We start from the raw sequence: 72089 nt of genomic DNA on the forward strand, positions 1-72089 counted from the left end.
ACAGGGAGGGTGCCACTACCGAGAAGGCCCTCTGCCTGGTTCCCTGTAACTTGGCTTCTCGCAGTGAGGGAACCGCCAGAAGGCCCTCGGTGCTGGACCTCAGTGTCCGGGTAGAACGATGGGGGTGGAGACGCTCCTTCAGGTATACTGGACCGAGGCCGTTTAGGGCTTTAAAGGTCAGCACCAACACTTTGAATTGTGCTCGGAAACGTACTGGGAGCCAATGTAGGTCTTTCAAGACTGGTGTTATATGGTCTCGGCGGCCGCTCCCAGTCACCAGTCTGGCTGCTGCGTTCTGGATTAGTTGTAGTTTCCGGGTCACCTTCAAAGGTAGCCCCACGTAGAGCGCATTGCAGTAGTCCAAGTAAAGTAATTTTTTTAATGAAATGATTTTAGAATGTTGTATTATATTATTGTTGTTAGCTGCCCTTTGGCTGGGGAGGACGGGATATAAATAAATTTATTATTATTATTATTATTATTATTATTATTATTATTATTATTATTAATCATCACATTTAGGAACACTCACAGTTTCCCAGGGGTCCTAAAAACATGCCCAAATGATCATGTGACTCAGCCCTTGTGCTCAAGGGGATGGAAGAAGCAGCCTTCTGCTCCTAGGAGGGATGATTATTCTTGCTTGAAGCAGCTTTCCTGATAACAAAAGGAACTCCCTGTGATAAAGTTTGAGAGCCCCTTTTATAAGGACGCTTGGCCTAATTAAGTCGATAGTGTTTTCAGAGGCATCTCCTCTTTCCATTCAAGAGGCCGAGTTTGATGGAGTATAATGAGTGTTAATCTTGATAGAGCATTGGATTTCTACCAACTTGTACGGTTCGGTGATGCATGAGTGTATCCACTTTGCCAAGACAAAGGAAGAAACTTGCTTCTGGCTTTCACAGAAGCACAAAGGGGGGGGGGGGGACTGTCTTCCAAAATGGCTTAGGGTTACACGAGGATCTCAGTATATGCCAGAGGCATTTGGGGACAAACCTCGTGAGCATCTAAGACCACATCAGATATAAAAGTTTGGGGGGGCACATGTAATTTGTGCAATTTCAGCAAAAGAAGTCATGAAAAATGACTCAACATGTGCTGGGATCCACCTGGAGAAGGTCCAACTGCTTCTCCATCTGGGTGTTCTTTCCAAAGATCCCTCCCTCCCTGGATCTCTCTTAATGCCCTTTAAAATATCAGGAGTTCAAACAGCAGTTTGTCAAATTCTCTTCCACAAATTTGTCTAATTCTCTCTAAAAGCCACCCAAGTCGGTGGCCAACACTCTCCCAAATTGCATAGCTCTGTGAACATGTCCATTCTCTGTCTGCCCTGAATCTTCTGACATTCAGCTTTGATGACATCACGGTGAAAAAGAATTGCCAAAGGGATGTGCATCTAATCTAGTTAATGATCAGGTCTAAAACAAGCAGGAAGATGCTTCTCTCCCCCTTGTAAAAAACAGCAAAACAAAACAAAAAACATATTAATCGCCATTACTGTCCATGTTTTTATTGGCCAGTTGTCAGCAGTTGGGTTACGGAAGTGGTAGTCTTTCTCCATTGATGTGTAATGTGTACAGCAAGACAAGAGGCTTTTAAACTGGTTGAAAAAATTCCTAAAATGTGCTGTGGGAGGGAGGGAGGGACCTCCTAAAAAGCAATGCTACAGCACCTGGCTTCCTTGATGTTCCAAGCAGATTAAGGCTTCGTTTTGCCCTGCCCTGCCCTGCCAGACAATTATTGATATTTGAGGTCTCTGTTTCAGTGAAAGTCATCCTCCTTTGCCTCCCTGGCTTTTCTACGAGGCTGTCAATCTCGGGTCAGGATGAACATGCTAATTGACTGCCTCGTTAATTTATTTATGGCTAATGACAGAAAGAAAAATGTGGGACGCTCATGGTCCAAGGCCTTCAGTGAAGAACTATTCACGTTTTAAAGGAATGTCTTTAACTACCCACCATTACTAATTTAGCTGATCGTCATGCATTATATTTAAAGATCATCAACACCCAGCAAAGTGCTGCCTTATTATGGAAGGAAATGTACTGGGGAGAGGAAAGCATTACATGTTCCACACAACAATTGGAGCTTTCAAGCATATTGTATTACGAGAACAGGGAAACTGTTCTAGCATTTGAAAGTAGGATGCAGAATAATTATATTCAATTAACTAAGGGCTTCTTGGGCAGTTGGCCCAACAACACACTTTATATGCCATGGCCTCAGAAAGGAGAACGAAATCAGTTGGTGGGAATTATTTTCCCGTTGCACCAGGCATCTTGGCTCATGTTAAGCATATTATAAAAGGGCCAGAATTTCTATTAACATTAAAACAATTAGGAGAGCCTTGTGTGGTGCAGTGGTTAGAGTGTTGGACCAGGACCCGGGAGATCAGGGTTCGGTTTTTTTTTTTTAATAATATTTATTCAGGTTTTAAAACATTGCAACGTAAAAAACAGAAAACACAATACAAAAAAGAAAACGAAACATTTCCAAGAAAAAATGCAAAAAATAGAAAAAGAAGAAATGGAAATGGAAGAAATTTAAAGACTATTTAGCTAAATATGCTAAGATAATTTAAATAGAAATACTTGCCAGTACCAGATTGGCCTAGCATTTAAATAAGTGATGTTATAGAATAATATGTTTAAAGTAAAAATGAAAAGAAAGAAAGATGTTAATTGATTAAGTAAATTACACGTGAAAACAGTTTTGGAAAACTGTTACAGTGATATACATTGAAACTCAGTCTGGGGGAGTTGAGGAAGTCACCCAACAATGCAAAGAAAAAGGGAATTATTATACTTAAGATTTATGTTTGTTTGTTTATCTGTTTATTTCTTTATATATATGGAAAATCAATAAAAAAATTGAGAAAAAGAAAAAGAAAATAGCAATCCTGGCTATTCAAACATTAGGTATTCTGTATATATGGTCGTCCTCTTTTTGGCATATATTTTCCCCTAGAAGATTTCTTTTTATATATAAAAAAGTTCAGTTCAGTTGGTGTTGCAGAACTGTTTTATTCCTCCTAAAGTGGATCCTGCAGCCCAGTCATCCATTTCTGAATGGCATAAACTGCCACCTCTCTGCAAAGGATGGATTCTGCATGGGGGGATGCCTCAGCAAAGTTGAGCGAAACCGCAGTAAATGCAGACAAAAATATGGTGGAAATTATTCCTCCAGCTCAATTTGTAGCAGCTTGCTTGCCAAAATCCTTGCAACAAAAATATTGATGTCTGGCGGGTGTTACGGTAAAATCTGGGTGCGGAGTTGCCCTGCCACCCAGCACGTCGGACTAAGTCCGCGGGTCCTAGCGGAAGAAATGAGTTCAGCCAGAGACGGAGCAAAATGCGGAGATCCGAGTTTATTGGCCAACAGGTTCAAGATGAGATTGAACCCCGAGAATGGGGCGACATAGACTTTTAAAAGTTCCCTCCAAGTCCCAGAATACAATGCAGGAAAACGTCATGAATACATCATGGGAAGGTTGGGTTACATGTAAACACGTCATGAATACATTACGGTCAGGTAGGGTTACACTTATTAGCATTTCAGGAAGGGAGGGGGAGATATGCAGAGTGAAGGGATATGCATAGATAACATGGATAAACATTTCCTGAGTACAGGTGGTGGCAAGACAATGGAACAGATATGCATCGTCTGCCACTTGGCATTGCCCGGAGGAAGGGTTTGGCAGAACGATCCGATCGGATTAGGGTCTTCCTGAGTACGTGACCTGTCGCACAGGGGATTATGGCAGTGGGGCAGCAACATGGAGTCCAGAGGGAACAGAGTAGAACGATGTCGGAACGAAGAAAATCGGAGCTTTGGCTGATTTTATATCATTTTCCGAAGCTTTCGGCCGCCTCGCCGGTCAAGTGTATATTGTACATTGGAAACGGAAACAAATGGATACATTGTAACCAGACTTTGACAGTTTTACGAGGTCGCTGGTTTCGGTTCCATTGTTCTCGCAGCGGGGGGCCGTCAGCAACTTGTCAGGAGGTTAAATGAGGCGTGCAAGAGCTTCCGAGCTAGCTCCTGCAGGGGAAGGCACGCTCCTGATTGGCTGAGGCGCGGCCATTATAGTCAATGGAGGGTTTAGTTTGATACGGTCAACTCATGTTGAGAATAGGGCGAAAGGAAGGCATAGAAAAGGCATAGGAAAGAAGGGCTTATTCCGCCCGTATAGAGAGATAAGGAATATTTATAAGGTCAAGGGGTATAGTGTGGTGCTTGTGCAACAGTGTAGGGGTTCAGGGGCTGGGCGTCATCGAGGTCATCGCCTCGGGCCCCCTTTGAGGAGAAGGAGGTGAGGAAAGGTGCCCCCCCCCTCTCCTTCCGTATCAGTCCCCCATTCGGAGATAGATTTGCATCAAAGTTCTGTAAGAACTTGCAAATCCTTTCTCCGCACCCTATACCCCTGTGATTTCGTACTCTCCTTCCCCCAAGTGTCTCATTTGCACGTATTCAGGGAAGATGGGGCCGTTACGGGAGCGGGAATAGGCTCGGAGGGAAAGAGGGGTGGATTGAGTAGGACAGCGGAGAAGAGAGCAGCAAGGGGAGACACAGTGTATGGTACAGCAGAGTACAGAGATGCAAAGGACGACAATAAGGGCAGCAAGCAATATCACCTTAAGTAGCTGTCGGAGCCATCCGAGTTTGGGCAGCCAGTTCCATAAGTCTACATCGGACAGTCCCTCGTGCTGTATTTCGGTCAGCCTTCCTGCCAGCTCATGGATGTTATTCAGATGTCCGGTGATATTTAGGGTCTGGTCAGTTACGTATGTACAGCACTCTGTCCCTATTAACGCACATGTCCCACCTTGGCTGGACAGCAAAAAGTCCGTCGCGATCCTAGTCTGCAAGCCCATCTGGCGCACCTCTGACAGCTCCGACACCAGAGAGTCGGTGATTTGGGTTGTTTCTTGCATAAACTTGAGGAGGATGTCGGTGAGTCGGAGGATGTCGACGTGGTTAGATCCTGCCCCGTAGGCGGGGAAGAGTGCCCGTCCTACGGTCTCCCCGTTTGCAGCGACGTCAGATAGGTCTGATAGTCCCTTCTGGTCCCTTTTATTCCTCTGCCTCCCCGGGGGCAGATGAGGGACTACTCGGATGCCCGGGACGATGTAACCCACGAAGCAGGAGCCCGACATATGTGGACTCACCCAGGTATATGCACGATGGCCACATACCCAAAATAAGCCACTGAGGTAGGATTCCATCCTCCCCGAGGCAAAGGCTTGTAATAACAGAGAGTCGGTATGCTGAGGTTGCCAGGTCGGAGGGTGTCCGATGACGCTGGCCCAAGCGAGAGTGAGATCTTGGAAAGTCCGTGATCCTGTCACATCGGTGACAGTGGCTTGGCCATTTGGTAGGAGTTCTAAGTTGGAGACGCAGGTACTGGACCCAATAAATGTCCCTTCTCCGGTGAAAGTGCGGCAAAGGGGTCCCTTCGTAGGGCCAGTCAGATACAGGTATTGATGCGTTAAGTTCAATGCTGTTAAATTCCAGGAGGCGACATCTCCGGACTGGAACTGTTGTATAGTCACTGGTACCGGAACAAGGGGGAGGCTTTGCTGGAGGTGGCTGGGCGCATGGGCACAGACCCAGCACTCCGGATAGGGCGCCTCTTGGGCCACTCGGCTGAGGAGTCTGATGTAGGAGTTCTGCTCCCAGGAGGAAAGAAGATCCTCTCCCGGGGGCGAGGCGTCGCTGCCAAGTTGTCGGGGTGCCGTGCCGAGAGGATGAAGTGGGTCGGTGGTGTTCAAGAGTCGCCGGTCTCTGGCTATGCCCCCACATCTCAAAGGTCCAGCGACATCCCATGTGGGGGGTCGAGAGGGGTGAGCTGGGTGGTACCAACCTTCTAGGTATTCTGCCCCCTTCCAGTCATGAGTGGCTCCGAGGTTCCAGAGGCAGCAGAACCCCCTTAGGCAAAGTCCTTGAAGCTGGGGTTTTCTGGGTTCCGGGATCATGAGGAGGCATTGGAATCCGAAGATTAGGTTGTCTGAGGGGTCCGTTGTGTCAGTGTACGATGATGTGGCCCCTCCTTTCTCAACTTCGGTCCAATTCGGGTTTCTCAAAAGTTCCCCGCCTCCGTAAAGGAAATGAGTCCCGTTTTTACACTGCAGGCGGTAGTAGGAACGGTCAATGGTGATGGCAGCTGACCCGATTCGGTGTAAATTTTTGTCCCGAATGAAAAGTTCCCAATATTCATTATCAGTTAGTCGGGGTACGAGGGAATGGCGCAACAATGTCCGAGATTCGGGGAGGCAGAAGTCAAAGTCCCCCATTCGGGCAGGATTTGACTTCCCCCCAGTCTCCACTCGGTGATAGTCCAGGAAATGGTAGTCCGTGGGTAGCCCAATACAGTGGTTCGTGGGTGTTGCTGCACATTGGGTCAGGGTTCCGATGAGGAGGAAGATGAAAATGAGGTCCATGATCAAGTGTGTTAGAAGAGCTGTCAAACGAGAGGGCTGTCAAGTGAGCTGTCAGACGGGAGGAGGTGTTGAACGAGGGGTGCTGTCAAACGAGCTGTCCGGGGAGTTGTCAAACGAGCTGTCAGGGGAGCTGTCAAACGAGCTGTCAGGGGAGCTGTCAAACGAGCTGTCAGGCGGAAGGAGCTGTCAAACGCGCTTCAGACGGAGCTTGATAGCGTCGGAATCCGGGATGATTTCGGATGTCCAGTTGGGTGTTGCTGTTTCAGGTCCGGTCTGTTGAGCCCGAACTTGGCTCCGATCTGGTCCGGTCTGTTGGGCCCGATTCTGGCCCCGATCTGGTCCGGTCTGTTGGGCCCGATTCTGGCCCCGATCTGGTCCGGTCTGTTGGGCCCGATTCTGACCCCGATCTGGTCCGGTCTGTTGGTCGTCGTCGTCGTCGATGTATGAAATTGGTGGGTTGGGCGGGGTCGAAAAGGTGAAGTCCTCGCCGAGACTGTCCTCTGGTTCTTGGGGAGGGGGCGATGACTTACACCTAGTGTGGTGTAACCAGGAGTTCTTTTCGCCTACCTTCACGGCTGTTGGTGAAGTCAAGAGGACCTGGTAGGGACCTTCCCACGCTGGTTGGAGCGGTTCCTTTTGATAGACCTTGGTTAGGATCCAATCTCCGGGATGGAAGGAGTGGGCTTGGACGTCGATGGGTAGGTTCTGTCCTTCAATGGCAGCATACTGATGGAGGCGTTGTAGCTGTGTCTGGAGCTGAATAACATAATTAGTAAGTTCTGCTTCTCCCAGATCCAGCTCTGAGAGTGGGAATAGAGTGTTGTAGACTGGTGGGGGTCTCCCAAATAAAAGTTCGAATGGGGAGAGCTTCAAACGTTCAGTTGGGGCACTACGTATATTGTGGAGGACCAGTGGGAGTGCATTGACCCACTTCAAGCCCGTAAGGTTGCAAAGTTTTCCCAACTGTATTTTTATTTCTTGGTTCATTCGTTCTACTTGGCCAGAGGACTGCGGGTGATATGGTGTGTGGAGGTCCCATTTAATTTGGAGGGCTTTGGCCACTAATTGCACTATTTCGGCAGTAAAGTGAGATCCTCTGTCGCTGTCTAGGCGACGAGGTATTCCATATCGGGGAATAATATCTTGTAGGAGAGCCCTAGCAACTACAGATGCGGTAGCTTTCCGGCAAGGGAATCCCTCTACCCATGAAGAAAATTGGTCCACTATGATTAAAGCGTGTTTAAAACCCTGGCATTGGGGCAGATCGATAAAGTCGAGTTGTAAGTTTTCGAAAGGGACAAAGGTCCATGGTCTAGCTCCTGGTGGTTTCTTAGGTTCACGCTTGGGATTGAAGCGATGACAGGTTATGCAATTCTTTGATGCTGCCACAGCGGCGGCAGCTATCCCTGGGGCATACCAAGATCTAATAACATGTTCCATCAACCTCCCCTTTCCCCAGTGTGTCCGTTGGTGAAGAATCCTCACTACTTTTGGAGTCCAGGCCTTTGGAAGGACGGTTCTTCCATCGGGGAGGACCCAGATGCCGTTTTGTTCCGTGGCCCCTATAGATTGCCACATGGCTCTTTCGTCCTCTGGTGCAGATTTATAAATCTCTGTTAAGTCTAGATCTGTGGGTAGTTGTAAGGCTTGGAATTCAGAGTCATTGTTGGGGATACGAAGGGCAGCTATCTGTGCGGCTTTGTCGGCTCGTCTATTTCCTTTGGAGACTAAATCCCTGCCTTTGGTATGGGCTTTACAGTGGACAACGGCGATCGCAGCGGGTAAGTGAATTGCCGTCAGAAGTCGTTCTACAAGAGCGGCATGTGAAATTTGGGATCCGGCGGCGGTCAGGAAACCTCTCTGAAGCCAGATTTGGCCGGTTGTGTGTACTAACCCAAAACAATATTTACTGTCTGTATAAATGGTTATCCTTTTCCCTTCGCCAATCTCGCAGGCGCGTATAAGCGCAATTAACTCGGCAGCTTGGGCGCTGTATTGTGGGTTGATCGGATTTGACTCTAACACCTCGAAGTCCGAGACCACTGCATACCCAGTCTTTCTTATGCCTTCAATGACTTTAGAACTGCCATCAGTATACATTATTAAGTCTGCATTTTCCAGGGGAAGGTGGTCTAAATCTTCTCGGGGTTTTTCTGCTTGTCGGACTATGGTAGCACAGTCATGATGCGGGGTGCCATCGTCGGGAAGGGGTAGCAAGGTGGCGGGATTTAGGGAAGTGACACGCTTGATGGTGACATTTGATGGGGTTAATAGAAGGGCCTCGTACCGGTTGAGGCGGGAATTGGAGAAGTGGTGACATCCCTTCAGTGTTAGGAGTGTTGAGACTGAGTGGGGCACGTGAATTGTGATCTCATGGCCCAGGACTGTTTCTTGAGCTTTCTCCAGGAGGAGCGCAGCAGCAGCGATAGCTCTTAGGCAACTGACTGCCCCCTTTGCCGTGGTGTCGAGTTGTAAACTGTAATAGGCTACTGGCCTTTCCTGGCCTCGAAAGGGTTGGGTTAGGACGCCTGAGGCAACCCCCATTTGTTCATGAATGAACAAGTTAAAGGGGATCCGGTAGTCGGGCAGTCCTAAAGCAGGAGCTGATCTGAGTTCTCGTTTTAAACGTTCAAAGGATTTATAAGCTTCTTCTTCCCAGACCAATGGGTCTGGGTGGTCTTGGCGGGTCATGGCGGTTAGAGGCTTCGTTATTTCTCCGTAGCCAGCAATCCATGCTCTACAAAAGCCGGCCATGCCAAGGAAGCCGCGTAACTGTCGCTTTGTTTTTGGGAGGGGGATCTTGGTGACCATTTCAACTCTGTCAGTGGCGAGGCTTCGGGTACCCACCCCCAAGATGTGCCCGAGGTATTTTACTTCTTGTTTACAGTATTGGAGTTTCTTGGGGGACACTTTGTGCCCCTTCCTCGCTAGTTCAGACAGGAGGTGTTTAGTGTCCATTTTGCATGCCTCTTCGCTAGTAGAGCATAATAAGAGGTCATCTACGTAGAGCAAGAGGGCGGAGCTTGCAGGGAGATGGATGTCTTGTAAATCTTGGTGTAAAATGGCTGAAAATATTGCAGGTGACTCCACATACCCCTGGGGTAGCCTTGTCCAAGTTAACTGACTGGGTCCCCAGGTAAAAGCGAAGAGGAATTGGCTAGCTGGGTCCAAGGGTATGCTGAAGAAGGCGGAGCATAAGTCCGCGGCAGAGTACCAAGTTGTTCCCGCCGGAATTGCGTTCAGGAGGGAGTTTGGGTTGCCCACCACTGGGTGTCGGGGTATTACGAACTGGTTTACTAGTCTCAGGTCCTGGACAAAACGGTATCGGACTGGGGCTCCCTCCTTCGAGGGCTTCTTTACCGGGAGTACGGGAGTATTGCAGGGCGAGGCGCATGGAACTAAGATCCCTTTCTCGAGGAAGTCCTCGATCATGGGTGTTAACCCTTCGATGGCTTCTTTAGGCAAGGGGTATTGTTTGGTGCAAGGGAAGGGTAGGTCGGTTCTGTAGGTGATCTTAACGGGAGTGGCTGATATCAGGAGTCCGACAGAGGTTGATTCAGTGCCCCATAAGGAAGGGGGTAATTCGTTTTCTAACTCTGGAGGGAGTTCGGGAAACTGACGGTCCGATTTCGCTTCTTGTACAATACCCTGGAACGCGGGGATGGATTCCTCGGGCATATATAGGTAGATGCCATCTGAGGAGCACTTTATGGTGGCGTTGAGTTTACATAGGAGATCTCTGCCGAGGAGATTAACAGGACTGCTAGTTAAAAGGAAGGTGTGTTCTGCTAGTAGGGGTCCAAGGGTGACTTTAGCCGGTTGCGAGAGTGGGCAAGTGCGGGGTATCCCGTCTAGTCCCATAACTTTCTTGGTCACCGTCCCTGGTTGTAGATGACTATCGGTTAAGGTGGAATATGTGGCCCCTGTGTCTAGTAGACATTGATAGGGGTGGCCATCAATCTCGATAGTGCAGACAGGATCTTCCGGTGACAACGCTAACACTGGGCAGATGGTTTGGGTTGGACTCAGACTGGGATCCCCTTCTGGTTGTCAATAAGTATCTTGATCCTCAGGTGACGGCTGGTTTGGGGGGTGCAAAGGGGGAGCTGTGGCGTTTGCCCAAGGGTGAGTAGGCGCGTTCAGGGCTGGCATCTGGGTCTTTGGGCCCGGTTGGGGTCGTTGGGTCTTAGGCATTTGGTTCGGAGGCATTTGTGGAATGTAGTCTTCCGGTGGATGATTAATGTGCCCCTGGTTTAGGTTAGATTGCGGGAGGAGGGGGGGCTGGTTTGTTCGGGTAGGGAAGGGCAGGGAGCCCTGTCCTCCGTAGGGTGGTGTGTTAAGGTAAGGGCAGAATCTTTTTATGTGTCCCTCTTCTTGGCAATAGTAGCACCCTCCGGTGCCTGGTCCCCATGATCTATAGGGATTTGGAGGTCCTCCACCCCGGACTCCCCTTCCGCGGCTGAGGCCTCTGCCCCGGTTAAGGCCATAGGTAGTTTCCATGCTCAAAGCCAAGATGTGTTCGGCCTCAGGTTTTGTTTCTTTTTTCTTTCTTTCATCTCTAGAGTTATAGACGGATTTTGCGATGGATAAGATTTCGCTTATACTCTTCCCATCGTATCCAATTTGGAGATTCAGGGCTTTCCTAATGTCTGGGCAGGCCTGATCCTTGAAGAAACCTTTAACAATTACTTCATGTTGTGGATTCTCGGGGTCTATTCCCCCCCACGTTTTGATGGCAGCGACTAATCTGGTATAATAATCAGACGGGTGCTCATTTGGTCCTTGCATTACCGTCTGGACTTTAGTCCAATTTACGGTGCGTTGTCCGGCAGCCTTTACACCATCTAGAATGGCTTTCTTAAATAGTTTCAGGTACCAGATTCCATTGGTGGTGTTATAATCCCATGCAGGCTCGACTCGGAGGCATTGCGCTGTGAGGGCCTGTAACCCTTGGGGTCGTCCCCTCTGATAGTCGGGTGATTCTATGGCTTCCCCCGCTTTCGTTAAAATATCCGCCTTCTCAGCCTCATTGAAGAGGGCGTTCAGGAGGACATGGACATCAGGCCAGGTGGGGTTATGGGTGGAAAAGATGGCGCTGATTTGGCGGTGGCATTTATCGGGGTCGTCCCTCAGGGAGGGCATCTGGTTTGACCAAGTTACGAGGTCCGAGGTATAGAAGGGTTGGTGTGTATAAACCATTCGTGGGGGTCCATCAGGTTGAAGTGGTGGAATCGGCAAAGCCCTTAGGGGCATTTGGACCGCGGTAGAGCTCACGGTAGAGCTCACCTGATCGGAAGTTCCTGGGGTTTCTGCAGTGAGGTCTAGAAGTTCTGCAGTGGGCGCACGAGATTCCAAGGGGGAAAGGCTTTCTCTGGCTTGGACGGGGTTCTCAACTACGTTTTGACGCGTTGAAGGGGGGGTCTTTGTCTTAGCCTGTCCGGGGTCTTTCTGGTCTCTTTTAGCCTGTAGCCTCGTGACTCTTTTATTCTCATTGCTTTGTGTCCCCTCATCCCCCGTTTCTTCATCACTACTAGATGGCGGCGACGGCGATCCTCTATAATAAAAGGGGATCAGGGCCCGTTGTGTGTCATCATCTACGGAGTGCCCTTCGTAAGGGGGGGGCATGGGGTGCCGTCCGGGATTCAATATGGGTAGCTGGTAAGATGTAATTCCTTTTGGGGCTTGCAGGAATCCCTTTACAGCCTCAAAGGTAGCTAGGTATTCCAACTGACGGGGTTTTTCTTCCATCAGGTATCTCTTTAGGTGGTTCATACGTTCTTCATTAAACGAACCTCCCACCGGCCAACGCAATTCGGGCTTGGCGGAGGCGGTGCTGGCGGGCCAGATTTTAGAACAGAGGTCCTCTAATTTTTGCTTTGATAATAATTTGTGGCCTGGAATCGTCTTCCAATAAGTGATGACAAATTGGAGAGGAGAGTCAGGGTCCCTCTGAGACTGAGAAGGCTTTCTAGAAGCCTTCTTCCCAGAGTGAGCCCGCTCACGTTTGGAAGCCTGGGTACCCATTCTATGTTTTTACGCGTGTCTAGACAGAAAGAGGGGAGAGAAAGGGTGGTAAGGATTGGTATATCTAGGAGATTGATATACTTAATACGGGATTTATAGTAAAGAAAGGTTTCTAGTCGCTTGGCAACTTCCTTAGAGGGTTTTTAGAGAGCTCTAGCTATCCGGTATTCCTTCCTATTTCCTTAGTCAATAACCTGGGGTCCTTTTCCACTCTGCCAATCCCGCCCAATTCCTCATGGGCTATCCCTCCTGGCAACCTCCTACCTATCGTCAATCTCAGGAAAAGGGGCCCTACTGAACGCCTGCGCCACGCAGTGCCAGATCAGGTGATCCCTGGATAGAGTCTTGGTTCGAAAATCCCCCTTGCTTTCGGAAGCGGGCTTACGGTACACGTGGTACGTAGCCCGACCGGTGCGGCTGGGATTGGGATAGAAAGCAAGACCACTTCCTGCCCCCTAGAAAGGACGCTCGGGAAGCTCGGAAAAAGAACTCCAACCCCTTGCTTTCAACTGGGATCACCCGTTGCGGAGAGTCGACTATCTTTCAAGTCGGGTCTCTCCGTCTTACTTTCGGGCTCCCAATTGGTGCGGCTGGCTGGAGAAATATAGAGAAAGAGATAGAGCTCAGAACCCCCCTTCGGGTCGAGCAGCAGTCCACGGTCTCTCTTACCAATTGGACCAAGAGACAGGCGAGAAAGAGCGATAGAGAGGAGGGCAGAGATTTCGGTTGCCAGGAGATTTCCACCCCCTTCCCACCAGTGCACTGGATTTTCTCTTCCTATACTCACGAGTCTTCTATGGCGATCCCGGGATCGATGAATAAGCCGGCCGGATTCCCTTTGCTCCCCGGCTGAACCCTAGGGACGTTCGATTACCGCCCGGAAGATGGCCGGAGGTCCAAAGGATCTTCCCAGGCAAAATGGCCCGGAGCCGGCTGAAGATTTCGGGGCCCCCGGTCAGCAACACGGGAGTACCGCCCGCCCCACGTTGGGCGCCAAATGTTACGGTAAAATCTGGGTGCGGAGTTGCCCTGCCACCCAGCACGTCGGACTAAGTCCGCGGGTCCTAGCGGAAGAAATGAGTTCAGCCAGAGACGGAGCAAAATGCGGAGATCCGAGTTTATTGGCCAACAGGTTCAAGATGAGATTGAACCCCGAGAATGGGGCGACATAGACTTTTAAAAGTTCCCTCCAAGTCCCAGAATACAATGCAGGAAAACGTCATGAATACATCATGGGAAGGTTGGGTTACATGTAAACACGTCATGAATACATTACGGTCAGGTAGGGTTACACTTATTAGCATTTCAGGAAGGGAGGGGGAGATATGCAGAGTGAAGGGATATGCATAGATAACATGGATAAACATTTCCTGAGTACAGGTGGTGGCAAGACAATGGAACAGATATGCATCGTCTGCCACTTGGCATTGCCCGGAGGAAGGGTTTGGCAGAACGATCCGATCGGATTAGGGTCTTCCTGAGTACGTGACCTGTCGCACAGGGGATTATGGCAGTGGGGCAGCAACATGGAGTCCAGAGGGAACAGAGTAGAACGATGTCGGAACGAAGAAAATCGGAGCTTTGGCTGATTTTATATCATTTTCCGAAGCTTTCGGCCGCCTCGCCGGTCAAGTGTATATTGTACATTGGAAACGGAAACAAATGGATACATTGTAACCAGACTTTGACAGTTTTACGAGGTCGCTGGTTTCGGTTCCATTGTTCTCGCAGCGGGGGGCCGTCAGCAACTTGTCAGGAGGTTAAATGAGGCGTGCAAGAGCTTCCGAGCTAGCTCCTGCAGGGGAAGGCACGCTCCTGATTGGCTGAGGCGCGGCCATTATAGTCAATGGAGGGTTTAGTTTGATACGGTCAACTCATGTTGAGAATAGGGCGAAAGGAAGGCATAGAAAAGGCATAGGAAAGAAGGGCTTATTCCGCCCGTATAGAGAGATAAGGAATATTTATAAGGTCAAGGGGTATAGTGTGGTGCTTGTGCAACAGTGTAGGGGTTCAGGGGCTGGGCGTCATCGAGGTCATCGCCTCGGGCCCCCTTTGAGGAGAAGGAGGTGAGGAAAGGTGCCCCCCCCCCTCTCCTTCCGTATCAGCGGGTAATCAAACACTGATAGGACAGGCAGATTACCTTCTCAGAAGAAATTCCATCCATCAGCTACGGCAATGAAACTGGGACACTGTAGAGAAGGTTGCTGTACTTTAGCAATAAGGATTAGGGTGGAAGCAAAAGTGTGAAACATGGTAACTGAGAACATTTAGAGTGCCCTATTAGCAGTTCCACAATGTATTTTCTCCCTTCTTCTTTATGTGGGAGAAGCAGGAGGAGATTCGACCTCCTGCCTGCAGGGCTGTTTAGGGACTGGCAAGGCTGGGGCGACACTGCTCACATCACTGGCTCCCTCCATATATAGATATTATTATTTCTTTTTTGTACTTTCTGGCAAAAGTCATCTGCCCCTTTCTGCCACCATGAGCAAATTCTGGATCCAACGAAAAATGTTTTATAGCGTATAAAGAAAAGTGAAATGTGTTTTCTATTTAGGAAATCAGAAAGGGTGAGCATCTACAAGTAACTCAGTGTGTTTGCTGAGGACACTCCATAGAATATGATAAATGACATTTCATCCCAAACTAAATTATATGGGGGAGAAGCCCTTGCAAAAAGAAGTCAAATTATGATACATTCCCCAAACAAAACAGTAGCTTACAGAAATCAATCAGGCTATCACTTATCATCAAGAAGGCCATCAGTTCAACTTGTACTTGGTTTCCATTTGATTACAGTAATCTAGTTTCTGTAGAAAAATGAATGTTTGGACCATAATAAAAGAACTTCCCAAACACCTGTTAAGGACACAAAGGTATGTCATGGAGTTGGCTCCATGGGCTCACCTGATATTGGGAAGCCCACTATCAGTTAAACAGGTCATGGACCAGGCAAATGCTAACCCTCCCCCTAGTCCTCAAATAGAGATTAACAGAGGAATGCCTGCTGTACCTTGACCCTGATATTCCTTGAATAACATGCAGGAGCCTCCTCAATCACTGCTCACCATGAGGATAGGAATTCCTATTTTCAGCTTCCCCAGACATTTTGTACACACTGTTAACGTCTCCCCCAATTCCACATGTTTAGCCCTGACTTCACTGCAAGACTCCATTGCCCTTGGACATGCTGATGACCAAACCATACTTCACGCCAGTTGTAGAGATCCATGGCTGGCATCTAAAGTTTGAGTCACACGTGGTTCAGCTGTGCTTTAGATCAAGGATGGGAGACCTTTGGCCTGCCAAATCTTTCCTGAACCACAGCTTGCTGCATCCCCAAACTTTGCTTGCTTGGGGCTGATTGGCGTTGCACTTCAGCAACATCTGGAAGGCCAGAGGTTTCCCACATCTCCTTTAGATGTTACAGAAGCAGAGCAGGAACCCGTTTTCTCTGTGTACATTCAATGGCACTGCTGTCACCTGCCACTATGGGATGGGACCAGTCATGCTGGTCCTTTCCACCCTGTTATTGCCTCCCAACCATGATGTGTTAAATACACTGCTACAAACGTATGATGCTACCCCACTCTCTGCAAGACTCCAGGGGGTTCCAGACACTCACCCAAGATTTGTGTTCCTTTGGAGAATTGGGACACGGCAGAGACTGTTGTAGCTTTAAGAAATATGGTTTATTCACCTATTTACATTTTCAGTGTGCATGGAGGGAGTGTAGATCTTACAGTATGGTCATTTCAAGAGGGACTTGTCCCACACAGCAGTGCAGCCATGGAGTCCAAGACATCTCTCTCAGCCAACTTTCCCAAGATGGATCCCAGTTTTCTTTCCTTTTCCTAGAACACCTTGCTAAAAACTCCATTTTCCTGTCACCTCACAGCTAGTTACCCTGACAGCCTTCCAAATCCCCAGCTCCTCAGGGCAAGAGGGTGGGAGGACAATTCTCTTGTATTGCAAATGGCCATTTACTGTTTCTCAATGGCTCTAGCTAACCCAGGAATTCCTCTGCAGCTTGCATTTCTCCCTGCACATCCCAAATAACGGTGTCTCCGAAAAATTTTACGCATCACTCGGGAAGACAGGTGAACTAATGCCAGTGTACTGGAAGAAGCAAAGATCACCACTGTTGAAGCAATGATTCTTCAACATTAACTTCGTTGGACTGGTCATGTTGCGCAGATGCCTGATGATCGTCTTCCAAAGCAACTACTCCATTCCAAACTTAAAAATGGAAAGCGTAATGCAACAAAAATGGTTTAAAGACTCTCTCAAGGCAGATATATATATATATAAATGTAGTGTAAACATTGACAACTGGGAAACACTGGCCTGCGAGCACTTCAATTGGAGAATAGCCTTTACCAAAGGTGTCATGGGCTTTGAAGACACTCAAACTCAGGATGAAAGGGAAAAACGTGCTAAAAGGAAGGCACGTTTGGCAAACCCTCACAGTGATCAATTAATGTCTGGAATCCTATGTCCCCACTGTGGAAGGACGTGTGGATCCAGAATTGGCCTCCACAGTCACTTACGAACCCACTGTTAGAACCGTGTTTATGGAAGACAATCTTACTCGGCTATGAGTGATTGTCAAAGAAGAAGAAAGACTCCAAATCCTACCATGTATTAATTTCTAGGGTGGGTTCTCCCCAATCTGGAACAATACACAGAACTGGCCTCAGGCACATGACCTTTAGATACTACAGCAACAGCACTATGCGATGAACCCATGGAAAAATGACTCCTCTGCAATTCCTGTAATGTTTAAGGTCCTAAAGCAAGCCTGGAGAACTTGTGGTCTTCCAGACATTGCTAGACTACAACTCCCATAATTCCTGGCTATTGGGCATGCTGGCTGGGGCTGATGGGAACTGGCATCCAGTAGCATCTACAGGGTCTCCTAAAGAGTGTCATTGAAACTGTTCTTTAAAGCAGGCATTGCATAGGATGCTTGCTTTTTTTTGCTACCAGCGCATCCCATTCCCATTGCAACTGATGGTGCTGAATAAAGTGATTTCATATGCTGGTGGCATTTACAGGGCCATTTTAAAGAACACGGATCACTCCCAATTTTAAAGCTTATATTTCACTTCAGGTTCCATTAAAGAGCCAGTTTTGTTTTACCTTTTCAGTAGACACTTTCAAGTATAAGGTACAACCTCAGTTCTTTCACAAGCAATTGACTGGGGATCTCAAGAGACAGGTTGGGTTCCTGAAGTCTTTCGCCATAAAACGATTTAATGCCTTATTATACTTTTCATGGTTCTGTCAGTTTAAGGAGCAGGTCTAAAATGCAATCCATATATATGGATTACACACACACACACACACACACCACACACTTAGACTCTTCATAGCAAGATTTTGTTATGTTGATCTTTATCAAATGTATGTCTTGATTTGCAATAATGCTATATAAATAAACAGGAATTAAACTGGTAACTCTTCTTTCCTGTCCCATCTTGCTCTCCCATCCTTGAGGGTCTAGGTTTCTCATGACCAGCCTTAAAAGATGTATAAATGCCATACTTGTTTAGATGCTCACATAGCATAACATAACTTATCCTAGATTTATTTTAACAGAACCACTCATAATTGTCCATGTGTTGCCAGTGGAGTATACATAATAAACTAGGGCCATTGTTCAACAAAATCACCATCGGAATCTGTGCTGGCCTTCTTTGCTTTAAATGGTTTGCTTTTAGTTGTTACTCTTGAACAAATAGTTTTGGAATTTTTAACAGTATTGCAGTGATTGGTGTTTGAAATTGACCAGCTCATTTGATCTTATTTAGTTGTTACTCTGCAGAGAATATTACATTTACTTTTATCTTCAAAGGGAATATTTAGGGGTTTTGGTTTTTTTTTTTTAAAAAAAAAACTTAGCCCCATCAGATGATAAGAGAAACAGGAGGGGGTAGCCACTCACATTTTATCTTGTTTTCAAACCTTTGCTGCCTTGCGAGTTCTCCCTTTCATGCAGTCTTTGTTCTCCTCTCCCACTGTGCTCTCTTTGTGTGTACAAATGAGTGTTAAGTTGCCCACAAAGGCTGGCTGATAAAGAATATAAAGAGCACCCTACTAGCAGCAGTGAATGGGGGGTTGGCTTATAAGTCAAATGTTAGACTTTTAGACTGTGGAAAGATGAAGGTGCGGATTCCAGCAATTCTATGATCGCTCAGCGGGGATAATAGGATGCTCTGCGGGAATCTCAGTTGCCAGCTTATCCTGTATCCAAGTACTCACCCATAACTTTGCAAATTAACAGCACAGGGAGTTACACGGTCTACTCCAGTGTCATCATTCTGCCCCCCCCCCCACTTATGCAGGTTTCATTCTGTCCAGTGGCTCTTCTTATTTAAAGAATTATGAATGTTCTACCTCCCACCCCAGTCATCATTTGTACACTTGAGAGACATGAAAATGCATTTTAAATTGCATTTTAACTTGTATTTTAAATTGGGGTTTTTTCCCTATTATGTTTTTATTGTAATTTTACTGGTGTTAGCTGCCCTGAGCCCGGCTCTGGCTGGGGAGGGCAGGGTATAAATAAAATTTATTATTATTATTATTATTATTATTATTATTATTATTATTATTGGTCTGCAGAGGTCAGTCATGAACGTCCCATCACAGACAGGAAGATCACTTCATCATCTCTAAAGATAGCTCAGTTGCTTAGAGTGTGATGCTGATAATGCCAAGGTTGCGGGTTCCATCCTGTATGGGACAGCTGCATATTCCGGCATCGCAGGGGGCTGGACTAGATGATCCTCAGGGTCCCTTCCAACTCTATGGTTCTATGATTATCTGATTTTCTGGAGCATTGGTCCTTTAGTCTCCAAGTTAGGAGAGATGCAGAGAACAGGGTCATTCGCAGCAGCCGTACTGAAAAGCCAACTCTGTCAGACTTTCCCTCTTCCTCAGCTGTCTGTCATCTAAGAAGAGCTGTTCCATGGGGCTGCAGCAAAGTGGGAGAATAGAAGCAGGGCCACCAACAGGACTGCTGACAAGTCACCTGTATCAAGTTCTTCCCTCCCTCACCTGTCGCCTGGCAGCAGCCATGCCATCAGGTTACAGTAGAGGCAGAAAAGGAACGCAGAGCCACTCTAACCACTCAGCTGAGAGACAGACAACTTTTTCTATTTCACCTGGCCATTATAAAAAATTGTGTTAGGTGTTCCCCCCCTCCTCCCTCTTAATCCCTTTCCGTTTTGTGTCATGTCTTCTAGGTTGAAAGCCTGAGAGTGGGATCTTCCTTATAACCAAACTTTGTAAGCTGCTCTCGGAGCCTTTTCAGTTGAGTAAAAATGCACAAACAAAGCAGGAAAAAACTGTTTTCAAATAGTCTAGGTTAAAAAAACAAACATTTTTGTTTCAAGTGAAGTGCAAACTTGGTTAAATCAGTTGGTTGTGGCTCAGCCAACTGATGGCAAAATGAGATGGATGGATGGATGGACGGACCCAAGAGAACAAGAGAAACTGGGAGAGATGGTGCAGAAGACATGTTAAGTGTCTACATATTAATAAGAAATAACTAGCCAGATTGTTGCCTACAGGTCCCTAGTGCTGACTCAAATAATAATTTCAGATGGTGAGATACTGCCCAAGGGGATGTAGTTTGAAATAAATCTCCACTGGGCACATGGCGATGCCTTGTTCACCCCATGACCACATTTCATTCTTACATTATTTCACCTGCGTAATTTTGTTAAGGCTGCCAATCTTAGGGTTGGAATGGATTTGAGGCCAGGCAAGATGTTTCCGCTGAATGTTATCTAATAAATCAACGAGCCAGCTTTGTGTGTAGCATCAATGGTAAAGACATTTGACTGGACGCTCATGTTCAGTTAGGTGGGCTGCTTTCATCACAGCAGGTATTGTGTGTGAATGGAGCAGTGGATTGAAACAGGAGTTAGAACTTGCAGAATGTTCATAGGTAGGTGACAGGGGCTGGAGAATAAGCATTTGGGACAATAGAGAGAGAGAAAAGGAAGCTTTAAAGGTTGTAGCTAGCAGGGAGAGTACATAGTCTGCATGCAAGAGATCCTGGGTGTATCTCTGACATTTTCACACAGGACTGGGGGGGAAACTTGCATCTGAAACCTTGGAGACCTGCTGCCAGTTAGTGTGCACCAAGGAGGGCAGCCTATGTTGTTGTTGTTGTTTAGTTGTTTAGTCGTGTCTGACTCTTCATGACCCCCTGGACCAGAGCACGCCAGGCACTCCTGTCTCCCAGTGCCTCCCGCAGTTTGGTCAAACTCATGCTGGTAGCTTCGAGAACACTGTCCAACCATCTCGTCCTCTGTCGTCCCCTTCTCCTTGTGCCCTCCATCTTTCCCAACATCAGGGTCTTTTCCAGGGAGTCTTCTCTTCTCCTGAGGTGGCCAAAGTATTGGAGCCTCAGCTTCAGGATCTGTCCTTCCAGTGAGCATTCAGGGCTGATTTCCTTAAGAATGGGTGCGTTTGATCTTCTTGCAGTCCATGGGGCTCTCAGGTAAATAGAACCAAGTAAATAGAATTTACTTGGGTTTGTTTTATTATTAGAACCTGGAGATCCATTAAATGGAACCGGACTGACAACAAAACAGCAGGGACAGGGGTGACATGCTCTTGCATGTAAGGAACAGGGTGCCTTTGAGCACATGGATTTGTTTTCAGTACCAGAACTGAGTTCATAGTCTGGTCACTCAAATATCTTTCATGTTCCCTCCCACTATCCTCAGCTTGCTTCCTCTCACGAGCCTGATTTAGAAGGAGAGAGAAGCTTTTTTTTTTGTTATTGTTATGTCAAATAATTGCTGATCTATTGCAAATCACTTGGTGATCTACCAGTAGAGACCCCAGGCTACCCTCTGCCTATCACCTCCATAGTAGACAATATTGCTAGCCAGATCAGAGGTCTGACTAGGTAAAGGCAGCTTCCAAATGAATGATGTCTGATAGTCTTTCTCTTGATCCTTCTGCCCCAAGCTCCTTACTTTTGCAAGGGTAAGTTTATATTACCTTGAGGTGGATTTTTAGAAGGCCATGAATAAAGCCACCGCAACCACAGTGATAACTACTACTAGTTGTTTGTCCCATCTGGTCAGTAGATAGAACAGCTCCTTGTTTAGAAGGCAAGAAACCACCAACCAACTAACCAAGAATGGTTAGTAGTAGTAGTAGTAATTTGTCAAATCTGTTCAGTAGATAGAACAGCTCCACATATCCATTTATTTGCATAGACTGCAAAAGATTATTAATATCTCTATATAATCTTGTGAGGACATCATCAATGTTTCACAGTTTGGTGGGGGTAAAGTAGATTCCCTCATAAGATTTGTGCCAGAGGCCTGAAAGGGAGGGGGGGTGCAAGAGAAGCAAGACTTACTCTAAATTTTCATTAAAAACAAATCTGAAGCAGGGTGTGGGATGAGTTACAGCAACATTTGATGGAATCCTCTTGGATATTAAGAAGCTTTAAAAGTAGGTTAAAACTCAAAATATTTAATATCCTTCCTTATCTCTTGCTTCCCTTGACATAACCAGGGAGTTCTGACAATTCTGCGACAGACACAGGAATGCCTTTTGTGATCAGACTTAGCTACCTGTTTGCTTCCTGCCTCTCTTCTCCCTCTGATGAGAATGCACAATAAGGAGCATAAAAAGAAACTCAATTCAAACCACAGTTGCAGGGATGAGGAACCCAGACGCAGGTGGACTCCAGCTCTCCTTGGCCCCTGCTAGCATGGGCCAGGGATGATAGGAGTTGTAGTCCAACAACATCTGGAGGGTCACAGATATTGCCCTCCCTGTGATTTTGCAAGTTCCAAAAAGGAACAAAAAAAGTCATAGAAGAAATTCAGTCATGAAAATGAAAGAATAGATGCAGTGGATAAGTCCCTCACCCGAAAGGCTTGCCTAGTGCCCATTATGTTCTCTTTTATGCACCTTTGAATTAATGCTCTTTTATCTAAACTGCAGTGTTTTTGTTTTGGGTGCATTTGGATTATATGGTAGTATTTTGTGGGAGTGTTTTATTGTAAACTGCCTCAGGACCACTGGCAGGATGATGGTAGCTGAGCTACCTTCCTTCCTTGCTTTGAAAAAAGCTTCTTGCTTTTATCCTTGTCATCCATAATCTCCAGCACAAGCAAGCAGGTAGATTTTTTGTTGTCATCCTCTGAATACACAAAGTTCTCCTCCCATCTGGCAAGGAGCAATGGACAAACCTACTCACGTTTACACCTTTCCCATATATTTTTCTGATCTAGTCACATGCTAAGTATTGTTTCTTGCATATGTGCTGCTGAGCAAACTTCCAAGATCGTCTCTGATTGACTGCTGACCCCTTTGCCCGTTCAACCCTCCCATGTCCTAGGGGACAACATAGGAATGGGCAGCACAGCACATCCATTGTCTTCATGTGCCTAAATACTTCTGCTTGTATGCAGCTGAGAAATGTACCTCCCATTGTACATAAGAAGGTTGCTGTTCATTAAGTAAGTGCTGAAAGCCCACTTATGTAGAATTATACTAGACTAGAATCAGCTAGAATATTAGTATTATTGTTTGCTTTCCATGTAGCCCTTTGTTTTACCTGTTTCCTTATCTGAATACTTTATTTATTAATTTAAAAAAACCCTAAATACCAGAAGCCCAAAGTTGACTGATGGTGCATAGCTTAGGCTTGTCTTCCTGATGTGCCTATCCAGCCACAGATTTGTAAGGCGAGGTGCATGGGAACGACAACTTTAAATTCAGATAGCTGTGTGTTGTGTGCTTGAGGAATGTTACTTCTGTACTCTTGAAGATTCCTATAACCTTGAAGTTTCCCCAGCTTCAAACCACAGGGCATTGGGCAGCAACTAAATAAAATGTGAGGCACAACTATCGTGATCTTGTCATCACTGGTAATAAACTTACTAAGCATCTGTGGGTCAAGCTATACAGTATGCTAAATGTGATGCTTGTGGGTATGTCATGGATTTTTCTTTAATTAATTACAGGTGTGGGAGTGCCAATTCTAGTCTGGATTGCAGGGCACAAGGATGAGGGAGTTCCCCCCCCCCAGTCATTCCCTCCTCATTGCACATACATTTACTGGGAATCTTCAGCCACTATTCAATATCAGTTAGTGCTCATGTCACCATTATGTTTGACAGCTTAGAGTACAAAGGTCTGCACTATGGGCGAGATTTAAAGCTGTTTTCTCACACAACAGGGTTTCTCCTTGATTTCCTTCTCCTGCGGCCCCAGTGCCCCCCCAATTTTCTGCAGAGGGTTGGGGCACACAAACACACTCAGAGTACATTTGGGGTGAGATGCAAAACCAGAAGTCTTGCTGCAGAAGTGGCTTTCCATTGCACACGTGAGCAGACATAATTGGATGTAGCCCTTTGTTATAAAATTTAGTACAACTGAAAGAATAACATACCAGTTCAGTGCCTTCTTTAATAAGGTGTCTGTTTACAAAATGGTTTTAATTTGGAATCTCTACTGGAAGTGCCAGTTGAAAAAAGTCAATAATAAACCCAATTGCTTTATTAATTTAATTTTGCATTTGTACCTGCTTCATATTATAGTAAATAATTTTCAAACCAACAGTGAGATCTAATCAGCTTTATACATTCAAAGAGGCTAGGCCATTTATGATAAGCACAAGAAAGTCAGATGTAAGGATGTACACTCAGTTTGTGACAGTTTCTTATAGTTTGACCTACTGAAGACCTGTAGCTGATAAGAGCAAATGGCATATTTAACAAAATGATGCATTGTAGAGTTCAAAGTTCCAGTGTTCTAGCAAGCCAACACAATCCTTCAGAATTTTCTATTCACCCAATAGTCAGCATTTCATAACTACTGAGCATTCTCAGTTTGCATCGGACTGCTTTTCAGGTATTATTTTGAAGGGTTTTATTTTTTTGTTTTGCTATTTCTGCAAACATTGAGATCTACCCACACAACCCCAAAGTGAGGGAGGCAAGTGGTTACAGTACCATGGACAGCTCTGGTGAAGGCTGGGGTGAACTGCAGCCTTAGGAGCCTTTTGCAAAATCCAACTAACACAACTGCTTTTCTAAATTTGTCTCCTAAAATAAATCTGACACTCAGGTTCAGGTTTTGCTAATACAACATGACTACTGTTTGAACACAGGAATATGGCCTGGACTGAAACTGACTGAACAAGGAAAGAGATAACACAAGACAATGAGCAGCTTCAACTGGTTCTTTTGCGCTCATAAATTCACTTTTTGTACTAGAGGTTTGAGCACACAGAGATACAATTTGACCTTAAGCTAATTGGTATAGAATGTAGCTTTTGCAGTAGTGGGATTGTCTCAACGGTTAATTGGCATGCAACAATATCTATGTATGGGTAAACTTGTGTGGACCGGACACATGAAAAATAAGTTAATGATATATAACCAAGTAACATATGAAGTGGTCCCAAGGCAACATTATGCTTTAACAATCATACTGTCAATGGGTACTCTTCTTTAACCATAAGCCTCATCTTTCCCCATCTTTTCTCATTAGAGGATCTCCTGCTGAGAACTTCTTAATAAACTAGATGGAAATTGTTCATAGAAACAAATGCTTATGCGATTAAGTAGGAAGTTCTGGGAGATGCTGAATTCATTACCAAAGTCCTTACGAAAGTTTTTCATTACATACACAAATTATTTTTATTCAAATTAACTTGATGATTTGCCAGTTAGGCATTATAATAAGATGAAATACCTTAAGCAGTTTATAACATTTGCATAATGGTTGAAGATTCAAGGTCTTCTAAAACTCCATTTTTTCACAGGGGGGAAAAAATCAGAAAACTCGTGTCCGTGCGGGATGAATTGTTAGTGCTATCCTCTTGGTTGAGTTTATGAATAATAGCAATAAAAATACTTCTTCAGATTCTTTCAGGAGCAGGTCTGAAGAAGGAGAATGGTGCATGTAATTATTGTACCTTAGGAACTGGTGTAATTGAATGCTTTGCTATTAGAGAACTAAATTTCCAATCACGCGGCCTCATTGGGGACTGGGTGTGCTCGGGATGTATTTGTTATTCCAACCAAAGGCTGAAATCCTAAACGACATGTGGTTCCAAGTCATGTGTATCCCCCACCCACTCTAAAAACAAAGAGAGAGAGAGAAAAGTTTTGAGTGAAGGACTGGGGGAAGAGAGGAGCTGCTTGACCCTTTCCTCTCCAGTTGCTTTTGAGGTCAACATTGCTCTCCTCAGGTATGGTTCCATCTGTGCAGGTATAGATATTGATACCTAACCCATATATTTTATCTCGCAGGACAAAAGGGGTATTTGGGGAAGGGCATTTTGAGGTGAGAGATCAAAGGTTTAAGCATCTTTGCCCCCTCCTTAGTCCAGTTTGTTACTGAAACGAACAGCCTCCCACAAGTGCTTTTAGCTTTTAAAAAGCGAGGGGGATTCATATGTAATTTGGACGTTAATCACCACTTGTGGCAAGTACATGGATACTTCAGTTTTCGAAATCATTTATTTGTAACGGGAGTCAAGTTGAAGGGCTTGGGTTTCTTTTTTTAGCATCTTACTTTCTGTGACATGCAAGTTAGTACAGTTTATCACCATCACCCCCGTTGGTTATTAATCTAATGCAGAAGAGAACAAATGCATATCCCAGAATGTAACTTCTCAGCTTCCTGTGGAGAACAACGTCTACAGCACAGTAGCTAACCAATTACCTGTGCTGAAGATGAGGTCATTGCTAGAGTAAGTGCTGCTAGGAAAATAAAAAACTACCACCTCCAAGCAATAAATTTCCAGCCCCTGCTTTTAAGGGATCGTAGCAGCACACCATTTTAGAAGGAAAAGAGAGAAGCCTTCTGATTGAGGACAATTGCCCGATGAATGATGCTCCACTTAACTCTACTGGATGCACCAGCACTTACTGGGAAGTATCAATTCTCAACATTTAGGTCTATCCCATACTCAGCATACAAGACAAACTTTATATCATGAAGAAGGTGGTGGGATGTTGCAGTGTTTCAAAACAACAAGTCTTTCCACAACTGAAAGCCAACAGGGCTGGGGTAGCCTATGTGTTGCCCTCCAGATGCCATTAGTCAGGGACTGGCTGGATGAGGAGAAGGAGGAAGAGTGACCAAGAGCCCCCCAAGGAAAGCACACAGAGAAAGGATTTGCATCCAGGTTCCTGGTGGTGGGAAACTGGCCACACCCCAGAGGAGGGGAAGAGCTGGGAAGTACTGGAGGCTGGGAGCTGGAAGGATGATGAAGAGGAGGAAACAGGCAGGTGCCCCAGCACAGGGTAGGGACAGGAATCAGACCTGGCAGATCTACCACAGAGCCACCCTGACAGCTTCTCTGCTGATAACCTGCAAGCTTTCCCTGCCCCAAGAATGCAGTGTCGTGGAGCAGAGAGCCAGGCAGGCACAGAGAGGGTCCCTTGAGGTTCTTCATAGACAGAGGGAGGAGCCTGACACAGAGGGTGAGGGAGTGAAGGGGGGGGTTACTGTTGGGTGATAATGCCGAGGCCGGTGCCTCCCCCACAACACAGCATCACCCGGGATTCATCACTCCCATCACGTTGATGTGACCCATATCCAAGGACATGAGCACACGACTAGCAGAGTCCAAACAGAAGCTCAGCCTTGAGGAGGTAACATCTAAGCCTAATTTATTGCAAATTAAATCAAACGTAACAGAACAAAGAAAACATGGCTTCTCTCTCTGTCTTTCTTCCTCGGAGAGAGAACTGCAAAAACAATAGGCTATACAGAGCGGAAACAGCATATCTCCCTTTCCGCTCACAAGACTCCAATAATCAGTGCTGGAATGTAAACAGACATGTGACATGGAACAGTCCCACACATCTGCAGCACAGGAGGAATGGAATTCCCAACATCCTCCCCCATTTCATGTAACCCGCTGCTGCAGTATTTCAGCCTAACTGCAACTGCTGTACATAAACCTGAAGTTGTTCCTTGTCAACAACCTTTGACAACAGATCTGCAGGAATTTAATTTTCTTGCATGTAGGACACCTGAATGAGGGCCAATTCCCAAGCTAGTTTGAGCATCTGCTTCATCTAGACTGGAGCAACCCTTAGAAGTCTCTGTGTGTTCTCTGTCCTGCTTCCTTAATAAAGAAACCAACTGTAAATTAGTCAGTGTTTCACTTTCTTTCTCTGATCTTGTCGGCTCCCTGACACCATTGGACTACAATTTCCAGCACTTCTGACCATTGGCCATGGGGCTGATGGGAGCTATAGTGCAACGAAATCTGGAGGGTACCCCATTGGCTACCCCTGTAATAGGACATGGAAGTGTTATCTCACATTGTGCTTTTAGAGCCACAACTAGCTTTCTCATCACTGCAGTGGGAGCCATAAGTGCTCCTGTGTGGCCAGCTGTCCTCTGTTTATGCTGTGGCACAGCCAGACTGGGAAAGGGGGAATCATGCTGTTTTGTAGGGTGCAAAGAGACGAGGGCAGGTTTACTTTTAGCTCAACCTTCCCCAAACTAGTACCCTCCATATGAAGTTGAACTACTCCATCAGCCACATCAAGCATAGACAATAGGCATGGATGTTTGGAGTTGTAGTCCAATATGTGGAGGACACCAAGTTGCCTTCATTGCTCATAGGAACTGCTGAATCCAATGGGAACATGCATTTGCCATTGCTTATATCAGTGGTGGCCAAACTTGGCCCTCCAGATGTTTTTCAGACTACAATCCCCATCATCCCTGACTACTAGTTCTGCTGGCTAGGGATGGTGGGAGTTGTAGTCTCAAAACATCTAGAGGGCCAAGTCTGGCCACTACTGGCTTATATTAATCTTGAATATGGTGTCTGCAGCCTTCATAGAATCATAGAGTTGGAAGGGACCCTGAGGATCATCTAGTCCTGCAACATGCAGCTGTCATACAGGGATTGAACCTGCAACCTTGGTGTTATCAGCAGCACACTCTTACCAACTGAGCTATCCAGGTGTGTTGCATGGTAAGACTAAGAGCGGCAGAGAGAGACAGAACCCCACCCCATATGCAGATCGGAACAGCCTGGCCCCTAAAGCAGAAAGACATAAGGGATATGTTTTAATCTCGTGCTATTTAATGGTTTCACCAGTGATCTGTAGTCAGAATTGACATTATGCTTGTGGATAACAACTGGCATTGATTTTCAGAGGTGGTACTATAGATGTTTGTCACTGCTGATTTAATTGTGATTTTATGGTTTAAATTATGACTTTATTATTGTACGCTGTGGACATTCTGTGGGCACGAGTGGCACTGAACTCAATATGCACCTGTCAGTCAATCAAGTACTTTATTACGGTCATAGACCAGCATACAATATGCACCTGTCTAGAAGGACTCACAGAGGTCCAACCACTATCTCTCCACCTAAACTACCTCACAGGGTTGTTGTGAATATTAAAGGGGTGGGGAGATATTATGCACTGACTGACCTCTTTGAAGCAGAAATCAGTGGGAGGTATTCAGTGTAAAGCGAAATAGATCACTGTGTCAGCACAAACGTTTCAGCTTGCCCGATATAATGATCTCCCTTCTCCTCCACCTATGTGCTGTTTGGGGGGGGGGTTCTCCTGACCCCACAGATCCAACTGGAGGGCAGGAAGAGGAGAGGGCAGAAAGCCATTTGCTCTAGCAGAAGGACTTGCATGGGCGTCTGCAATTCAGTTAGTTGAATTCAGCCCAATATAGCTATGATTTGTGCTTCAAGACCCCCAAGCCAGCCCCATGAGAATAAAGACACAAGGACACAGAATTTAGGTTAATGTTAATGGGCAAAGTTTAGGCCACAACTTTATTGGGTTACAGAATGTGAGTGGTATTGGCTTAGGCATTGGCATCAACAGACTATATCTGACTCCTGCCTGCCTTGCAGAAAGTCTGGTAAGGGTAAACCACCAGTAGGGGGAGCCCTGCCGATGTGGATCGACTTGAGCACCTCCTGGTTTCCTGCTGGGATCATGGCATGGCCCTAGCCCCTCCCCAGGCTTCGGACGAGATCCACTCCCCTGGATTCCTTTAAGAGAATACCCTTGAGCACGGAGGGGCAGGTGATGGCCGCACCTCCCCTTCCCCAAACATCGCTATTCCAATGCCTAACTGCTAAACCTTGCAAAGTTGTGACGATTGCTATGAGGTAGGTGAAAACCAAGTGGCTGGTTCCAATTTCCCAAGTGGAAGAAGTCCTACCAGGCCCCTCAATGGCGACCAACCAAAGTCCATAGCAAGGCCAATGATGCGACCTGAGCAGAGGGTGGGAGGGCGGGAGATCCACTGTGCGAGGCTGAAAGAGGAGCTCCCAGAGTTGTGCCGTGGTTTAAATTGGCCCCGGCCACACCCTCACAGTGCCCTGATTGGTCACCTGGCAAATAGCGTGGCCGGGGCACCCTCAGCGTGATGCAGGACACTACCCCGCCCCACGCTGAGGCAGGGGTGGGACCTAGTGGCCCGAGCACAACCCAGTCCTACTCGGAAGCAATGAGGGTCCCACCACCGAGAAGACCTTCATCTTTGTCACTGGTCATCTTACTCCAGATAGTGGCAGTAGCATCTAGAACAGGCATAGGCAAACTCAGCCCTCCAGATGTTTTGGGACTACAACTCCCATCATTCAAACAGGACCAGTGGTCAGGGATGATGGGAATTGTAGTCTCAAAACATCTGGAGGGCCGAGTTTGCCTATGCCTGATCTAGAACAAAGCCACCTTTGAAGACCTTGGAGCCCAGCACACATGGTTCATCATTGCACAATTCATGTTAGTTATCGACTAGCATTACTTTAGCACAAAGCATACGATACGTAGTATTTTCTTCAGAGTATTTCCTTCAGATAAGGTATTCCAGCTGCGTACCCTGCAGCTGGGGAACTATATCTGATCAGGATGTCAATGTCAAGTACAAATGATGTTTTGGCTTTGAAAATATAATTATATATATTCTGTATTGGCCCTGAAAGCCTGATGTTCCATTTTTACACAGCAGGATGTATTATAAAGAAGTTTAAGGAAATACCATTCCCAAGTGCCAGACGTCTTATTACCAAACTGATGTCAAATGAGAAGCTGTTGCTTGTTTTATTGTCATAACTGATAATGAACAATCAGCACTGAACGACTTGAATGGAATCTCTCGAGTTTGTGCTATATTAGCTAATACATGGAAATATAGTTTAACCAGCTTAATCGTATCTCTGACAAGCCCACCAAAAGGCACAGTCTGTTTAGCCTACCCTGTGTGAAAATCCGACCACCGTCTTTCAATCAAATCCGGAACAAGGACCCAGCAAAGCATGGAAAATGAGAACAGTATGGACTGTAAAAGCTACATTGATAATATTTTGAGCCTGTCAGCTTTGCTTTATGTCATGGAACATTCATGATAAACATGCAGATTGTGGGCGCAGTACACACATAGGGTTTGGAGCACGAAAAGATTAAATTTGAAGATGTTGCAACATTACCATATTGTCAGTCAAAAGGGCTTATATCTTCCTGAAATCCATTCCCAGAATCTGTCTGGCTTTTCTCTGTGGGTCTGTGCTTGCATATCCATCTGGGTTTGTTTTGTTTGTTTTGCAAATCACTTTTCAGTATAGCCAGCATTGTCCCGGTGACCCTGACTCTCAAAGTTTTTTATTTTATTTTATTTTATTTTATTTTATTACTTCTCCATTTGCAAAATATTCTATACCACCAACATTAAGGTGGGTGGTGAATCAAAAACAAAAGCATACTGGGTCACCCCATGAGTGAACAGGTTAAGTTTCTAGTTATAGAGTTGGAAGGGACACCAAGGGCCATGTAACTCTCTTTTTAAAAAAATAAAATTAAAAATCCCATTCTCTTTTCAAAGGTATGCCTTGGATGACTGCTTGTTGCATAGTATGGGAAAATGAAATCATGAAGTGTCTGTGTCTCTCTGTACCTGACACTCACTTGACAGGGATTTTCTGTAGCTAGGTAGGTATTTATTATGGCATATTAATGTGTCAGGTCAAAGCCTGAGGATATTGGCACAGCTTGAAACTTTCTTTGATCTGCTGATTGTATTTCAGCCAGTGACAGATTAGGTAGCATCACCCAGTTTCCCATCAAATTCCACTTCATGTCCTATTCCCTCTTCACCTCCAGTGCTTGTGTCTCTCGGTCAAATGCAATTTCATTTGCCATTATTTTGCATTCCCAAGCTTTGCTCAAGGACTCCAAAGCTATCTCACATTTCTTTCACTTTGGAGTTAACAGGGCCAGCCAAAGTCATTTTGGCACTGGAGGCAAACCACAAAATGGAGCCTTGTTCCCTGCCAGGCAAGAAGGGATAAGTGAAGATCTACATCAGAATCTGTTGCCCCTGTGAATCCTGCCGCCTGAGGCGGTTGCCTCACATTGCATCTTGGGTGGGCCAGCCCCGGGAGTTAATATGCAATTTCTGCACAGCAAATCCCTAAATAGCGTACTGATGGGTGTAGTATACAATTTATATCTCATAATTATCTCATCAATTGTATGCTGATGCAATAACATTATTGAATCCATGGCATGTTGCAGAAGACACCTGCAAAAAAACACGACCCACCAGTCTGGAGGTGTATTTGCATAATGCTCCTGCTACTATTTTCTGTCATTTTTATCTCTGCTTTCTTCATTTTTGAGTATTGCTGTTCCCAGACCCTCCAAGCATCCCTATTTTCCAAGGTCAGTCTTGGATTTATAGAAGCCATCTCGGTTTCTGATTCGATCCCAGAACGGCTTGTTTTTCCTTAGGATGTTTCATTGGGGAAATGTTGTTGTTTTCCCACCAAGGTTTTTTTTAAAAAAATTCAAGTTTATACATTTCACAAATTTTACAATCATTTTAACATTTCAAAACTTGACTTCCTTCCCCCTCTTTCTGCGGTTCCTTAAATTTATTTTTAATATCCTCTATATATTCAAATTAACTTAATTTGCTCATTTATTCATCTACTTTAAATATATACGCTTATAAAACTGCAGGTTATTACAATAATCCTGCCAATGATCTTATCTGTTTACAATTTATCTGTAAATATTCAATAAACCATTTCCATTCCATCATCGGGGGAAAGTTGGAGGATATGGAGTTATGAGACCACTGAGCAAAGGCGATAAGTAACTATATAACCTTTTAGAAGACATCTGAAGGCAGCCCTGTACAAGAGATTTTTTTGTTTTTTTAATGTTCAAAGTTTTATTATGTTTTTATATATGTTAGAAACATATATATTGGAATATATGTTTTCATATGTTGCCCAGAGTGATTAGGGCAATCCAGTCAGATGGGTGGGGTGTAAATAACAAAATGATGATGATGGAATAGGCTGTCCGTATTTTCATTGGAGAAACGTTGGGAATCAGTGTGTTTTTACATGAGTAGAATGTGTCCTTTTATTTAAAATGCATCTTTGGGTTATTTGTGGGGCATAGGAATTCGTTCAATTCCCCCCCCCAAAAAAAATACAGTCCAGCCCCCCACAAGGTCTGAGGGACAGTAGATCGGCCCGCTGCTGAAAAAGTTTGCTGACTCCTGGTCTAGACACTAGCCTTAGGTAACATTTACATTTGTTGCTCTGGCCTTTTCTGCCTCACAGTCATGTGACCCTCAAAAGGTTGCCCACACCTTGAACTAAAATGGTTCCCTACTTGACAGACAGCTTTATTTTCACAGAAGGCATTTTGACTGTTTTGGAGGCAGACACCTACAATCCTACATGCAACTACTTGGGAGTAAGCCCAACAGGACTCAGTGGGGTTTTCTTCTTCTGCGTAAACATGCATAAGATTGTGTTGTACATTTTGTCAATATAAGATTATTGCTACTGTGCTGGCCTCTAGAAAAATACTTGAGCCCTGAAAGTCTTGATCTCAAGATTCACAAACAGAGCCCATCATGTTTTCTTGTTCTACAGCTTGTTTTCCTCCTGCTCACTGCTTCTCTCCTTGTCACCCACTAATTAGTCTCGAAGGGCAATTAAGTGCAACAGTGTTAGAAGCAGGGCGGGGATTTTGTGAGAAGGGGGCAGGGAGAATGACAAGCAGTTTTCTCTATTTATCAAAAGTTTTCCAGAGATTCAGCCAAATTATTTGAATACAGAATATAGAAAGTCACAGAGATTTGTGTTTGTACTTTATTTGCTAACAAACCTGTCTGAATACACACAGTGTAAGTTCACCTCTGCAAAAAAGGAAACAAAGAAATGTGTTATTTGCCTTTCTAAAGTGCAAGATATATTTTCACCACAGACATGTTCCTTTCATACTAGTTTAATATTCAGAGCTTTCTTGTAAGGATGTGTAGTTTGATGTGGGTGCTGAGCATTCTCTCCTGTTTCTCCTAACAGAACTACGGTTCCCAGCATCCCCCACGGAGAAAGACCGACATTTAAAACAGTTTAAGTCTGTGGTGGATCAGTGATATGATCAGTGGCTCAGTTTATATTGAAGTATTATCTCGGTTTGGCCAAACTGTGTTTTCATTATGGTGGATCCAATTTACAGGGGCAGAGCTCACCTGACCTCCTGACAGATGAGTCATCTCGGCCACTTCACTGCTGCCTCACCCCTTGCCCTCCTAGTAAGCCACACTGATACTGCTGTCAGTTAGTCAGATGACTGCCAAACTCCACCACGCCATTAGTTACTGCTAGTATCTCTGTGTAGGTGTAATCTTTGTCTGCTTTGGTCCTTTGGAGCTCAGGAGTGGAAGGGGTGGGGGCAACCTGTGTGGGGATGATGGAAGTGGGGCTGGCTTGCATGCTTCCAGCCCCCTACAGACTTTTTGGCCTCATGTGTTTTGGCAAAACACCTGAAGGAGTCATTCAGAAGAACTATGCCGAACAAAGAATGCTAATCCTACTCAGAGTAGACCCATTTAAATAGATTGATATCAGTGGGTCTACTCTGATTAAAACTGAGTTGACTATCATCCTAAGTTCAGAAATATTGTGTTTACTCATATGCAAATTATTCAACTAAATTAATTGTCTAAGTCTCATATCTTGCACAAAGTAGCTGATGTACTCATAGGGACTTATTTTGACCTCGTATACACATAGGATTACATTGTAAAATTGATAAGGATTAATTGATCAAAATTGTAAAACTTTAAAAGACTGACAGTCCTAATTCTAATCTACGAGCCAGTTTCCCCATAACTAGATCCAATATATTCTACATAGCCCTAGATCACTGTGGTCGTCTTAAATTGTGTATCCACATTTTATTATTTTATTTCCTTATTTCGCAACATTTATATGTGGCTTGACTGTAATAAAACCTCTTGTTGATTTATTAAAAAAAAAAATGAAATGAAAACATCAACATTATCAGTAACAAGTGGTGTAAAAACGGTTTTTAAAACATTAAAAAAAATAATTAAAACCAACAGTAAACGAAAAGAGATTTAAAAACTCTTAATGAAAAAATGAAAAAATGTGAGCTTTCTACATGTCCAGATAGGCTTGCCTAAACAAAAAGGTTTTAAACAGACCCTGGGGAAAATACACAGGGAAGGCATGCTGGGAGTTCTAAAGTATAGGTGCTGCCACACTAAAAGACTGATTTCTTGTAAGTTGAGGATGAGTGGCAGTTCCACAGACTGAAGTGGCTGAGTGGGCTTTTACAGGGTAAGGCGACTTTGCAGCTGAACTAGTGCCAACATTTCTAATTCCTGATGGCCCTTAGCATCATGGGGATCCTTCCAGTATACCATACACATTGGACGTGGGTGGTGCTGTGGTCTAAACCACTGAGCCTCTTGGGATTGCCGATCGGAAGGTCGGCGGTTCGAATCCCAGTGACGGAGTGAGCTTCTGTTGCCCACCCTGCAGTTCGGAAGCACGTCAAAGTGCAAGTAGATAAATAGGTACCACTCTAGTGGGAAGGTAAACAGCGTTTCCGTGCGCTGCTCTGGTTCACCAGAAGCAGCTTAGGCATGCTGGCCACATGACCCGGAAAGCTGTCTGCGGACAAACACCGGCCAGGAAAGCGAGATGAGCGCTGCAACCCCAGAGTCATCCCCGACTGGACTTAATAGTCAGGGGTCCTTTACCTTTACCTTTACACATGTTAGCAATCCAAGAAAACCAGTATTGACTTTCTTGCCTGTCTGCCCCTCAGCTCAGTGGTTGCCTCGTGCCTCGTACCTGTCTCTGTATACACAAGATTTTGATGGAGGATTTTGTAATCGAGTGCTCCGGAATCCCAGCCTTTGCTTATTGGAAATGAAGTATCTGCACTTAACAGGGGAAGTACATCAATGTACAGAATGGGGAAAAACCCCAGCTCTGTTGTAATGAAGCCTAATCACCATAGGCTGTTAAAACTTGAAAAGGGAGTTCAATTAATCAAATACAACCTAGCAGGGAAATAAATTAGAAAGCCAATATATCACTATCCCTTTTTTCTGAAAAGCATAGTAATCATTTGATTTCCTCATTAGGGTTTTTAGAAGCTTGAATTGTCCATAAAACACATCCGAGGCACACTTCACAAACATATTTCTGCTGTTTGTTTCTACTTTGTGCAAAATATATTACCGTAGGATACTTTCTTCTTCATTAATTCCCATTACATTTGAAAATGGGAGTTTGTTCTTTAATGCATCCTGAGTGGAACAGATAGCATTGGGCTTTCTTTCTTTTAATGAGCCACATATATAACTGGAATAAATTGGCACTGGGAAAACAGGACTTTACAAAAGCTTCCATTGCCTGGCATCAGCTTCATAACATTAGGATGCAGTCCTGTAAAATGACTGCAACTCCCATCAGTCCCCAGCCAGCATGAATACCTGTGCTGCTGCTGCTATTATCAACATCACATTATTTGGCTGTGCTAAAATGCTGTCTGAATGCAGCCTTAGCCACATTTGATCTGCATCTTTTCTGTGCTGTGTCTTTTTCGGCATTTAGTTACGTTGCACATTTCTAAGTCACCTTTCCCCCAATTTTGTGCAGTTGTGTTTTATTTGGTGAATATCTCACAGCCAAAGTGCTGCATTTTATATATCGAGGGCTCTCTGAGCCAGATGCCAGGGTCGATATTTTTAATGAATTAAAAAATGAAATAAATATCCATATGTTTTCCAGCTTCTCCTGACCTTATGGAATACCCTGCTTTGGAGTGCATTTCCATGTTCTTCCCTTGCTAGAGTAGAAAGCCTGTTCTATCTGCTATTTTCTCAAGTTAGGGTGTAATCCTCTGCACCCATACCTGGGAGTAAACCCCATTAAACTCAGTGGGACTTAGCACTCACCCCCACACTCCCATTTGTCCCATCATAGGAGCCAACTCCTAGGGGGCCAAGGGGGCTTTGTCCCTCAATAAAATATTTAAGGGGGCTGCCTCCCAAAAGTTGAGGGGCATTGCCATTCAACTGGTGTGCATCCACTGGATCATGTGATCGATTACGTGGGATGAGGAAACCCATCCAGATGGGTGGGGTATAAATAAATTATTATTATTATTATTATTATTATTATTATTATTATGTGAGCCCCCCTCCCCATATTTTATTCCGGTTGGCACCCCTGTGTCCGAGCGATTTTTCTTTGGTCTTGCTACTTTCCCCAGGAAAGCCTTTACTGCTGAGTTGGAACAAGCATCAGTTGGGTGGATTGGCATTTATTCCGAGTCAGCAGTAAACAGAAGGTTTCCCCAGGGAAAGAGGCGGAACGAAAGAAAAACCTCTCAGACCCATGCCTAGAGATCCCAGGACCAATGGAAGAAACCATGGGACAAATGGAACGAGCCCATATTTCTGAGAAGACACGCACAGGATTTGCAGTGCTAACTGCTCAGCATCCATGTGGCCACTCTAGGCTACCACCCTATGGCACATCCTGTCTCTGGAGGTGAAAACACATGAAGGATGTGTGTGGTGTTGAAAAGCTGTATTTGGGACTTGTAAGAACGTGGGTTATGTCCTCCACCTGAGCTTTGAACATGCCAGTTGTCCCTTTGGAGGCATGGGGGCAGCCTGGTCATTTGAAAAGCCATATATTTGGTCTGAATAAGGAGCTAAATCACATGCCCATCCATGGTGTGATAATTGCTGTGCATGGCTGTCAGTACCATGTGCTGAAGTGGTTGTGAGATGCTGGTAAAAGCCAGCAGTTACCATTCTAGAGGTCACTGTGTGCCTTGGACCTAAATTGTAGACCTAATCAGCCAAGCTCCTACAGATTTGTATGCTTTTCTTCTAGCAAGTTCTGGAAAATCTTGAAAGGTCTAGCTTGGAATGATTTATATGCCTTTGAAGAAGTGCCAGGCCTCACTGGCCTTTGAGGGGTAGCAATTTACTCTCTCTCCTTTCCCTCAGTTTGTAAAAGAAAGGCTTAAGCTTTGCTCCTACAACCACTCAAATATACCCCATCCATGCAAAAGTAAGCCAACTCCTGCAAAAGAATGTGAAGGGCCCTCTCAGCATGACAAGTTGTTTTCATAAATGTCACTTTTTATACAGGAAATAAAGGCATTCTGCAATTATTTTGCGCCAATTGGAAAGATGCAAAGAGAGAGAGAGAATTTTTTTTTAAATAATCTAAAGCACTTTCTTCCATGTGTGGGGAAAAACCTGTTAATGGTGACTCCCTGTTGCTTGCTGCATTTCCAAAGCTGGAGAAGAATATTAAACTGCCAAATCTTTTTGTAAAATGCAAAAGCCATTTGTAGTTCACAGCTCACGAAGTTGTGACTAACTAGCAATTTAGGACAGCCTTTTCTCTACACACTGAAGCTCAAATCAAAAGCTGATTGAGTGGTGTCAATTATATCTCACGCATAAATACTTGATTTTTGTGGTAAAAGCAAGAAAAGAAAAGAATGTCACTCAACCAACAGCACAGGAGTGTTGTAATGGTGAGTTTGAATCTATCTTATCAAGTAAAAAGTTCAGGAATGTTGATTAGAATTCTTCTCTCAGTGCTAAAGCTCCCCCCCCCCGAATATTTCATTTCATTTTTGGTATATAAATTTGACTGTGGTATAAAACAATACATCACGTAACAGAGAAACAGAAAATAAGAGCATTGGTCATATTGTAGTACTGAAAGAAGTTGATTGTCCTTGTTTAGTCATTGTTCTATTTTTCCTTAAGTGTTATCTTATATAGTTTTTCCAGAAAAGTCAATGTGTTGTGATAGTCTGTTTGTGCCACATATGCAACAAAGCTAAACCAAATTACTTGTAATTTGTCCACTGTGTTTCTGTCTTTTATTTTTCGTGCTTTTATTTTTTGTCCACTGGGTTTCTGTCTTTTATTTTTTGTGCTTTCAGTACCAAAGCTGAAATAATTTGCCTCAGTGAGACCTCAATTTGCATTCAATTATCTTGAAGGAGGGATGGACAAATCTCAATTCTGGTGCTCTCAATTTCTAATTTTTCCAATCTTAATTTCAATTCTCCACACTGCCCCAACAATTAGCAATTTTTTAAAAAATAAAAAGCTCTCATGAAAATTCATCAGCATTTTAGTGTGATATTGTCCCAATACAGTCGTACCTTGGAAGTTGAACAGCTTAGTTCTCAAACATTTTGGCTCCCAAATGCTGCAAATACAGAAGTGAGTGTTCTGGTTTGTGAACCATTTTTGGAAGCTGAAGTCTAATGGGGCTTCCATGGCTTCCGATTGGCTGCAGGAGCTTTGGTCTTTGAATGTTTTGGAAGTCAAACAGACTTCTGGAACAGATTCTGTTTGACATCCAAGGTACGACTGTAAATTGTATTTTTCTATGCAGTTTTAGCTATAGTAATACACATTTGCAATTTCCCCTAATATAAAGCATTTTTGCATGCTATTTTGGTTGGTGCAAATACACACTCAGAAAGAGAGAGAGAAAGAGAAAGAGAAAGAGAGAGAATTAGGGACCTAGCAGAGATTTAAAGTCACAAAATATTCAGCAAAGTAAAGCATGGAAAAACAGGCTGTTGGATCTGTAGAATATGCCCCTCAAAGCGAATTCCAAAATGTCGTCTTAAAAAGTTTCTTTCCAAGGTTCCTCCAGCATAGGGGAAAAAACCACGTTTGGTAAATAAAAAATGGTCTTACTTACTAACTCTGCAAAGGTCAGATTTATGTGCTTTGGAAAAGATTGCAAAGGCAGTAAAACTTAGCTTAGTTACGAAGTAGTGAAAGTTCCTAAGTTATTGGTATAGGAACACAAGAATGGCTTGTGAGAGTCATGCTGTTGAGCTGGTGCAATCAGCTCTTCACATGTTGAGCTTCTCATGTAGACTGAAAGAGAACAAAGGCTTGACTGCCTAGTCATCGTCATCGTCCCACCCCCATGTGAAGGGAAGTGGACATAGCTAAGCCTGGCCGGACAGCTTACTCTATGGTATTAACCCCTTCATGTATTAATTAACCTTAAGCATGTTGGTTATATGAGGCTGGTTAGCACAACCTAATGCGTGGATTTTTGTACACATTATTTGCCTGGAGAACAGCTCTGCAAAATCCAGAGAAGTGCAAATTTCAAATAATAGCTGTGTTTCAGTTTGCATTTCTGTCTTTTTTTAAAGTGAGGATTTAGTAGGTTCACTTTTACATGTAAAGTGAATCAAATTTCTCCTCCATCTCCCTACCTTGAAGTACCGTATTTTTCGCTCTATAACACGCACCCGACCATAACATGCACGTATTTTTTAGAGGAGGAAAATCCATAGGCATGCCACCTGTAGGCATTCCCTCCATAACACGCACAGGCATTTCCCCTTACTTTCTAGGAGGAAAAAAGTGAGTGTTATGGTGCAAAAAGTACGGTAATCCTCAAGGAAATGCCTTAATGGGATTTACTTCTGAGTTATTTTCTCATATACAATGGCATTTGGGCTTGTTGGACCATAAGACACTGAGAAAGTGGGCCTCTTTCCACACCTTTGGTTGGGCTCTGCCTTCCATTTAGGCTCTTAGGAAGAAGCTGTCTTATACCAGACACAAATAACCACACTTTTGAAGAAAGCAATATGCTAGTAAAATGTATGCGATTTTCTGCTCTGGTCCAGCATTAATTCTGTTGTATCAGAAAATGCCACCAATAAAAACATGCCTGCTAGATCAGTTGGTATGAAATTGCTCCTCCAATCCCAAAATTAAAAACATGAGTATATAAGAGCCCTGTTGGATCAGACCAAAGGTGTGCCTGACCAAAAGTCTAGCTCAGTGGTGGGAGACTGGAGCTTGCAAAACAGTCCAGCTCATCATCAATGCTCCAAAGATGCTCTTTGGAACTCTGTCATAGGATCCTGCTGGACAACCAGGGGGCAAGTTGATGTAAGGTCACCAAGCCAAGCGTCATTGCCTTCTCTGGAAAGGTGGACACCATCTGGGCGAAACAGGTCCACAGCTGGCCAGAAGGGCCCTGGTCCCCACTGCCCAGAGCTTCCAGGCCATCAGAAAATGACACCCTGCTTTCTTGACCACACAGATGGGTGACATAGCTATAGTATAAGAAGCACCCTATTGGATCAAACCAAAGGGCAGCCTAGCCTAGCATTCAGCTTCTGTAGCTGCCTAAATATGAAAGTTCTATCTGTAGTGATTGACTCATGATGCTCCACCAACACATGCAAAATTAAAGAACAACAACACTTGATGCTGTGTAGCCACTGAGTGATGAACATGCCCATGTGAACTATTTTTCAAAGGATGTTTTCTGTCTCGCTCCTACACTTGTAAAAGAACAAACAGTCCCCTTGTTTGACACTGTGCTGGTCCCACAAGGGATCACTTATGAACCAGGTAAAAACATGCCTTATTATCAATGCAGGGAGCTTCTTAGAGATGTGTTGCTATGAGGAGTGACCTAGGAGGCCCTTGAGCATTCTCTGAACACAACACAAGAGGAGCAATTTGGTTACCAAAGCTTTTCATTATTGTTTCATTAAAACAAAGAAAGAAGGCAGCTGTGAAGATCTAATGTTACACAACTCATCGTTGCAAGTACACTGTGCTGCTCTTATAGTTACCATGAGTTTCTACTGTTTCTACTGGCTAAAATGTGTTTTATTCAGTATAAGACACTGGAACAATAGTGGCTAGGGAGGTGCCGCAGGTGGGGCACCATAGCTCTCCTGGCTTCCCAATACAGTGGGTCTCTGAGACTCGCCAAGAAGGAGAGAGGAGGGGTGAGGCACAGGGAGCTTGGTGCAGTGTGGTTCATGGCAGTGGCAGCAATTTGACGCTCCTTCTGCCACACACAGTCTTGCATTCCTGCAAGGTCTTCACTTAAAGTGGCCCATTACCTGCAGGTGATCCATCCCACTTATAGGAGACAGCTTAACAAAGACGCTGGGAGCACAAAGTCCATAACAAGCATAGAAGAAGAATAACAAGCATAGAACTGTAGAGTTGGAAGGGACCCCGAGGATCATTCACTCCAACCCCCTGCAATGCAGGAATATGCAGCTGTCCCATACGGGGATCAAACCTGCAACCTTGGCACTATCAGCACCACACTCTAACTAGTTGAGCTATCCAGGAATGTTCCTACCAACCTGAGGAGATCAGACATGGGGTGGTGATGTTAGAATTCCTGCTCCATGAGACTGTTCCTGCAGTCATGGGATTGTTGTCTATCACACGATGGTATATGTTTTGACTCCACAGAGTGGGAAGTGACAGAGACAGGATGTTTGTGTTCCGTGAAGTGGGACTATTGTCCTTTGTTGTTGTTTTTCTCTTTGCTGTCTGATGCTAGAGAGAGAGGGAACCATGTTGCAGTGCTCTGTGTGTGTTGATATGTAAATAAAGTAGATTAGCCAAAATGCTGAGTTGCTGAGGTCTGTCACACGAAATGCGCAAACTCTGTGGATCCCTAAGTGTGCCGATGTCTGTTGGCATCGGTCGCTGTGATATTCGGGCTGAAGAAAGCTTTTGAAGCTCCCGAACGATCGACCAGGAGGGAGAGAACATGCCAGTTGGGCATGTGTCTCTGCAAGGGTCCTACTCGAGAGTAGGACGAGCTCCTGACAGGTGGTGGTCCTGCTGCAGCAATCACGAACCCCCTGCTACAACGGCTGTGAAAGTCTGCGGATGTCCTCTTAACAGAACCGCTGAATATAATATATTTTTTGTAAAGTAACATCTCTCAAGAAATATCAAGAGTGCTTTACCCTCAGGCTTAGCAGATCCCCCAAAGAGACAAGCCCAATTTAGCGGGGCAGAGTGCATCCGTGCATAGACCCCCTAGCCGATTTCAGCTCCCAGTTTGCCATTAAATGCCCTGTGGGTGGTTCGCTCTGACTCGTTTTTTAAAACACGCTGAATTCTCTGGCTGAGAAGTGCCGTGTAAGAGCTGCGTATTTATTAATAATGCAAGGTTGAAGTGCTGGCCCTGTTCGGTGTGAAGCAGCCCTAATCACGAGTAATGAGGTGTCATTGGGAAACGACTTGCAGCTCGGCACAGTGCATTGTCTTGATGGAAATGAAATGCCATGTACCTCACTCTTCTGAAAGCTAATTGCATCGGTGTCATAGTTTAACATGAGCCAATTTCATAATTTGCCAAGGGAGTGGGGAAAGCAATTTATTTTAGTATCAGGTTGTAAGCATGCACTTTAGAAAATGTGTACTTTGTGGCTGACAGTCTGTCTGGAGTAGTAGAGAGAATGTTGGCCCCGGACTAGGGAGACCGGGGCTCTTCGTCCAGACCCTCACTGAAAAGTCTAAACCTGCACCCACCAATCAAAAGATGCCTGTCTTCTGTCCTTCTTGTGCACACTGAGAATCCTGACACCCACCCTTCCTCATCGCTCTCAGTGAAAGTCCAAAAAACCCGTTAAACTAACTTTTACCAGACAAAACAGAAAATCAAATACATTACAAATGTCAGAACACATGGCATAATACACCTGGACTGCAAGCGGATCACAATTAGCTTGTCACCATTCTCACGCCCTCCAGATGTTTTCGACTGCAGTCCAAAAGATCTGGATGGCATCATGTTGGTGAAGACTGGTTTCTATCTATCTATGGGAAAGTCCAGATAAAGAGGAGCAGAGGAACAATGTTTGTACACCAAGATGTGCACTGACACATTCTGAGGGCTTAGGACTGAAGCCACAGAGTACTATGAAGAGTTTTCCAGTGACCTTTCCCATATTTTGCCTATGAAACGAAATATTCCATGCATATATTGTGAATTAAAAGTTAAGTTGCTTTGGTGTCGTCTTTGTTAATCAAGCCAATGCAGTACCCTGTTCTTACCGTGACCTGTGGGAAGTAGTTATTTTTGTTCCCCCAGGGAGTTTTAGGCTTACAGCAATCCTAGGAGGTCCCTCTGACTGAGAGGCAGCGATCTGCCTAAGGCCACCCTGTGTGCTTCACGACTGCATTGGGATTTTTGAATCTGAGTTTCTCTGCTGCTCTGTTGCTGTGTTTGGCAGATGGAAGAGAAGACCCTCTATTTAGGATTTGGTATGGCTTGATTGCACATAGGGGAGAACAGATGCTTAGTAAATGGAATAATTAATTGCTCTTTGTCCCATGCTAGTTTAGGAAAATGTGCAAAGCAATCATACTGGTTGCCAAAATTGCAAGTGTTGGAAAATCTCCTCGCACACTACAGCCTTTATCCTGACCAAACCCTCTGCAGTTTCTATTTTTTTTAAAAAAAAAACATACATACATTCACAGACACAACAGCAAAACATTTAACTAAATTCTTAAACTAGTGCAATGGGTTGGGCTTGGACCCCTAGAACAGATTTAATGGGAGCAGGATGGGGGAGGAGAGGAGGGAGAAAATTCAACTGCACAAGGAGAAATCCTTGCACTGATGGAACGTTCACCACAACACTATGTTGAATGCATACCTGTGTATTTTTTCACATGTGCATTGTGGCCATACCGTTGCAAGGAACAGAGGTGGATACTGCTGAACTTCTTGCAAGCTGACCAGACCCCGTGGGACACAGTGACATATAATTAATAAGCCAAGAGAAAAAGCATAAGGCAGAGGGGCACTTGTTAAGAAACACACCTTGGCTAGCAGTTTTGGATAAGAGTTGAAAAGTTGGCGTTGTCCTTTACGTTATTCATAATTAGTAGGGCCTGCCCAATTGCAAAGTGATGAGTCAACAACCCTTCTCAGCTATACAGAGTGTGCATTCATGGAAACCCAAAAGAGAACTTATCCTTTGACTGCTGCATGGATAAATTGCACTTAATTCTCCGTGAGCCTCTTCAAACAGGGCACTATAAGTCAATTTTTAATCACTGCACCCACTTGACTTGCTGACTTCTCAAGATGCAGAAGCAGCAGCCGGCTTGCTCTCTTCTAGAAAGGGCTGATCAGAATTTAATTAAGTGGCCTAAATATTCTATAATCTAGACTAAGAAAGGTCTCATCATTGTTGCCAAAAGCACTTAAGCAATTAAGCTTTACCCTGCAATGTTGTCATGTTGGCAACGAGCCTCTTCAGTGATGGATGCCGAGTTTTTACAGGAATAACATCAATTGGAATTATTCATACACTCTGCATATTGTCTTTTCTCTGAAGACCTGTTTTTTTGGCACTGGCCCTTTGCTCACATTCTTGGAATATTTTTATGGTTGCCATGAGCTCACAATCCTACACATGTCTACTAAGAAGCAAGATCTGTTGAGTCCAATGGGATTTACCTGCATTTCATTCTAATTTGTTTTTGCATACCTTCTGTCAGGCTGAGCCCTGCAGGGTGTATAAGGTGCTCCTAATGCCTTTATATTTCACACACGTAAACACAAGGATTGCAGCCTAAGAGGACAAATGGAAAGAAAAGAAAGGCTATACTTCAAACCATGACTATTTAAAAAATAACACATGATGTCTGAATGTGCTGCCCTTCATTTAACAGATCACAGCCCTTCCAAGTATCGTTGTTTTCCAGGGACAGTCCTGAATTTAAAGAATCTGTCCTGGTTTCCTGATTCCCCCCCCCCAGAATGACCTGCTTTTCCTTAGCGTGCCCCTATTTTCTTCAGAAGAAATGTTGGAGGGTATGGAGTTATGCGATCCCTGAGCTAAGGAGGTAAGTAACTACCGTATACAACCTTTAGAAGACATCTGAAAGCAGCCCTGTACAAGGGAAGTTTTTTAAAATGTTTAATGTCTTATTATGTTTTTATATACCCTATTTTTTGCTCTATAAGATGCACCAGACCACAAGACGCACCTAGTTTTTGGAGGAGGAAAACAAGAAAAAAAATAATATTCTGAATCTCAGAAGCCAGAACAGCAAGAGGGATCGCTGCGCAGTGAAAGCAGCAATCCCTCTTGCTGTTCTGGCTTCTGGGATAGCTGCGCAGCCTGCACTCGCTCCATATGACGCACACACATTTCCCCTTACTTTTTAGGAGGGAAAAAGTGAGTCTTATAGAGCGAAAAATACGGTATGTTGGAAACTGCCCAGAGCGGTTGGGGTGGGGTATAGATATACTACGACTACTACTGCTACTACTACTACAGTTATACCTCGGGTTACAGATGCTTCAGGTTGCGTTTTTTCAGGTTATGGACCCGCTGAAACCCGGAAGTACTGGAACGGGTTACCGTATTTTTTGCTCTATAAGACTCACTTTTTCCCTCCTAAAACGTAAGGGGAAATGTGTGTGTGTCTTATGGAGCGAATGCAGGCTGCGCAGCTATCCCAGAAGCCAGAACAGCAAGAGGGATTGCTGCTTTCGCTGCTTTTCCCTCTTGTTGTACTGGCTTCTGAGATTCAGAATATTTTTTTCTTGTTTTCCTCCTCTAAAAACTAGTCGTGTCTTATGGTCTGGTGCGTCTTATAGAGCGAAAAATACGGTACTTCCAGGTTTCGGGGGTCGCACATGCACAGAAGCACTAAATCGCACTTTGTGCATGTGCTGAAGCGCCGAATCACAACCCACGCAGACACGCCGCTGCGGGTTGCGAACGTGCATCCCACACGGATCACGTTCACAACCCAAGCTTCCACTGTACTACTACTACTACTACTACTTCTACTACTAATTGATTAGGACATCCCTATTTTTGTTGGAGAAATGTTGGAGGGTATGAGATCATTCATGAGAGAGGCAATCAGGACTTTTATTCTTTTTGCTTTCTGTAGTCATAGCATAACATTAAGTGCCACACTGGCCATTTAGAGCAGCAATTGAGTGCATTCTTCCATAGCTTTTGGGTGTTTAAATTGTCCTAGCCCAGGGGTCTGCAACCTTTAAGACAAAAAGAGCCACTTGGACCCGTTTCCGAAGGAAAAAAAAACTGGGAGCGGCAAAACAAGCCAAATGTAAATAACCACACATTCTTCCCCTTCCCCCATTCTCTCTCTTTTCCCTGAGTCTATTTCAGATAGCAAAGAGGGGTATGGTACCTCTCATATCCATTTTTTGCAAAGCACCATGTGCATAGAGGGCATTATACAAATTAATACATAGAAAAGTGTCTGTCCCTCCCTGCAGTTCAACTCCCTCTCTTTTTACTAACAGCACATATCCATTCCTTCTGCTGGTGCAACTTTCTCATCATTTCTACATAGCAGCATTTATAAACCAGTGCCAGAGAAACTGGGTGAAAGGAAGGTGAGAGGGAAGAGATATGAATATTTATGTGTGTATATGTATACATACATACACCTACACAATTACAGGTTTGAAGCCAACTTAAAATAAAAAGAGCTGGTAAGCAAAGGAATCTGTGGTGCTTTCCATGGGATCCGGGGACATGTCAGCTAATACTCTTCCCTTTCTTCTTCATTTGCTTGTCTCTGCAGCAAATCTTGAGGGGGAAGGGAGAAGGGCAGGGACTGCACAGGCACGAGAGAACGGGGGAAATCCTGCATGCAGGATTTTGGTGCCTAACAGCCCCCCTTCCCTCTGCAATTGCTCTCGTGCTCCCCCACCTCTCTCTGAGGCCGAGATGCTGCATCACGGCACCTGCTGGCTACCTCTGGACCCCCTCCTCGTCACTGACGTAATTCACCCCTTCCTTCCTGACAGGGAGGGCGGGCCCATTTTGTGGTTCACCTCAGGTGCTCTCCCTCAACTCGGTGGCCACTCAGAAGCAAGGCACGGAAAAGGATCCCGAAGCACCACCGCCACCCCTCACACACACACACACAAGAACCCCGCCGCCTCCTCCTCCATCCCAGCAGCCGCCGCCTCTCGAGCTCCGCTGCCGCCACCGCCTTGCTTTGCACGGCTCGGTTGCCCAGCTCCATCCCCCTCCTCTTTCTGGTGCTTCTGCTTTTCTGCTCAGGGTCCCCGAGGATCTGCGGAGCCACAGCAAAGGTGTAAAAGAGCCGCATGCGGCTCCGGAGCCGCGGGTTGCCGACCCCTGTCCTAGCCTGATGGCTTAACTTTGCTCCTAACAGTTTTCTTTTCTTTTTTTAATCTGAAAGAAGCTGGGTTAAGTGGTCCTTGGTGCCTTCCGTGTAAAATACCTGAGAGCTTGGCCTTTCTCTTGCATTTTAGAAATGTTGCTGTCTCATGCTGTGGTGCACATAATACATATTTTGAATTAATCACAGATTGTGCCTCTTTCCACCCTGCAGCTAAGGAAGTCTATGTGCTGCTCTCAAATGAGTTTATCTTTGAATTATTTTATTGCCATGATGCAAGCTGATCTGGGAACATGTTCAGAGAATGGTGGAAAAATACCAACTATAATTCTAATCTTCACAACGAAGTGAAATAAGTTAAATTGTGCTGAGTTTCATGGATAAGTAATGGATTTCGACTTGGAGTTCTCCTGTCCCCTGGCTAACGTAGGGTTGCCATATTTCAAAAAGCGAAAATTCAAACACAAAAGTTGTTGGCCCTTTTTTTGGGCAAACCCACAACAGGGGTTGCCATTCGTCTGATGTGAAAGTGAAGAAAAGTGCAAAATGAAGAGCAAATTAGACATTAGGATAGTTTTGGAGCTAAAACCTTTAACCTATGAAGCTCAATGGCACCAAATATTCATCCGATGGGGGAGAAATTTAGTGCAGTTTGCCTTATTTGCATTTCCCAGCAAAATGTGTGGAGAAAACGGCAGTATGGAAAAATACATAAGAAATGTGCATATCTAGAAAAAAGGGCACTAAAATGCCAATGAATATTTGAGAGGACTTAAAAAAAATGCAACCTGTTGTGGAAATGTGGAAAATTGAACTTAAAGCGGGAGCACGATATGAAATAGAGAGGAACTGAACTTTATTGATTCATCCATCCCTTGAAATGCCTTTTGAATCTTCTCCTGAAAAGGTTGGAAACATCAGTCTATTTACTCTTCTATTTCCAAGGTAGGGCTGCCATGCATCCGGATTACTAGGATTTCAAAGGCAGAATTGACGTACGGGTGTGTGTGTGTGTGTGTGTGTGTGTGTGTGTGGTTTGAAAGGCAGCGCTTGTCCTGGATCTTAGGCAACTTTCAGGTTTTCCTAAAAAATGAACAAACAAACAAACAAATCAAACAAACAAACAAACAAACAAACAAACAATTGGGGGGGGGTCCTGGTTTTTACTTTTGAAATATGGAAACCCTACCCAATGTGAATAGAGAAATGTATCTCACCATCTTTCAGAAGGATGTAAAGCTAATAGCATTTAAATAAAGAAATTATTCATGGTCTTATTTTACTCCAGACAGAAAGTCAAAATATAATCTCACAATTAACTGCTATAATTTTGCAGTGATTAATATGTCTGACCTAAAAGCCACTCTGTTGCAGGAACACTTAATAATTCACACTGAGTAGTTGAAAAGACGTCCAAACACCAGTGTGGCTCTAGCCGTAGCTGTATGCTCACTATGAGTATGGAAAGAAACAATGCCATTCTCCTCCGGTGCAAATTCTGTCAAGACAAAACTTATTTGAGAGTCACAGGACCTCACAGTCTTTTATTCTGTCTCCAGCAGTGTCTAGCCACATGGCTCCAGAAATTTAAAAAGTCATACACGATAGATGCAGCCATTCCATATCATTTGTTCCCAATATCTGAAAAACAGAAGTATGATACTTCTGAACATACAGGTTCCATTATTAGTTTCCATGGCCAATAGTCACCTATAGCTCCTTTCATCTGTGGCAGCTAGTTTCTGACCAGTATCTGTGCTAGTCTCTCTTTCATAACTAGCCTGGTGGGGAAAAAAGAACCATACAGTGGTACCTCGCAAGATGAAATTAATCCGTTCCGTGAGGCTCTTCGTATAGCGATTTTTTCGCCTTGCGAAGCAAGCCCATTGACAGCTTAGTGGATTAGCGCTATTAGCAGTTTAGCGGCTTTTAGCGGATCAGCTGATAAGCGGCTTATCAGCGGATCAGCTGATAAGCGGCTTAGCGGCTTAGGAAAAGGGGGGGAGGGGAAAAAACCCGCAGGAACTCGCAAGACATTTCGCCTTGCGAAGCAAGCCCATAGGGAAATTCGTTTTGCGAAGCGCCTCCAAAACGGAAAACCCTTTCGTCTAGCGGGTTTTCTGTCTTGCGAGGCGTTCGTCTTGCGGGGCACCACTGTATTGTTATAGACGAACAAATCTATTATGACATAGCATATCTCCCCCCCCCCCCAAATTGGAAAAGCAGCTCGGTGGGTGGGTTGCTTTTAAGCAGACAAATGGCTGCAGTGAAAAAGGCCTTACAGCACACAGGCCCCAGCTAGTCTTCTGCTCCTAGTTGCAGCACTGAGCATGTCTTTTTTTAAAAAATCTTTTTTAAAAATCGAGGGAAAGAGACAGAATTCTGTCACTTATGTAGCTTGACTCTTTTTTTCTAAGGAAAACAGCCACCATCCCTTTAGGCTTGTCTTCATTGGGAAAATATTGCAGTACCCTCTCTGGGATGTTGATGTTGTTGTTGTTGTTGTTGTTGTTGTAGTTGTTGTTTCCTTTCCCCCACTTCGTCATATTCTATATACAATAAGAATGCAATTGACGCAGGGGTCACGTTGCTTCTGTCCCTTTATAAAGTTTAAACAGCCCTCTTTCTTTTGCCAGTTTCTTCTGGCGACAGGTCAGTCAGTCTCTCAAACTCTCTTTCACTGTCTGACAAATAATATACAGGTAGGTAGCCGTGTTGGTCTGCTGTAGACGAACCAAAATAAAAAAAATTCCTTCCAGTAGCACCTTAGAGACCAACTAAGTTTGTTATTGGTATGAGCTTTCGTGTGCATGCACACGAAAGCTCATACCAATAACAAACTTAGTTGGTCTCTAAGGTGCTACTGGAAGGAATAATATACAATGAGCCTTAGCATTATTCTCTGCTTCTTTGGCCAGCTCCTTTCAAGGTGGCACCATGTGGCTAGCTTCTGTTTTCCTTTTCTAGTTTTTGCAGAAAACAAGCTACCTTTCAAAGTCTTGTTGCTAGGTTGTGTCACCTTGTTTAGTGTCAGCTTACTTCCTGACCCACTTTGAAACATTTGGAGGAGCTCAGGTGGCTATTAGCAAGCAATTATTTATTCCAGGGCTCCTAAATCAGAATACTTGCAGCTTTTTCAGATGGGTTTTAAGAGAAAGAAACATTTCTTTCATTTGTTCAGAATCTAAAGTTAGCGAAGCCTAGCACTGAACTTGGTTTCTACTTGACTTCTTTTCAATTAACTCTTAGATAACTATGTACTGTACTAGTTATAGCATTTTAAAATTTTGCTGGTCTCAACATTTCTGCTTTTTCCTTCCTCCCGTACTATGTCCTAAGTCACTGCAGCAAGGTTGGCCAATGGCCTTCCTCTTTGCTCTTTAATTTTTCTGCTACTCTTTCACTGTCCTTGTTTCTTCCCAGTTTGGAACACGGCGTTGATGTCAGAAGTGCACAGTGCTGAATTTCTTCCCACATTTATTTCAATTTCTGGAAACAACTTCTCGCAAGGCAGACTTTCTTCTTCTTCTAGAGACAGTTATTTGTCTAATAACCCACTTGATACTAAATGCTGGGAAGGTAAGCAGCATCTTGGTCAATATTTTAGTTTTGCAAAAGCATGTCTTTTTTCTGAAATTGGTACAATTTAACATAAGTGTGTAGCATAGATTCCTTTGCTGTAAACAAATTATCTTTTGTTTAAAGGCCGATTTGCATATGATCAATATTTGCTATTGTAACATCACATGTTTTAACTGCTCTCCAAGTACTTCAAATACAGCACAGAGGTGTATAAAGTTGCCTCAATCTTTGAAGACAGTTATTTGTCATTAGGAGCAGATACATCCTTATCAGATTCTGGGTCATGTGTCCACTGTAGTTATGCGGCGAAACTAGGCCATAGTGCAAGGTTTGGCTCACGATAGCGGAGTTCAGACCCAGGGATAATTACAAGCTTATCTCGAGCTATGCAGCAGGTAATTTTTGCAGCAGAAATGATTTAAAACTCAATCCGTATATCCTCTTCCCTCTTTCATCTCCCTAGGAGACACAATCCCAATTCCACGGTGTAAAATAAACATTTCCACCTTGTGGGTTAGAACACTTGTATTGCATTGAGTAAAACTAGAGTGAAGACCGGCTGAAGCATAAGGGTGGGCTTGGCGGAATACGACTGTATAACACATTCCTAAAGTAAAATGCATGAGAAATGTGGACTTAAAATCCACTGGGGCCAATTCAAATCATGTTTATTTTTAGCTACCTTTGATTTTAGGCTACCTTTGAAGGTGACCCGGAAACTACAACTAATCCAGAATGCGGCAGCTAGACTGGTGACTGGGAGTGGCTGCTGAGACTATATAACACCAGTCCTGAAACACCTATATTGGCTCCCAGTACGTTTCCGAGCACAATTCAAAGTGTTGGTGTTGACCTTTAAAGCCCTAAATGGCCTCGGCCCAGTATACCTGAAGGAGTGTCTCCCCTCCCACCGCTCAGCCAGGACACTGAAGTCCAGCGCCGAGGGCCTTCTGGCAGTTCCCTCACTGCGAGAAGCAAAGCTACAGGGAACCAGGCAGAGGGCCTTCTCTGTAGTGGCACCCGCCCTGTGGAATTCCCTCCCACCAGATGTCAAAAAGAACAACTACCTGACATTTAGAAGACATCTAATTCAGGGAATTTTTAATGTGTGACATTTTAATGTATTTTTATTCTTTGTTGGAAGGCACCCAGGGTGGCTGGGGAAACTCAGCCAGATGGGCAGGGTACAAATAATAAATAATAAATAAATAAATAAATAAATAAATAAATAAATAAATAAAAATAATAATAATTATAGCTCATTTTGTACATCAAGCTGTCATTGCTAATGATGATGAGTGACTGCCTTTGGAGTGATGTATGAGAGAACTATCCAGCCATGATGGTGGGGTGGAGGATGGGGTTGTGGCACTTATCTGACATCCCAGCAGCCAAGTTACTGCTGCTTACTGGGAGAGTGGGAGGGACAAGGAGGCAAGGCCCTGCCCTGAAATTGCATACCCTCCAACATTTGTCTGATGAAAGTATTCCATAACAACAACAACAACAACAACCATTTATACCCTGTCCATCTGATTGGGTTTTCCCAGACACTCTGGGTGGCTTCCAACACATATAAAAACACAATAAAACATTAAACTTTTTTTTTAAAAAAACATTCCCTATACAGGGCTGCCTTCATATTTCTTCTAAAGATCGCACTTATCTCCTTGGCACAGGAATCACATAATGCCATACCCTCCAACAACCTAAGGAAAAACGGGACATTCCAGGATCAAATCAGAAACCAGGATGGCTTCTGTAAATTCGGAAGTGTCTCTGGAAAACAAGGACCCTTGGAGGGTCTGCAATTGATAGGATTTGATTCTGCCAAAGATGGAATGAAAATTGTTCTGAGTGAAGTATGGCCACCCCTGGACACTGGAATCACATCAACCTCCCTGTAGTATCTGCAGATGGTTTGTGAAAAGCCATTGGTTCACCACCCTTGGTGTAGATACCCCTGAGCAAGATGGACCAGTTTGGTGTAAGGCAATATCCAATGTTCCTAGTTTTATAATCTTTTAGCTGTGGCTCCCTGTTTTATCAATCTAGTGGCCAGAATGCAGGTAAGATTTACATTATACAAGACATAATGCTAATGGCAACATGGTTAAACTTCAAGTGCTTCAGGTGGTTAACAGTACATGTGCAACAAGACACAAAGACGTCATCAGCATTTCACAGGTCTCTTTCAACGAGGAAGCAGCCTTGGTGTCAGGGCAAGCCCAAGACTTTTTGGCACCTGAGGCAAATCACAAAATGGCACCTCCTTGGCCAGGAAAGAAATGGTGAGTGAAGCCACACATCAGGAACAAGGAGGGAGTGAAGATCTACATTGGGAACAAGGGGAGGGGATCAAATCAACCTTACCCGATGGTTGAACTGGGAATCAAAGGCCTCTGTGGGTAGGGAGTGGCCCACTCTGAATCTTGCTGGGTGGGTACAGAGCCAAGAAGTCCAGAAGAGGGCAGCTCTTGCTATTTCCTCCCCAGGAAGAGGAGAACCAGGGGTGGAGGAATGGAGTACAGTGGGGGCAGACTGCCCCGGGTGTCTTCACTGAAGGGCGCTGCCCGCCCATGACTCCCAAGCCCACCCTGGGGAGCTGTGCTGCTTTGCCAGCGGCATTCCCCCATTCCCTCTTTGTTTTGACAACTCGGGGGAGGCTTGGGAGTTGCGGGAAGGCAGCACGCTGAATGTCCGCCATTAGCGGCTCGCACTGCTCCCATAGGTGGCTTGCTCCACCCCTGGCTGCAGGGCGCATGCTACTCCACAGAGAGCCAGTGTGGTGTAGTGGTTAGGAGCGGTAGACTCGTAATCTGGTGAACATGGTTCGCGTCCCCGCTCCTCCACATGCAGCTGCTGGGTGACCTTGGGCTAGTCACACTTCTCTGAATTCTCTCAGCCCCACTCACCTCACAGAGTGTTTGTTGTGGGGGAGGAAGGGAAAGGAGATTGTTAGCTGCTTTGAGACTCCTTAGGGTAGTGTTTGTGGTGATCACACAGGGTCCCCGGACATTTCACCGTCTATTGATCCCTGTGCCACCATTTTATTTCTCGCTGCCACCACCCAGGCCCTACCTGGTACAATACTGAGTCCAGTCAGGGTTAACGTCTGTTTATTTATTGCAGTTTAACAAGTGTGTGGTTTCATAAACAGTATTGGTCAATTACAATCATGGGGTGCCTATCCAGACCTATAACTTCTGCTACCTGCTCTCACTCACTAAACTGCCTCTCAGATATTTACTTGTCTTCCTAGCTCCCAACTGTTCCTGACTCAGCTTATTTCGCTACACTAACTCAACCTACCCACAGACTCTATCCCAATTCACTCCCACTCCAACCAACCACCCAACTCCTAACAAACTCCTCGTTCACCCCTCCCAGAGCTGGTTTTATAGTCCCTCTGACTCCACCCCCCTGGGTTCTGATTGGGTAACTTGTTTAACTATTTCATCTCCAGCACTCTCATATGTTAATGTCATAGTGATAAAGCGGGATATCAAATCCAAACTCTTCTTCTTCTTCTTCCATGCACCCGAGCAGCTACCCTGCACCTGGGAGAGCACCCTCCGCACCCCGCAATCCTCGGGAATGTGCCCGTCCTGGGCAGCGCAGACATATGCTCTGCCGCTGAGGAGAACAGCAGCAGCTTCTGTCTGCCAAGAGACTGCTGTGGAGGAGGCAGCATTGCACAGTGGCCTCTCAGCAAATAGGAGGCGCTGCCGATGGTCTTCCTCCAGGAGGCAGCAGATCTCCAAGGAGGGTAGCACAGCTGTCACTGTCACTGCCACTGTGGCAGTGGCTGCAGCGGTGGGCAATGCATTCCTTGGCGGTTGGATCTGTTGCCCTTGCGGATCCTGCCTCCTGAAGTGGTTGCCTCATCTTCCTTCATGGGTGGGCCAGCCCTGCTGGGTGTACCCCCCTCCCCTCACACAATCTGCTCTCTTTATAATTAGAAGTGGCTTCAAAAGTAAAAAGCTTAATCTCAATTCGCAATAACATGCATCTTTGTGGGTACTTGAAAGGTGGACCTCCTTCATTTTTGCCCAAGAAAACATAGCAATAGAATCCATCACAATTGGTTATCTGAGGAACCCCAAAATGGGGGACGTTCCCATTTTATTCAATATCAGATTTGAATCTAATTGAATCATTTCAAGGAATGCCACACAACCTCTCTGTAATTTACTTCTTTGTGCAATAAATATTGCATTTGCTTACAATAGGAAATGCACCAGAGCCTACTAATTGGCTCTCTTTCGAGATACACCCAGACTGATGGTTCTAATTAATGTTAATGAAATAGCCAGATGGTGTTTAGAATCAATGGTAAACTTGGAAGGTAAAAACGTGAATTCAGGTCAATACTGTATTGGCTTACTACAGATGTAGTTAATATTTCAATGGTGGCATGGCAAAGGCTTATATTCACCATTACCATTACCACCACCACCATTGATTTTATTATTATTTAGTTCCATTTATGAATTTCTCTCCCTAAAATCTCAAAGCAATTTCACAATAATATCAACAACAAAAACAATCACACAATTTCATATGCATCCTGATATGTCTGCTGAGCCTCCCACCTCACATTTTTCAGTACCCTCTGCCTTTTCCTTCAGTCTCCTTGTGTTGCTGTTTCTCAGTCCATTGCCTATTTGGCAGCTTTCATTCATCCACCTTGCCTCAGGGCTCCCTACTTCTTAGTTTCCTTCCCTGCATACCCCTCCAGTCCTCAACTAGCTCACAATGCTATGTTTAGCCTTTGATATTGTAATCCCAGACAAACTGACATGCCTCCTTCCCCTCACAGAACATAGACTATGGATATTCTGACAGCTTTGTTCCCCAAGTGATTGAAAAGTCCACAAATATGTTGCCATATGAGCTCAGCCAATTGCTCTCAGAAGCTTCCACATCACGAGTACAATGCAATATAGATTCATAAATATAATAAATTGCAATGGCACATGTGATAAATGCCCCTTCTAAGAAGTTGCAAAGGTGATGTTCAAATATGGTTCTCTTATATATCACTCTCTCAATTTAAGACTGGACTAGGGTTTTATTTTGGGCAACTGCTGATTTTAAGCATCTGCAACATTGGTCTGGTCTGAATCAAACATCTAAAAATGTGGGAATATTTACATGTGGTTAATTATGGAAATCGGAGGTACTTGATCAATGTCTCCCAATTCCATTCATGCTGGTGGCTCCATTTGATCACACTGCCAGTCATTTTAATCAAAATAAAAAAATTCCTTCCAGTAGCACCTTAAAGTGGTGCTCTCTAGTCATTTTAATGCTCATTTTGTACAGTTTTATAGTTTATTGTAGACACTGCTGTACACCGCCGTGTTATGTTGTATGAACTTGCAGGATATAAATAGCCTTATAAAAGGGATTTATTTCTGAATATACAAGCATATGATTGAATTGTAAATGATTTCTCAGTGGGAGGGCTTCCCTATATGTCTAAGGAAAAAAGTCCTTCTTATATACTTACAGATGCTGAATCTACACTGATCTGGAAAACACTATTAAAACACTATAAAAATATAGCTCCCATGCAATTTTTCAGTGGCAAAAGATCATTGCTGTACAGCGTTCTCTGGTGTCACATTTTTATAACGCATTCTTAACATTATAATTCACCAGTGTAGATTAGTCCATAATTTCATTTGTGGGCTGCTTTCCCATAGTTCCTTCCTGGGATATAATCTAGGATTCTGGTTGCTCACCATGGTTTCTAACCAGGACCATCAACATTTGCTCTGTGTGACATCTAGAAAATTGCAGATATGTAGGTGCAAATGTTGTTTGGTTATCCTGAGAAGTGCTTGGGAAGTATAGAGTTGAATCATAGAGTTGAAAGGGACCACAATGGTCATCTAGTATGGACCACAACAGACTTCTAGTCCAACCCCCTGCAGTGCAGGAATTGTTTGTTCTATGTGGGGCTTGAACCCACGAACGTAAGATTAGAAGTCTCATGCTCTGCTGACTGAGCCAATGGATTCCTGACTGAGTCATTGGATTATATACACTTATGTGCCATAAAGAACAACTGAAAGCAGATATTTCAGCTGGATGCTGGTCCCCATGATTTGGACATGCCTAGCTTTCACCAGTAAGGGACGCGGGTGGCGCTGTGGTCTAAACCACTGAGCCTAGGGCTTGCTGATCTGAAGGTCTGCGGTTCAAATCCCCGTGATGCGGTGAGCTCCCGTTGCTCAGTCGCAACTCCTGCCAACCTAGCAGTTCAAAAGCACGTCAAAGTGCAAGTAGATAAATAGGTACCGCTCCAGCGGGAAGGTAAACGGCGTTTCCGTGCACTGCTCTGGTTTCGCCAGAAGCAGCTTAGTCATTCTGGCCACATGACCTAGAAAAACGGTCTGTGGACAAACGCTGGCTCCCTCGGCCAGTAAAGTGAGATGAGCGCCGCAACCCCAGAGTCGTTCGCCACTGGACTTAACTGTCAGGGGTCCTTTAGCTTTACCTAGCTTTCACCAGATTGTGCTCAGGTCTGTTGCATGTTGATAGAAACTTTTGTATCCTCCTTATCTCTCTAGCCTGCTTTCTATAGGCTTGGCTTTGTTCCCCTCCTGTTTATGTATTATGCAATTACCTGGCCTTGTGTTAGATAAGCTTATGTCTGCATGATGTGAGATAGCAGAAAATAGAATGTACAGTTTGCAGAGGTGTGATAATAAAGATATACATCAGGAATAGCCAGTGCAGAGCTGTTTGGACTGCAAGATGTTTGGGACTACAACTCTTGTCAGGCCCAGCCAGCATGGTCCAGGATGAAGCAACAGCTGGAGGCACCCTCTGAATATCCCATATGAACTCTCTTACAAAATCCCTCTTTATCTCAGTGAAGCTTGTAGAAGAAAAGTTCCAGGTGAATTGTTCCATTTGAGATATTTTCTCCTTCAGGTAGCAATAATAGGAATAAAATTACTAACAATGAATATATAATTATAATGACTGATTATTAACAGTAATATCTACTGTCTGGGCAAATCTAGATCACGAAGAGCAGAAAAAGACTTGTGCAATCCTCACTCTGAAGGTGACCGTTGAAAATACATATTGGAATGCCAAATTCCATAGAGCAGCGTTCATCGTTTTATAGCTAAAATGACATAATATGTAATTTAATACATATTAAACATTTCATCTTAAATGACTCATCTCCTGCCTATGGGATGAATCATTTTTAAAGTGCTTTGGATTCTCCTGTCACGCTGATGCAATTACGTATTATACTACTGTTCTATTCTTTTGGGATATGTCCAAAGAAATCTTGGAACTTGTACAAAACACGCAATCTTTCTTCTCATGGCACAAGCATGGTTTGTGGCTCTCAGCAGTGGTTGTATTGTGGCCTCTGCATGGATCTCAGGAGAGCTGCCTACTGAGGCCAGCATAGCAGCCATTTCTACCAGTAAGGCTTAATGGGTAGAGTGGGCAAAATAATTTGCATTGTGGAACATAAAGAGCTGTTTAAGTGTCAGTCACCTACAGAAACACAAAGGTGGAATAGGTAGAGCTATGTGTCTTTCCTATTTCCTCCTCTATTCTTTTCAGTCTAGTAGGGTTAATATTCAAGAGATTAGCTATTTTGAAGGAGGTACAAAAATACAAAGAAAGAACTAACTATTCTTAGGGGAAGCGCTTTAGCTCAGCGTCTCTAGGAAGGTCTGCATGAAATCATGGAGAGCCAATACCATTCATTGTAGGCAATACTGAGCTAGACAGACAAATGCCTTAAACGGCTCAAGACCCCAATACCTTAAGGACTGCCTCTTTCCATATGAACCTACCAGGATCATCTTCTGAGGCCCTCCTTTGTGTGCCTCCTCCTCAAGAGGTCAGGAGGGTGGCAACACGAGAACGGGGCCTTCTCTGCAGTGGCTCCTCATCTGTGGAATGCTCTCCCCAGGGAAGTTTCCCTGGCGCCTTCATTATATACCTTTAGACGCCAGGCAAAAATGTTCCTTTTTAACCAGGCCTTTGGTTGACCTGATTTACATCCTATGCCCTTTTAAAATGTTTTTTTTTGGGGGGGCTATTGGGTTGTTGTTTTTATTTTATAATGTATTTTGTGGTTTTATATCTTCATTTCATTCTGTGAACCGCTCTGAGACCCTCAGGTATAGGGCAGTATATAAATTCAATAAATAAAATAAATAATACTTGGGTGACTTTTGACCTGAACAGACATTTACATGAGGGTATTCTAAATGTACAGAGAGCAGGAACAGAGGCGGATTTAGAGTAACACGACCAGTTTAGTTGCACTGGGTATAGTTGCCTTGAGGACGCCACAACTACGATGTATACTCTCCCAAGGACTTTTCTTTTTAAAGTTGAAAAAGCCACCCTAAACTGCTTGGAGGAAGTGTTAGTTACAAATATAGCAAATAAAATTTTATATAAACTTATATAGGATAAGCCCTGCTTAGGGAAGTTTTTAATGTTTAATGTTTTATCGTGTTTTTAATATTCCGTTGGGAGCCGCCTAGAGTGGCTGGGGAGGCCCAACCAGATGGGCGGGGTATAAATAATAAATTTATTATTATTATTATTATTATTATTATTATTATTATTATTGAAAATCACATGTTTTTGTAGTATAGAAAAAAATCTGTAAGCATTCTATGTAACCTGCTTATACTACCTGAGCATAAACAGCTTTCACTTTCTAGTTATTTGACAAGTGTTGCTTCAGACATTGTTCATGTAGGGATACATCTAAAAATGCAATGAGAGTATATATCATATGATATCACATTATTTCATATCAAATCAGTCATAGACTGCAGATCTAAATACAACCAGTCTTCTAGAGCAGAGAAGACGCCAACCTTAGGAAAGAGAGAAAATGTTGACTGGCTTGTGGGAGAAATTATTAAGTGAAATAGAAACAATATATACAGTCAAATTCATACGATTTATATTCAAAATGCAGCAATGATCTTGGACTACCATAATAAATTTCTAAAACTAATTATTTGCATGGAAATGATCAACTCTTGACAGATACACAGAGATTGTTCTTCAGGTAAGACAAAGCCACTATTTCCCCAGCAATAACCTTTGGATAAAGGAACCTATTCATCTCCGAAGAGTATAGGACTGGAATATCTCTCATGCCTACATGCTATAATCCATTTCAGCTGGTGCACCTTGGCAACTCTTTTAGTGACATTGCCTGGTCTACAGCTTAGATAAAATTAAGAATATCCAGAACCATCATGGAATGCAGACCAGCCTTCCAACTAGGGAGTTCTGGGCCTGTTAGCTGGGTTTGATGCTCAAGAAATATTCTGTCACTGCTCCTGCTTTGTGTAGACACCTCAGGAGGCTACAGTGACTTTTCCCAAGTAGAATTAGTCAAAGGCATGAAATTTCTAAATCAAACACACCTATTCAAAGATATGTCAAGACAAAATGACTGAAGAAATACAACACTTGTCTATAGGAGATGTGTCCTAGTAATTCTTTTTGTAATATTGTCGAATCCAGAAGACAGATGGAATTGGGGTACCCAGAGTTGTTCAAATTGCACAAGAGCATTAAAGTAATGACAAATTGCAGTGTGGGTAGCCATTTTGCCATTTCGCTCACACACACACACACACACACACACACACACACACACACGTATATATATCCTGGCCTATTGCTTTTGCCTTTTGTTGTTCCTCTAGAGATGATGCCTGTTGTTTAAAACACTAATTGGAACCAACAAATGCATTAGACAAATAGTGATAGTCTCAGACATCCCAAGGGGGTGCTACAATAGGCTATTGTATGTTTCTCCAATGTTGGGTTTTACACCACGGCAAAGTCAGGCACTAATAGTCTCTTAACTCATTATGTTATTGTTATGACAGACATAGAGAAAGAGATTAATTACCACCCTAACCTTCCAACAACTGTGAATTTTATGACAAACTAGCCGACTGACCCATCTCTTGCAAGTGATCTAGAAATTACAGATAGGTTTGGATTAAACTTCAGAATACTTTGTCTTGTATAAAAAAACTCCAGTAATTGCATTACATAATTAGTTAACTGGTACTTCAAATGTCTCTTGTTCATACTGTTCATACTGTTAATTGCTATACATTGTGGAAACTCTCTTGATATTATCATAGTTCCATAAAATAAGAACACACATATCCTATCCTACTTTGGAGCTCAAATCTTGCAAATATTTATGTATGTTCTATGTGGTTGTAGAATGACAGCCTGCATGTTGCTTTTCCAACAAAACTTCAAAACACATTGTTATCACATAATTCATGAAAATAAATGGGGCTTGCAAAGGGGAGGTTCCTTGAGGCTGTTAGTTCATATGAATCATTTTATACTGATCATTTTATCTTAGTAAATTCATCTGAGAAATATTTCTTAAGCATGTGCCCTCCATGCAGTGTTTTTTCCTAGGAGTACGCATACTCCTAAACATTTTGTAAATCTAATTTTGGCCGCATTGAAGGGAAGCATTTCAATATGAGTAGGAAAATGAAAGTACCCCTAAACAATTTTTTTTTTAGAAAAAAAGCACTGCCTCCACATGATAGCACATATCTATTGATGCTGTAACCATGTGGGGGTGCATTTCATAATAAACTGTTAAGATGAAAGCATCTGCCACAAACAAACTCTAAAGTCTCATTATCACCTCATTCACTTGCCAGAGAAAAGAGGCTCTATCCATTATCCTGGTACTTGGGCAGATGGCATCAACAATCCTGCTCTTAAAAAACAACAACTCTTGGAGCTGTGCTGTCCCACATGCCTTCTCCAACACACCACTGCACATTTCTACTTACTCAAATAATACAGTTGAGTACAAGTGTGAATGGTGGGCAGATGTGGAGTCAGTTATGTGAAAGAAGCGTCTGATGGGAAAGGATTGAGTCCACACTTCTGAGTTTTTGAAGAGACACATGCCAAACTCTACTTTCAAGTGCCCTCCATCATTGATGGGACACCAAGTGAAGGGCATTGTGGGGTCCTGCCACTCACCTGGCTTCCAGTCAGCTGCACCATGGCTGCTTATTTGGAGGCAGAGGCGCAAGGAAGATTGGCCCTGCCACTGCGTTTGCACTGCACCAACCTCCCTACCACCTTACTCCTCCCTTCTACTTCCTGTAAGTAGCTGCACTACAACCAAGTGGAGTTCAAGTGAGCAGCTCCTGGGTGTGTATTCCAGGCACATATAATTAAAAGCCAAAAGTAATGTGAAAAGCCACTGCCAGAACCTGTGATATTCTTAAAGATACTATGAGTTTCGAGTGCTGCTTTCAAGGAAATGTAGTCGGACAGGAAGAAGGAAATATAAAGGAAGGAAAACTGCTTTGCTTCAGATGGGCTTTAGCTGTATGCAGATCCTGCTTTGTAGGTGAACCTTGCTGGGACTTGATTTCTGTTAAGGCTGAGCCCAAAGGGAACCTCTTTCATAGAAACCTTTGTACCCTCATAAGACTGAATGAAAAATGGCACAGGAGTAGCAGCCAAGAGGGTTTGTGAACAGCAGGTAACAGGCAAGATGGAAAGATGGCTAATTGTGGAAAGATGGTTAATCACATGATCCTTCCTGATAGGCTCAGTATTGATAGATACTGTGGTCATGAAAATTGTATTTCTGCCTCTAAACCCACTTGCATCACGACAGAAAGAACATGGAGAACCATCAGTTGAACTATGTGGTATTTTAATTATGTTGACTGAAGAAAATGATTGATTCAAATTTCTACCCTTGACCTCTGGCAGTTCAGAAAAACAGTCACTGGAATTCAAATATACATTTCTAACTCAACCAAAAACAAAGAGGGATATAGTTCATTTGTATGAGGTATTTATTAAACTTCATTCAATATTTTCAATCCCAGGGAATGTAAGGAAGACTCTGCTGCTAAACCTCCACTGCTTTGCAGGATCATGTGATTAACCATCTTTCCACAATTAGAAAAGACTAAGGAGTAAACCCTACACAAATTCTGGAATGGAGTTATTAACATGACTGGATGGTGCTTTGTACACCTTCCGGCAAGTTCTGCAGCCAAGCTGGTGCCAAACGCATTGTTCTGCTGTCCTTTGGTCCACTTCAGCGAGGCCAAGTAGGAGGTTGCCATCTGGGTATCCCAGGTCCTCCATACACACTGTCCAGGCTTGTGCCCCGGGGAGATCAGTTCAGTGCTGATAACACAGCAGTTTGACTTGACCTCCATTGTCTCTCGAGAAAGACAGATGCCAACAATTCAGGGTTGGGAACAATAAAACAAAGTAATAAATATAATGAGAGGAAAAACAACTATGTATAAAAATTACAAAATATAACAATGGGTCAAACAAATAACAAATTCAAATAACACCTTCATTATAAGACAGACAAAGCTAAACGACAATTAGGATTAGTGAATTTTTTCCAAAGAAATGATTTTTGTGGCACCGTTGTGCAGAAAAAACAAGTTGTAAAAATACAATCGAGAGCAAACTGCCTGTCTTCTGTATCTCTTGGGTGTGTTTATGACCCTTTGCACCCCATCCAGTTGCTAGAACTAGGAGCACTTATGAGAGGAAAATGTGAATATACTACAAATTCCTCCAGAAGCTTTGACACACCATATCCTGCAGTTAATAAAAAAATTGCTATAGCCGGAGGCTAGTTTTGTAGGAACTGTAATAGTTGCTTGTTCCAGTCAAAGTGGATTTGAAGAAAAAAAGAAAAATCTGACATCAGCAATGCTTCATATAAGTCTGTAGTTGAGATATTTTAAAATTTTAAAATAAATTATTTAATAAAGATGTGCTCTGTTTTCACATCTCTGTTTCTATGAGCCATAGGCATGCAGCGTCCTTTGGGTAACAGCACGATTTGTTCTCTCTTTCAGTTTAAAGTGGAATATTCCTATCCTAGGACTCAGCTACGTTAGTCAAAATACAGTGTTATAAATGTGTTATAACACTGTGACACTACATGGCACTGTGGAGCTGAAATTGCAACTCAATTATATTTTCAATTGTGAGCTTTACAACGGTTTTTTTTTGCATATTGTTTTCATAGCGCTTTATAATAGCTGTGTAGGTCCAGCTCAAAACAACTTTGCTCAGTTTTTCAGCACGCAAAGTCCTTTATAGTATGCCATTACAGTGGTACCTCGGTTTTTGAACAGCTTAGTTCCCAAACAACTTGGAACCTGAATGCTGCAAACCCTGAAGTAGGTGTTCCGGTTTTTGAACTTTGCCCTGGAAGCCAAACTTGCTCCTGAGCTTCCGTTTTTTCTGTTGCACAGCAAATTTAAGTCCCCCACATAGTAATTAAGGCTTTTTTGCTCCAGTTTTACCCTTAAGCAGCAAATTTAAGCCCCCCCCCAGTAATTAAAGCCTTCCGTTTCTGATTGCAGTGTTCTGAGGTGATATTTGGTGCTTTTGTTTTTGCTGTTTTTTGTGTTTTTGTTTGTGTGGCTTTTTCATTTTTGTGCCTGTGGCTTCTTTTTCATTTTATGGTTGATTGATTGATTGATTGATTGATTGTGTGACTGCGGAAATGGATAAAAGCCCCCCATCCAAACAGTGACTATAATCAGTGCAGGTAAGAAAAGAATTAATTTTAATTTTTATCATCTACAATACAGTCTTATTTATTTTATAGTACAGAACACTGATTATTGCTTTCATTTTATGTATCAGTGATCTCGTTAGATAATAAAATTCATGTTAAATTGCTGTTTTAGGGGTTGTTTTTAAAAGCCTGGAACGTATTAATCTGTTTTGCATTACTTTCTATGGGAAAGTGCGCCTTCGTTTTGGAATGCTTTGGTTTTGGAACGGACTTCTGGAATGGATAAAATTTGAGAACCAAGATACCACTGTACTAGACTGGTGAGAAAAACCATTTGTCATTACAATATTATCATTAATGATCACTACCATTTCGTAGATTGGCAACTCTTGACTTAAAATAGTCCCAGACCTTCTAATGAAGTTATGGGGATGATGCTTATCCAACCTGTCAGGCCTACCAATATGCTTTCTTGCACCCACATCTAGTATTAAGAGACAGAGATGCAGGTTCAGAGGAGGTGGGTTTGAGAAGGAAAAAACTGGCTTCCATATAAGAAGTTATCAAACAGAGCTAGTTTTTAAAGATACTGGGCTCAGTGTGTGAAATTCTCATGGGATCCTCTTCAATGAGGGTCTGGCTTGTGCGCGGGACCCTGGGGTACCTCCTACCTCATTGGGGCTGAGCATTGCTCAGCTCTATCCAGGATAGCCCCACAATCATGTCAGGCTTATTAGGCAATCACTTGGAATGGGGCGATGGGGGGGTAGTGTTTAAGCGGCATCGCAACATGACTCAGCCTCTAGTTTCACACTGCCAAACACCCGCCCACCTGCCCTTTCTTGGTTTCGGTGCTCTGGCCTTGCTCGGGACTTCGGTTGGTTGCCTTTCTTATGTCAGGGGCCTGGTAGGAATTTTTTCCATGTGGCAGATTGGCACTGGCCATTTGGTTTTTGCCTACCTACCAGCAATCGTCACAACTTTGTAAGGTTTGGCGGTTAGGCATTGGCTTAGTGAAGTGTGTGGGAGGGGAGGTGTGGCCATCACCTGCCCCTCCATGAAAAAGGTATTCCGTTAAAGGAATCTGGGGGTCCTGGATCTCACCCAAAGTCCGCTTGGGGGGCTGGGACCATGCCAAGACCACAGGAACCCCAGGGTGGGCTTCTGTCGATTTCATCAATGTAGCTCCCTCGTTTGGTGTTTACCCTTTCAGACTCCCTACTGGGAGGGCAGGAGTCAGTTATAGTCTTGCCAGTGCCTAAGCCAATACCGCTCACATTGTGTAATCAATAAAGTTGTGGCCAAAATTTTGCCCACCAACCTTTAAACTAAAATACGTGTGTGTGTGAATTTATTTGTGGGGGTGACCTGGGGTTCTCGAAGCGCAACAGACGTTCTGTCATTGCCTTTCTACCTCGTAACATTGTCTGTGCATTATGCAAAATGAAACGACAGAATTTGTAGAATGAGGGACAGGACTGCTTCTGACCATGTTTAGTAAATCAGCTCATCAAGGAAAACTCCACATAAATCCCACTGCAATACACACTTATACTAGCTTTGGGCATTCAGAAAATTTTTTATCAGTGCTTTTTTGCTGGAAAAAGAGGTACAGGAACTTACCATGAACGCCTTGTTCTTCAATAATAGGGTTGCCATATTTCAAAAAGTGAGGATGTTGAGCTTTTTTGTTCAAAGTTGTTGAGTTTGTCTTCACTGCCGACATGGGTTGCCATACGTCTGGATTTTCCCAGACATCTCAGCGATTCCCGCCCAATCACTGCTAACGATGGCAGAATCCCATCCGGGAAATTCTGGATGTACGGCAACCTTATTTTATAATGGCAATGGCTCCAATCTGAGAGGTGCCAGAACTGAGTTCCAGTGAGTTGTGGCTGAAAATGAAGCCCTGGTTTTTATGTTGAAGAATATTCAAAACTACAATTTCCAATCTGATGTGGTTATAGGCAGCACAGGAGAGTTCTGCCATGTCATTCTACCGCTACATTATCATGGGTTTAAATGTATTTCACATAGCCAGCTCTCAGTCTATATGGCAAGTCAACACAGTCACACACAATGCTGGAAGTGTAGGCTTTTCTTACACACACACTGGGGCTTATTTTGCCCCAGAACATAAGATAAGAAGCTGATCCAGCCTCAATCTATGTAAGGGAGGTTTGCCAGTGACACATTACTCATGAGCAACATGTTGCGGGAGGGGGGGAGAGTCATAAATCGCTTCATTGGAGCTCTCAGATGAGGATATGACGCACAAAGTATAAATTGTACTGAGATGTGACCTTGGATTGACAGCACTTATCCTGGTTATTTATGAAAAGCTATTGTATGCGTTTGAGAGAGCTGGGCGAGCTGTATAACACAGAATCTGCAAATTCAATAGCTCATTTTCTTGTCAGGAAAGATCTGACCTGCTGAAATGCCACCTTTTAAAAAATTCTTCTCGTTTCTCGATTCAGTGCTGCCGGCAACGGAGCCAGCTTATGTAAACTGCTTTGGAATGACTCCCCCCACTATGGCCCTTTAGCTAGAAAATGCCAGATTGTAATGTGCCTTGGGAACGGGAAGTCCAGAGCAAAATAAGGCATGATGGCAAGGGCAGGACCTCAAGGAGAAAAGGGGAAGAAGCAACAGAGGAAGATTGATGGCTGGTCCTGGAAAGGAAAGCATATTGGAATGGTGTGGAAAACAGACAAAAACAAAAAGGAAGAGGGAGATATGAGGATACAAAGCCGTGGAGGAAGGAGAGATGCTTTTGTTTGTGCATTTTCCTTGTTCCACCTCAGGTGAAATAGAAGAGAAATGAACTCTTTTGAGAGGGTCAGAAATGAAGAGAAAAGCAGCAGAACACTGTAAATTTTGACACCTGACAAGCTGCGCACAGCAGCTCAAAATCCCACACTTACAAGAAGATATGCGGGAAATGTGGTTCTGCAAAGAACTGAAGGACACTTTGAAGGTATAACCTTATAATAGGATGCAGACTTGGAACACCTTTAAATCTTCTCTCCTCTGGGTGCAATTAGCGTAAATGTGAGAAATGTCCTAAGGATTCATGTCCTTCAAGGAAATTACTCAGAAATATTAGAATAGGGAATATTCTAAAGTCAGAAGAACGTAAAAAAATGTCTTGCTCCGGGCCAGTTCTACCATTGGGTAGAGGGAGGCTTCTACCTCAGGCAGCTGTTAGCTATTTAACTAGTTGTTGTTGCATTTTTTATGGGTGCAGGGCATGGCTTGTATGATTCTCTGCCTCAGATACCAGAATATCTTGGCTGGCTTTAAGTGCTTTGCACTTTGCACTTTGGTTGAAGGTGGAGGGTATCATTTGCTATTCTGCCTCAGGCAGCTAAAGGACCTGACCTTTTCTTGGTGGATCACACCCATTAGACATAGGGGAGAGTGTTATTGTTGTAAATAATTGTTTAAGAGGCTGGTTTGAAAAGAAGCCTTTGTTGTCGTTTGGAGTAATCATCCATTCTTGGAGGTCAAGTCAATGGTTGCAGTGGTTAACAATATTTTAAGATCTGCTGCATAAGCATTACTGGCAATTACATCAGAACTTTTACTTAATTGCAATAGGTTTTTGGCTAGTTGTGCTTCCAAAGTTCTGTCAGAAAGCTCAGCAATTTGTTAGCACAGTTTGAGGCCTGTGCTTGCACAGAGACGGAGTAAATCGATTATGAAAGCACTCACAGTACCAGATTAACTAAAAGTCAATGCCTGGTTTCTACAATTGTGAACCTTGTAATCTGCATTAAATTATGTGCACACCTAGTGAACCATCAATCACATCTCTGCCTATGTAGACTAGAATTGTCTTGTCTACAGGTGTCTTGTAAACAGCTTAGAGGTTTTACTACAATCAAGTGGTATATAAATTTTGCTACATAAAGAAATCAAGAAATAGAGGCTTGGTGGAATATGGAAACCATGCTTAGTTCCAAAGCAGATTTCTACATACACCAAGTAAAAACTGCACCACATATTGTTGCACACTAACCCGTTTTCGAGAAGTGTGGTTCCAGGTGCTCCAGGCAGTGCCTCACTTGCAAGAGCCTTGTGTGACTGCGCTCTGTCAGATGCCTGCCTTCCCTGGATCTGTTGCCTGGGAAATGAGCCTTTGGGAACCAAGCAGTATGACACGCCAAAGATCATTTGTAATATCTCTGCCCGCTGCCCTCCCACAGACCCAGAAGATCATTAGAGAAGGAACTGCTCAACGCTTCCTTTCATTAGGAGCCATAGTGCGTGAAGCAAGAATACTTATCATTATGATTCTCTGTGTTGTTGAAATGTCATTTAACCCAGATGTTGCATGTTGGTAGTTGCCATGCAATTAGAACTCTTTCCGTAGCTGTTTAATTTGGATTGCTGCTTATTGTTGTTTTGTTTGCCTTTTTATGATTGGTTGCAAACTGCTTTGAATAACGGAAAGGTGGTGTATAAATATTTCAGCCAATGCATTATAATTATTTCTTTCTTTTAATCTAAAAGCTATTCTACCCCTGGGTTGAGTTGACCACAAGGAGACCCATTGAAATTAATGAACATGGATGAACTAGGTTCATTAATTTAAACAGGTCTACTCTGAGTAAAGGACGTGGGTGGCGCTGTGGGTTAAACCACAGAGCCTAGGACTTGCTGATCAGAAGGTTGGTGGTTCGAATCCCCACGACGGGGTGAGCTCCCGTTGCTCAGTCCCTGCTCCTGCCAACCTAGCAGTTCGAAAGCACATCAAATGGCAAGTAGATAAATAGGTACCGCTCCAGCGGGAAGGTAAACGATGTTTCTGTGTGCTGCTCTGGTTTGCCAGAAGCGGCTTAGTCATGCTGCCCACAGCCAGGAACAGACTATGTCAGCCGGGAACAGACTATGTCCGCCACCCAGATGTCCCCCTGGACTCAGGCACGGGCACAACCCCCTCTCAGGGATTGACCAAACCATTTGAGTCCCTGGATTCCTTTAATGGAATACCCTTCACATAGGGATGGTGAGAGCGTTCTCCCATCCCTATCACCTGAACCAAAGCCTATCCGCAACCTTACAAGTTGTGATGATTTGCTACGCGGCAGGCGAAACCCAAATGGCAACAGCCAATCAGCCAAGTGGGGAAAATTCCTGCTGTGCCCCTGTCCCAATGACAGATGACACACGACGGCATAGCAAGGTCAAGCGCAAAACCCTAAAAGTAGGGAGAGGTGGGCGGGTGTTCCGGATGCACACGCTGAAAGAGGAAGCTCCGGGTCACGTGCAAGGGTATATATAGGTCCCTCGATCCATTTAGACTGTGGCCCATTGGCCAGATTGAACCCAACATTGAGGGACCTACCAATAGGGTATTGTGGCTGACCAATCTTAAAGGTAAAGGGACCCCTGACCATTAGGTCCAGTCGTGGCCGACTCTGGGGTCGCAGCACTCATCTCGCTTTATTGGCCGAGGGAGCTGATGTACAGCTTCCAGGTCATGTGGCCAGCATGACTAAGCCACTTCTGGCGAACCAGAGCAGTGCACGGAAATGCCGTTTACCTTCCCACCAGAGCGGTACCTATTTATCTACTTGCACTTTGACGTGCTTTCGAACTTCTAGCTGGGACCAAACAACGGGAGCTCACACCGTCGCAGGGATTCGAACTGCCGACCTTCTGATCAGCAAGCCCTAGGCTCTGCGATTTAACCACAGCGCCAATCTTACCCACCCAAAACACAGGAGGTCGGTCTCCAGGTCTCACCGCAACACACACCCTCTTTAAGGGAGGACATGATTTATCAGGCTGTGCATCCTGACCTCCCTGCATGTGTATCACGGAATTCAATTAGACTTAACACCACCCATGTAAGTAGAGACAAGATTTTAGCCTTATAGTATGACCATATGCAAGGGGTTAGTGTGGGGTAGTGGTTAAGTTCCCCACTCAGCCGTGAGGCTTACTGGCTAACCTTGGGCCATTCGTTATTTTGCTGCGTAACCAAGGTATGTTGTGAAGTTAAAAGGAGAGAATGACTGTGCACATCATTAGAGAAAGGTTATATCAGCACTGAACTAAATAAATGTTTTCTTGTAGATAAGTTGTGTTTACTGGATCTTATTCACGGGTAAATGTGCACAGAACTGCAGCAGTCGGAACCTTTTTGCAATTTTCAAACTCTAAGCAGAGATGTGCAGCTAGGCATAAAGGTGATTATATTATTATCTCTCAAAGCCTGAGTTCTGTCAGGTTTTGCCAACTTGTCAGGAAATTTCTTTCAGTCTGCTAAGACTGCAGGTGGAGCCTGTCAAGGTCTGTCCGAACTAGTGCATTATCCACTGGCATCTAGTAAAAGTCATACTGCTTGTCTCTAACCAGTATTCTTACAGGTTCATTCAAAAGAACACCATTCTGAATAACTGACCACACTGGGCAGGCCAGTGTGGTTCAATTGGGCTGTACTCAAATTAAAGGTGGATTCACACCATGTGGGGAAAATTGTCTTTCCATCTTCTGCAGCAGAATGGAGCTGTTGTGATTTACTTTTTAGGAATGTTAGGTCTCCAAATCCCATGAAAACATTATGGATAAGGTCTCACCAAAGTTAAACAGTTTTAGGCCTCAGTGGACTAGGAAAGCACATGTTTAACTTTCTGCTCCTGAAATAAGAGAAGTCTGCTTTTGTTTGGTCAGATCAAGCAAATGTCAACACGGTTTTAGGAGTGTGGAACTGCAAAATAGTCTTGGTTCTATCTACAAGTGTAAAAATAAATAAATTAAACCACTGTATTCTGTTTTTTTGAAGTGGAATTCCTCTGACTATCTGTGATTAGTGTCATGGGACTTTGCATAAAACCTCCATCGGGAAGAAGGGGAAATGATAAGCAAATGGGGAAAATAATTGTATTTATTTATAAGCTACCACTATGTTAAACTATAAAAGTATCACTCATTAAGTTTCCCTGTTATTGGCTAATTGTAACTTGTTCTCTAGTGGCAAGATGTTAATTTAAATTGTTAAATATTATTCTTGCTACATCTCCCCCCCCACAAAAAAAAATCTGTTGCCTGTGTGGAAGGAAATCATGTTGCACTGTTCTTAATTCAAA

This window comes from Podarcis erhardii (genome assembly GCF_964252035.2).
Source record: "Podarcis erhardii genome assembly, chromosome: 11".
Classification (NCBI taxonomy): domain Eukaryota; kingdom Metazoa; phylum Chordata; class Lepidosauria; order Squamata; family Lacertidae; genus Podarcis; species Podarcis erhardii.